The 72,089-nt window shown below is 39.4% G+C and overlaps 2 protein-coding genes and 1 pseudogene across 2 annotated transcripts; 1 reads left to right on the top strand and 2 right to left on the bottom strand.

Moving 5' to 3' along the window:
• Window positions 1-16,535: 16,535 nt before the first annotated feature.
• LOC143630178 (ethylene-responsive transcription factor ERF017 pseudogene) lies at window positions 16,536-17,144 on the bottom strand (annotated as a pseudogene).
• A 36,764-nt stretch (window positions 17,145-53,908) lies between these two features.
• On the top strand, window positions 53,909-54,661 carry LOC143630210 (uncharacterized). Its single transcript, XM_077099279.1, has one exon. It carries the CDS (start codon window positions 53,909-53,911, stop codon window positions 54,659-54,661), a length of 753 nt encoding a protein of 250 aa, XP_076955394.1.
• A 10,768-nt stretch (window positions 54,662-65,429) lies between these two features.
• On the bottom strand, window positions 65,430-66,426 carry LOC143630208 (uncharacterized). The gene is made up of 3 exons (XM_077099278.1): window positions 66,369-66,426; window positions 65,770-65,900; window positions 65,430-65,660 (listed from the first exon to the last, which is right to left on the bottom strand). The coding sequence occupies exons 1-3, from the start codon at window positions 66,424-66,426 to the stop codon at window positions 65,430-65,432; spliced, it is 420 nt and encodes a 139-aa protein (XP_076955393.1).
• Between the last annotated feature and the right edge of the window lie 5,663 nt (window positions 66,427-72,089).

Raw genomic sequence — 72,089 nt, 5'->3', positions numbered from 1 at the left:
ACCGCAGTTACCCACCGCATCGCCACCCCGAGTAGTCCCGGAACTCGAAACTCCCGCACCGAAGAGGTACCGCCTATCCGGAGGCATATACGAAAACGACGTTAGCTGGGATTGGTACCCTAACATGATCAGACCTATGGTCTATCGCGAACAAGTTCCCCCGTTACCTCACCCGAACCACCCTGCTTATCCCAACACCCTACCACCCATAACCGAACCTGTAGAGCGAGTTCTCGCAGCTGTTGTTTCATGCTTGGAGCGTGACGTGGGTTACATGCGCTATACGAGAGCGAACGTTTCCGGACTGTTAAAAGACGGAACCGAGACTAAGGAGGAGATTGCCCGCATGGCAGCGGCAATGAAGGAAATGCAAGAAGCTAGTGATCAACAAATGAAGATTATGGGGAAGATGCAAGCCGAGATGATAGACTTGCAAAAGCAACTCCAGGTAGCAAGGACCCGAACCGAGATAGCTCTAGAGCGTTGCGATGTCTTACAAATGCAACTTGCTCAGAACGCAGCCGAACCTGAGGCAGAGCCTGAGGCAGAGCCTGAAGAAGATCCCGAGGAAGATCCCGAGGAGGAACCCGAAGAAGAACCGGAGGAAGAACCGGCTGAGGAGGAGGCACACTCAGAGGTGTCCTCTGACGATGACATCTAGTGATGATGACACTTAGATGGAGGGGTTGTCTCCATCCGAACTATTATTTTTCTATGATATTAAGGATTGATTGGAAATACTTTGTAGCGAATACAATGGTTTTAATCATGAATTTTTATTTAGATTAACATGTGGTTGTGATGTGATGTTGTTTCTTATTTCTTTCGTACCTATCTTTTTATTACATGTATGGAGTGTTGTATATGAAAGAAAAATTCATGTTTAACATTTTATACTGTGATTCTAGGAAATGGCTGGAAGAAACGCTGGACGTGGACGTGGTAGCATCAACTTGACTGCAGCTGAACTCCAAACTCTGCTGAATGACCATGCAGCGGCCGCTTTAGCCGCACACGTTCAGAATCAAGCTGGAGGTCCAAGTGGAACGTGTACCTTCAAGAACTACCTTGACTGCAAGCCCAGTACGTTTAAGGGTACTGAGGGAGCTATAGGCTTCCTGCGTTGGGCTGAGAAGGCTGAGTCGGCATTTGAGATGTGCAATTGTCCCCCTGCCAGTAGGGTCAAATTTGCTGCTGGAACACTTGAGGATTCTGCCCTCACTTGGTGGAATTCGAACGTGAAGATCCTTGGATTGGAACTGGCTAATGCTATGAACTGGGAGGAGTTCAAAAACATGATGCGAGAGGAGTACTGTCCGAGAGAATAAATTTCGAAGTTAGAATCAGAGTTCTGGTCACTGAAGATGGTGGGCTCGGAAATTAAAGCCTACACTACTCGTTCTCACGAGTTGGCTGTGATGTGTCCGCGGATGGTGGATCCGCCGAGTAAGAGGATTGAAATGTACATTGATGGGTTAGCACCGCAGATTCAGGGCATGGTGACGTCTTCCAGACCAGCCACGATTCAACAAGCGATCCGTTTAGCTCACAAACTGACGGATCAGGCTGTGACCCAAGGTGCGTTACCACCTAGGGGTTCAACCACTAAGGCCCGTGACAACCCGAGTAATGACAACAACAGCAACAGCAACCCGAGCAGCGGAAAGAGGAAGTTTGACAACACCAGATCCTCATCCTCGAACCTCCCACCGCAACAACACTACCGTAAGCCCGAATTCACTCGGAGCTTTAACAATCAAAGTCACAACAACAATAACAACGGTAGCGGGCAGGGTTCAAGCGGATATGCTGGGAAATATCCGAAGTGCAATAGGTGCAACTATCATCATGTTGGCCCGTGTAACCGTGTCAAGTGTCAGAGATGCGGAAAGATGGGTCACCAGGCGAAGGAGTGTAGAGGAGACCTTGCGGCAACGGGTGCTCCTAAACCACCTATGACGACGAAGGGATGTTACGAATGTGGGCAGGAAGGTCACTTCAGGAAGGATTGTCCCAAGCTGAAACAGAACGACAACAATGGGGGTAATGGAAGTGGCAGTAATGGTGGAAGCAATGGCAAGGGAAGAGCTTTTGTGATTGGGTCGGGTCAAGCCCGCAATGATCCGCACGTGGTGACTGGTAAGTTCCCTGTAAACGATTGTTTTGCTTCTGTATTGTTTGACACTGGAGCTGATAGGAGTTTTGTATCGAAAGCCTTTAATCAACTCTTAGACTTAACTCCAACTCCGTTAGATGCTAAGTTTCCTGTTGAATTAGCTGACGGTAAGACTATAGTAACGACTCATGTACTTGCGGGATGTAAGTTAAAACTGTCAGGTCATGTCTTTGATATCGACCTTATTCCTTTTACGCTTAGTAGTTTTGATGTCGTTGTCGGCATGGACTGGTTATCCGAGAACCGAGCGGAGATTATATGTCACGACAAGATAGTTCACGTTACTACCCCTTCCGGCGAGATCATTTCGGTCCGAGGTGAGAGGAGCGGCATGACCACCAGCATCATTACCCTTATGAAGGCGCAGAAGTATCTACGAAAGGGTCATCCGGCAATTTTGGCGCAGATCGTTGAGAAACCCACGGAGGAGAAACGAATTGAAGATATACCGGTTATGCAAGACTTTCCGGAAGTTTTCCCGGAGGATTTGCCTGGACTCCCTCCTATTCGTCAAATCGAATTCCAAATCGAGTTGACACCCGGTGCAGCACCCATAGCACGAGCCCCGTATCGGCTCGCACCGGCGGAGCTTCAGGAACTGTCCACTCAGTTGCAAGATTTGTTGGATAAGGGTTTTATCCAACCTAGCTCATCGCTGTGGGGAGCCCATGTCTTGTTTGTCCGAAAGAAAGACGGGACTTTCCGAATGTGCATCGACTACCGGGAGTTGAACAAGGTGACGGTCAAGAACCGTTATCCTTTACCCCGAATAGATGATTTGTTTGACCAGCTTCAAGGATCGAGTTACTACTCGAAGATCGATCTGCGATCCGGTTACCACCAACTAAGAGTGCGCGAAGAAGATATCTCAAAGACGGCTTTCAGAACACGGTATGGTCACTACGAGTTTTCGGTTATGCCTTTTGGCCTAACCAACGCACCAGCCGTATTTATGGATCTCATGAATCGAGTATGCAAGGCGTACCTCGACAAGTTTGTGATTGTTTTCATTGATGATATTCTCGTCTACTCTAAGAACAAGGCTGACCATGAAGAGCACCTGAGGTTAATTTTGGAATTATTGAAGAAGGAACAACTGTATGCTAAACTCTCGAAATGTGAATTTTGGCTTCGCGAGGTTCACTTTTTAGGACAAGTGATCAACGAGAATGGTATCCATGTCGATCCCGGTAAGGTAGAGGCCATCAAAAACTGGGAAGCACCTAAGACTCCGAATGAGGTGCGGCAATTCCTAGGACTGGCCGGCTACTACCGACGTTTCATCGAGGGATTTTCAAAGATTGCTCAACCCCTCACCGCTTTGACTCACAAAGGGACTAAGTACAATTGGGGTGACGCGCAAGAATCCGCTTTTCAATTGTTGAAAACCAAACTTTGTAGCGCCCCTATTCTAGGCCTCCCCGAGGGAACGAAAAATTTTGAGGTACACTGTGATGCATCTATACAAGGTCTCGGTTGTGTGCTGATGCAACTCGAGAAGGTTATAGTCTACGCCTCTCGACAACAACGGGTTCACGAGAAGAACTACACGACCCATGATTTGGAACTCGGAGCTGTGGTGTTTGCTCTTAAGATATGGAAGCATTACTTGTACGGTACCAAGTTTACCATTTACACCGACCACAAGAGTCTCCAACATATCTACGATCAGAAGGAGCTGAACATCCGACAGCGCCGTTGGGTCGAGCTGCTCAAAGATTACGATTGTGCCATCAAGTACCACCCTGGCAAGGCCAATGTAGTGGCCGACGCCCTCAGCAGAAAAGAAACAGATAAACCCAGACGGGTGAGAGCATTGCAACTCACGATTCATGCCAGCTTACCCGATCAGATTCGCGATGCGCAACTTGAAGCTTTGAAAGATGACAATCTTCCGTTGGAACTCATGCGGGGCATGAACAAGCAACTTGAAACCAGATCGGACGGGGTCCGATATTTTGAGAACCGGATTTGGGTTCCACGGTACGGAGAGTTGAGGACTCTAGTGATGGAAGAAACTCACAAGTCCCGATATTCTATCCACCCTGGCTCAGATAAAATGTATCATGATTTAAAGGCACTTTACTGGTGGCCGAACATGAAAGCCGACATTGCCACCTACGTGAGCAGATGCTTGACTTGTGCCAGAGTCAAGATAGAATACCAGAAACCATCTGGCCTACTGCAACAACCGGAACTCCCAATGTGGAAATGGGAACACATCTCAATGGATTTTATTACGGGTTTACCTAAGACACCGACGGGATGCGATACCATCTGGGTGATCATTGACCGGTTGACTAAGTCTGCACACTTCTTAGCGATTAAGGAATCAGACAAAATGGAAAGACTAACTCGTGTTTACATGAAAGAAGTGGTATCTGGACACGGAGTGCCTGTCTCGATCATTTCCGATCGAGATTCTCGTTTCACTTCGCACTTTTGGAAGTCGCTGCAAAGCGCACTAGGCACCCGTCTTGATATGAGCACAGCATACCATCCTCAGACGGATGGGCAAAGTGAACAAACTATTCAGACCCTAGAAGATATGTTGCGTGCATGCGTGTTGGATTTTGGAAAAAGTTGGGAACCTCACTTACCTTTGGTAGAGTTTTCGTATAATAACAGCTACCACGCAAGTATTAAAGCAGCGCCGTTTGAAGCGCTGTACGGACGGAAGTGTCGATCACCACTCTGCTGGGCAGAGGTGGGTGACAGCCAAATCACTGGTCCAGAACTGGTACTCGAAACTTCGAAAAAGATTGTTCAAATCCGAAATCGCATGGCAGCAGCACGAGATCCCCAAAAGAGTTACGCTGACAAGCGCCGAAAACCTCTCGAATTTCAAGTGAACGATCGAGTGTTACTCAAAGTCTCACCTTGGAAAGGTGTGGTTCGCTTTGGTAAGCGAAACAAACTCAACCCACGATATGTTGGTCCTTACCGGATAACTGAGCGCATTGGTCCGGTGGCGTACCGACTGGACCTACCAACGGAACTCGGTGGCGTACACAATGTATTCCACGTGTCCAATTTGAAGAAATATCTATCTGATGAAACCCAAGTAGTCCCTTTGGAGGAACTGCAAGTTGATGAACAGTTACGTTTCATTGAGGAACCAGTCGAGGTTTTGGATTGGGAAACCAAAACGCTCAAGCACAGCAAAAATTCCAATCGTTAAGGTTCGTTGGAACTCGAGACCTGGACCGGAGTTCACGTGGGAACGCGAGGATCAAATGATGAAAAAGTATCCTCACCTTTTTGAAGGGCTAACCAAACACAGAAAACCGCGAAACCCGGCAAACCGTCAGACATCACCGGAGGTATGAATTAAATTTCGGGACGAAATTTCTTTCTACTAGGGGATGATATGACAAACTGAAAATTTTTCTTACTTTTTCAGACACTCATCACGACTTGACTCAAATTTTCGGGACGAAAATTCTTCAACATGGGAATGATGTGACAATCGTCAATTTCAGGTTAACTCCGTTAACTCAACTCCGTCAATTCAAACTTAAGATCACTAAATCTATGACGCACACTTCATTACATTTAAACTAGGGTTTAAATGACGCTTAACACTTACTACATGTGTAGTCTTTCGGGATTTGCACCGAAACGCAAACGAGTTGACGCAAACGGTTGATGAATAAACCAAAAAACGTCAACATAATAATTATGTGATAATTAGGTGTTAACATATGTGTTACTTGCTTATATTGTATGTAATGCTAGACAAGAAACAAGAACTAAGTTAGTTTAAGCTAGGAAAAAGTAATACTTGGAAGTGGAGGGGCCAAAGTGTAACATAGTTTTCTATAAATATATCCTTAACAATTAACCCTAACTATTATTATTCTTTCTTCCTACTTCCGATCGCAAACCCCCTCCCCTTGCTCCTTGGCTGCCGTCCACTATGCACACACCTACAACCCTCAATTCAAGCTTTTGATTGAAGAACTAGGTACTAGGAAGGTATAATTGATCATCCTTTACATCCTTGTTACTTGATTTTGATGTCTAATGGGTTAATTGAAAACCCTAGCTTGACCGATTTCATGTATGTATAGTTAATATGATTTGTTGTTGATTGGATAATGATTTGATAACTAGATTGAATGTTGTTGCATGTTAATTGTTGTGTCTATGGTTTGAGTTCAAACAAAAACCCTAATCATGTATGTAATGGGTAATTGATGTGCATGGATGGTGTTTATGGAGTCTAGAGTGTTATATGAATGCATGATAGTTCATAGGTTGTTAATATATTGAGTTTGGATGCAAACAGTTTCTGGACAGAATGTGTATATGATGTTTAAGTGACTGTAAAGATGTGTAAACGTGAAAATTGGTTGAGATTATTGTTACTACAGTAAACTAGGTTGAGTCTAGTTTCTATAAAGTATAAACTTGTAATTTTTGGACAAGTAGATGTTAACTTTTATGATTTTACAAAAACGTTGTGTAAAGCTGAGCTGTTAGACCTGCTGTTAGGTTGTGTTGTAAATGTTATATCTCATGAAATACGAGACCAATTGGGTTGGTTCCACTTCTGGAAGTTGACTTATTGAGTTAGGAACCTAACCCAAGTGGTCTTGCATTTATTGGATTTTTCGTTTAACGGAAATTGCAAATAACATTCTGTTGCGCATGAATTTGACTGTTATGAGTTTGCTGTAATGATTTGATGATTGTGAGGAAACTATGTGGAATAAAAATATAATAAAATATGTTCTGGAAACCTAAGATATATGTGCTTCTGTGATGATTTTTGGTAAATTAATTGAAATACTATGATCGGTGAAATAGTACATTCTTTCTAGTAGGATTTCTGTCTCGGTGAAACTAGCTGCTGAGTTGTGTAAAAATGCATGAAACATGATACTTGCTATATAATTGTTATGTTTTGACCAAAATACCCTTGCGGGGAATAATTGCTAATTGATTGCCATGATTTGACCAAATTGCCCTCATGGGGAATAATGGCTATTTAATTGTTATTTGTTGACCAAAATGCCCTTACGGGGAATAATTGATAGTGAGGTACTTTATGAATATATGACACGTATATGATTGCTTACACATGTAATGTGTCACAAATACGCTGGTTAAAGTCACACACGATTCACAAACGAAACACGAAACATGTTATGTGCATAGGTATTATGTGCCGGGTCTAGAGACTCGATAATATTCCAACACTTAGAAAAATCTCTTTTATTGTTTAGAACGCTAGAGAGAGTTTTTCGGTGACGCGCATCTTGGTGATTTAATTTGGGAAATTCTTCGCAAACAGTGAGTTTCACTTTCCCCTCTTTAAACTGTTTTCAAACGCTTTTCACTTGGGGGAGATAACATACTCCACAACGCATTTAAGATTTTGTTATAAATTATATATCACTTGTAAAGGCTAAGTGGCAAACGAAACATTTGAAGTCCTACACATCGAACCGGTTAATATTTTGAATAGCGAGTCACTGTTGAGTAGTACTACTGGGTTTGACAAACCCCACCCAACGCTAAACTCGACTGGAGGTCGAGCGGGTGTAATTTTGGCTAACACGTACCATGGTCTGGATGACCTGGTGACAAGGCACTTAATAAACGAGTCAGCTTCGGTGTCGAACACTTAGTAATACTTGTTGTATAGACTAGCTACCTATCGATATATAATTAACATAACACTATCTGGTAACGCAAAACGCTGTAACGCAAAACGCTGTAACGCTGTAACGCAAAACGCTAAACGCAAACGCTAAACTATTTATTTTTATATAACTTGTGAACTCACCAACCTTGTGTTGACACTTTTAGTATGTTATTCTCAGGTAGCCGAGGCGGACGCGCGGTTTAGGAACATGCATTGCTTGAAAAACTTTTAACTATGCAAACTTACTTTTAACTGTTATCATTGGTTTTAAATCGTCCTGCGTGACGTAACATTGTTTCTATCGTTTTACGCTTCCGCACTTATTTTCATTTAAACGTTTTTATGGTTTGATTATAACTGATGATTCCGATCCTGTTAGTTCACACCCTCTGACGGTAAAACTCCGTTAGTGGATTTTGAGGGTGTGACAATTCATGTCAAAGACATGGCAATATTCTGCATCAGCCAGCAGAGCCTATGTATCCTATATCCTCATTATGGCCTTTCATGAAGTGGGGCATGGATATCGTGGGTAAGCTACCTAAAGCGCTAGGAGGAAAAGTATTCATGCTTGCAATGACTGATTACTTTTCAAATTGGATAGAAGCAGAAGCTTTCGTTCAAGTCCGCGAAAAAGAGGTGATATCTTTCATTAAAAGAAATATTATTACTAGATTTGGTATCTCTTCAGAAATTATTTGTGACAATGGTTCCCAGTTTATCGGGAAAAGAACCACTAACTTTTGTGACAGTTGGGGTATTAAGATGATTACCTCCACACCAATTCATCCTCAAGCTAATGGTCAAGCAGAATCAAGTAACAAGATTATTATCAACAACTTGAAGAAGAAACTAGGATCCAAGAAAGGCAAGTAGGCCGAAGAGCTACCATATGTTCTTTGGGCTGATAGAACAACACCAAAGAATGCAACAGGTCAAACACCCTTCTCATTGGTGTTTGGCTCAGAAGCTATAATCCCTATGGAGATGGTGGTTCCTACTGCCAGAACAAACATCCGTGATCCTCAAGCCAACAACGAAATCCTTCTCCAAGATCTGGATACTGTTAATGAGCTCAGAGACCTGGCTAAAATCAGAATGGCAGCATATCAACAAAGGGTAGCTAGGGCATACAACAAGAATATCAGGATTCGAAGATTTCAAGAAGGAGATCTAGTTTTGAAAAAAAGCTTTCCAAAACACAACTAATCCAGCAGATGGAAAGCTAGCACCCAAGTGGGAAGGCCCCTACTTGATCGAGTCAGAAGCCGGAAAGGGGGCATATAACCTGCTGACTACGGAAGACAACAGGTTACCTAGAGCATGGAATGCTATTCATCTCAAGAAATACTTTTTCTAATCAGGATCAAGTATCCTCATAGGATCAACGATCCTGAAATTGGTAATATTTATCCGATCAATTATTCATTTCAGATTCTTATTAATTTAAGGATAATATATTTTTAACGTTTGTCTTTTTCCAAGTTTTAAATAACAATGCAGATTTCAATAAGAGGTTCAATGTCTAAGAGGTTGGCCACCTCTCCCTCATACTTATGGTACTTTACTATTTCCTTGGCCTAACCCACGATTGGATATGACCCCCGATTGTCATATCCCCTAAGGTTTAAAGGTTTTCACCTTTCTTATAAATTAGAGTTTCTACACTCTCCCCTGGAGTGCACGCTATCCAACGTATAGTCCGGGGCAGCGGGACCAGTACACGTTTAGTGACTGACAATTTCGTTGTCTTTGGCTATATGGAGGATCCTACGATTTATGGTGGACGTACACCACTGGTTTATAACGTTTTCAGGTTATCTCACGTTTGGGCTAAATCCCGGTTTGGGCGAGTCCCCAGTTAACATCCGTATCTTTAGGCCAGTCCCCAGTTTGGGCTTGTCCCCAGTTTTTTGGGCTTGTCCCCAGTTTGGGCTTGTCCCCAGTTACATGGGCTTGTCCCCAGTTGCACGGGCTTGTCCCCAGTTTATTTGGACTTGTCCCCAGTTTGTTGGGTTTAATCCCAGTTAATATCATAAGTTATTTGCATCAGGTATCCTAAATTCGATTACGAGGATCACAAAAGGATCAATACTTATGGTAAAAGGATATACAGCAGGAAGGGAAGTTGCCAAGGAAACTCCATGATGACAATTATATCCAGCTTGTCAAATCTCATCTGTTTTGCAGGAATTTTGATTTCAAAGGCAAAATAACAGCTGTGATCTTATCACAACCGCCATTTTGGGGGCAATTGTTAGTGCACAGAAATTTGACACTGTAGATCAGTTATCCTTAGCGTGTGTTCCATATCCTGTCAGGATCAAGGATCCACATTACTTATTATTTATTAACGGTTGTTCTCATGTGTAGTCTTATACTTAGCAGGTATAACGGTTAGGAGACTCAGTCTATCCACTAACTTGCAGTCAAGAAGATATTGACGTGTCTGGATCAATTATCCTTCTGAAGAGTTCCAGAGCTACGTCAAGATCAGTGATCCTCAGTACTTATTTCTTATTAACGATTTTCCTTTGTTATGTTGATAGTTTTGGCAGGTATAACGGCTAATGACCAAGTCAAAGCTATAATCTCGCAATCTAATTAATATACCGCGTGGATAATGAAGGAAACAATCACAATTAAGGAATGGCTTGATTGGCAGCTTAAATTAGGGATATTTGTTATTCTTTTTTTGTATATAATGAAGATATGATCAGCTAGGTTAAAGACATGTACGAACACACACACTAGAGTAGAAGCAAACATTCTATCTACACACTAGCTTACTTTGTAATCTCGATCATATACTCCACAACACTTGTAACCACCTTTTATTATCAATATAATCGACGGTGATAGTTTTCACCGTCCGGGGGGGTTTTTGTGCCGGAGACCACGATAATCATATACTTATCGACCAAAGGTTACCTTGTTTCATTGACTAAAGTAATTCGACCAAAGATTGTCTTATTAATCCTTGACCGAAGTTATTTTACCAAAGATTACCTTGATAAGTTTTGACCGAAGTAAGACTATCGTATTCAAGGGCTTTTTCCCTTGTGATCAAATCATTGTGTACATCAAGATTTCGATTACATATTCGTTATTATCAACATAGCACTATACCTCAGTTTACAGATTTGGATACTTGATCCTTAGCTGATTTTTATCCAAAACAATGACAAATGTCTATCACCACTATATTAATCAAAAAAAGTGTTACAAGGTTGGATATTATGATCAGTGAATACAATGAATCTAAGTGTACGTGAATTGCTAAGGTAAGCCATGCGTATTGTGTATGGCGTGTATTGTGCGTTCCTAGCTGATCATAACTCAGTTTAAATATACAAAGTAACAAACTATAATTCCTAAAAATCCGCCACACTTCCAAAAGATACGTTGCACTCCTTTTGACCACGTGCCATTTCCCATGGACTGCGAATTAACAGGTAGACCAGGACTCTAGCAGTTGTACATGTTTAACATAACACCCTGCTAAACCGTTAGTAAGAAATAAGTACCGGGATTCTTGACCCTGATACAATCTGGAACACATATTAAGGATAACTGATCCATAAGTCACGTAAGGATAACATATCTTCAGCACAAAATATATGTGCGCTAACATTTAGTTATGGTCAACGAGTCAATATAAAAAGGTAAAAATTTTGTTCGGGTTTCAACGAGTCTTTTTAAAATCGTATCGATTTGGTTCGGGTCATAGCGGGTCACTTTCAGAATATATCGACTTGGTTCGGGTTAAAATAGGTCATTCTCAAAACGTAACGATTTGATTCTGGTCAAAACATGTCATTTTAAAAAAGTTTCGATTTGATTCTTGTTCTTAAATGCACCTTGGACGTGTTTCAGTATATTGGGGTGCAAGACTTTTCACATGAAATGTAAAACAGATTCCGTAGTCGGTTAGTCAAGATGTTTGTTAGATTCGTGTATGAATGTTTAAGTCATCAACTGTGCTCCTAGCCCAGGATAAAAGAAGCCTGAATCATTCATGGATACTTGTTGAGAATCTTTCCTTGATGCTTATATTTTGATTTGCTTACTTTCAAGACTAATATTAGTGAAGTTGTGTTTGTTTTCTTTTATATTATTTTTTTAAGTCTATGAAGTTTATGTTTTAAAATTTTAATTTTCTTCGTAAACATTCTAATATGTAAAGTCATTCTTAGTAAGTTTATGTATTTATATATTTTGTTTGCGTATGAATATGAATTACAATTAAAAATCATGTTGCTGTCTCAAAAAATATATTAAAAAATAACTTGTTGTTTGAAATTATATATGTGTTAACTTGACGATTTTTTAGATTTTCACATGTGTCGTACACGGGTCAATAACCTAGTTATTGGGTTATTTATGTTAGTTTTGAATTATATATTATATCTCATAGAAATTCTTAGAAAGCATAGTATCACTACAAAAAAATTGACTTTTATCGGTGACAAAAGTCGTCGCTAAAGACCACTAAAACCTCCGCTAATACAGCGTCGCTAATGGTCCACCTGGGAGCATTAGCGGTGACTTTGTCGCCACTAAAGGTATTGCCGGAATCCGATTTGCATACCACAAACACTTTGTTTCAAGTCAAATATTTAAAACATAAAACTAACTAGTCCATATGTCGTCCTTCTCGTCCGTATCAACTTTGTTTCCTATATTTGATGCCTCTTTCGAATCCGTAAATTGTGAGATTTGTGGATGCGCGTATAAATCTCGGGTCTTGAAACATGAATTTGATCCTACAAAATAAGGTATACACTATAAGTTAAAACAAAACAATATATTATCAATACACTTAACACAAATGTCAGTTTAGAAAAGTTTAGAAAAGTTTAGAAAATGAGAGAACGAGTTTGACATGAACAGAATCGTTAACACAAATGTCAGTTTATAAAATAATGAGCATACAAGTTAAAATGGTAGGGGTGTAAACGAGCCGAGCCGAGCCGAGCCCTAGCTCAATTAGGCTCAAGATCGACTCGTTTTGACTTTCGAGCTCGGTTCGTTTCGATCTCTTTTTCTAAAGCTGGAGCTCGGCCCGTGAGTCGTTTTTTCCAGCTTAGGCTCGGCTCATTTACTATTTATTAATCAATTTATGTATGTTTTTAATTCCTTTTATATACTTGAAAAAAAACCTTAAACGAGCCTAAACTCGGTTTGAGCTTTTGAACACCCTTAGCTTCAAGTACCTAATTCTGGTTTGATGTAATGATTCTTACAACCATAATTCGGTTCGACTCATGCACGTTCCTGGTTAACTCGTCAAACATTTCTTCAATTTTATTCTTTAAACCATATATAATTATTAAAAGTGAAATATCAACTATATATTAGTTTTGAATTAAGTAATTGATCACCTGAAATAACAGAATTAAAGAAGTCATCATCTTCGGCCATCTTGGTTCCTGGTTTACCCTTCCATTATTGCAAGTGAGAGACGATTTGGGGATCAATATAGACACCGATGGCCGTGAACTTAACTTGTAGAAAATGGATAACGATGTCGGTAATTCCTGTTTCAACCAACAAAATCAAAAAGCCATCACATTATAATTCAATAAAAAGAAGAGAGATTACCTTGTTGAAAAGTGTAGCTGAAACCACAGTGATCTTCTTCCCCTATAACATAAAAATCATCAATAACTAAATAAAACACTAAAGATATGTTAAAGCATCTTATCTACGCATTCTATTTTGATAAAACAATAAGTTGTTTTGAAAGTATACGGGGTTATTTAAACAAGCACTACTTAATGTAAAAGGTTTATCTATATTGACAAGCATATGGTATATATTTCCAATAACAATTGACAAAAAAAAAAATTGATACCTTTAAGAACCAAAGACCTGGTACACTTGTAGAGTTGATCTATAACACCTCCACAATCTTATTAGATTCGTTATGTTCAACCAGAACCTAAAGGGAATGCACCTGCAATTGAAACACAATCAAACATAGATACAACAGAAATCGGTTCAATACGAGCCCTAATATGCATAAACACACACAAACATACACAAAAACCCTAGGCTACAAGTTATCCCAGTTCATAATCCCTAATTCAAAATATGATAAAAACCCTAGTATCAAAAAATTAACATAATAGCACAAAATATTTGTAAATACTCCGACGTGGTGGTGGTGCGGCGGCGGTGTCGCTTGAAATGGGCGGTGGTGAGGTGCTCTGATGTTTTGAAGAATTCCGACGGTGGTATTGTGGTGCTCCAGTAGGTTGAAGAGAGCCCTTGCGTGGTGCTCATGTGGTTGTCTTCCATCGTGCTCCGGGTGTGATTTCTGAGAGAGAGAGAGAGAGAGAGAGAGAGAGAGAGAGAGAGAGAGAATAAGCAGAGAGACTCCGGCGGAGGGAAATAGTCCGCCTATTCTTATTTAGTATGATAAAAGCAGAGCCCTTGGATCTAATCCTTATCAACGGTTCAGGTTAAGTCTACCCATGTGCTCATGGATCCAAAGGGCATGTCGCCGCTATTGGCACAGTCGCCGCTAATAGCGGTGCCACTAAAGCTCACTTTTCTTGTAGTGTATTTATGGAAAATCTGGTAATGGAGCAATAGGAAAGTGTAAGTGTCTAACAAAAAAAAGAATAGATTCTTAAATTTATAAGTTTAGGAAAAGATTATTTATATACAACTTTTGTTGTTATATCACAAGCATTCTCATCATCATGAAATGTTAAAAATGTTATACCACGTCTGCTAGTTACATAAAGTGTCACGTCCCACTATTTAAAATAAATAGGCTCGAATTTGAAAAAAAAAAAGAAATCTAACTAGACCCATATAGGAAACAAAATCAACCAAATATCGACTTAAAACACTTAAACAATACCATTTAGAATGACATACCAAGATACTTAGGGGGTGTTTGGGATTGATTATTGTAGCCAACTTATAAACTTTTTGAAAAGTTAAAAAGGTGTTTGGGATTGCTTATTGTGTAATGTGATTAGTTAATAAGTCATAAACTTATGACTCATACGTTACCCTTAAGTCATTAGGATATGAAAATAAGCAATCCCAAACAACCCCTTAAACAATAATTACTTATTTGAGACTTTGACCGACCCAAACTTTAACCCGTGACCCATTCGGTTATACGTGAACAAAGTGAGCAAACCCGATTACTTACTCGAGTAACCAAAAGGATCCACTATATATAAAGTATACCAGCAAAACAAACTATCATTGCACAACACAGTCAAAATTTACAACTCGGCAAGGTGCTGAGTGGATTTTAGGTGGGACAGGGATTAGGGCGTGAGAGTGGAGGTGAGTAGAGGAGACGGTCAAGAAAACAAGGAAGAACAAGGTGGGTGTTCTAGGTTTTAATTTAGTTATTTAATTTTATTATTATCTTTTTTGAACCTCTTAACAGTAGGTTATATTGCAATCATATTTTTTTAATTTTTGTTAGCGCCAATGCCACAAAACCTAGGGACCAAAAGCGGAATTTGAACATACCGCACGCACTATTAGTGTAAATCCTCCTTCGATTTAGTTTATGTTTAAGAAAGAAGTGACCATAAATAAACGTTGAGGGCTTATTGGTAATGCTGATAGAGTTCAAGACCTTTTTACATTGGTGTAAATCCCCCTTTTTGTATTACGGGTTTTTTCTCGGCGATTGATATTAACTTGATGATCTTCAGATTAATCACAGGTATTTCATTATATGTACTACTATCATCAATAACTTTATGTACATATAAGTCCCTTATAGTAAGCTAATTGTTTTTAAAGCCAATAAGCAATATGTATATTTATAATGATAATGATATAGTCGGATTGGGATTCAAAAATCGAACTTAAGAAAATATAATTGCAGCCAGAAAACATAAATATAAAGAAAATATTAAGACTTTTTTGTGATCATGATAAAAAACTATGCAGGTGGAAAAGGGTGGTGTGGGGCTGTGTTAAGGTGGTGCCAAAAAGAGATTAACATAGAGTGCAAGTGTTTTTTTTTCTTTTTTTTTTTAACGTTCTCTATATTTCGTACTTTGGTTTTCTTTTCTTTCCTTTTTCTAATTTCCTGATGTGGTTTTGTATGGAAATAATTAAAATGTCTTGCTTTTTTTAACCGGCAATAACACAAACTTTACCACACCTATATTCTGGTCTTAAAATCACCATACATGCATTCGGATAATTTGAACACACTACCATTTTGTTGTGGAGCACAACACTTTTATCACAAAAATGTCCTCTTAGGACTAAAATATCTTAGGTTCATGCAAATTAACAGTTTTATAATTGTGGAACTCATTTTTGAAGTGTAGTTTTTGGTGGGACTCATTGTTTTGAGGTCACAACAATATATTTTTTTTTCAAACAATGCGTAAAGAGGGAAAGCTACATATCTTATTGGTATCGTGCATATGTAATACATGAAAGGATAACTTGATGTTTACGTTTGACATGGGCCACCACCATATGCCAAAACCAAAACGTGTAATAACTAGAGATGATTAATTGATTTGGCTCTAGAAAAAAGGATTCTAGAAGTATTTTAATCACCAACATCATGCATGTGGTCCATGAGCCATAATATGACCTCACTGCAAAAAACTAAAACTTTTCCACTTTCTCCGGTGGGTGTATGCATATAACAATATAAATATATTAGTTTATGCATGCATATAAGTATGTAGAACTGATTGATCAATAGTTCCAGAGGAATGATGTTCCCTGGGAGATATCACCGCCGCTCGAATTATCCTGATCATCGTAATCAGGATACTGATACTGAGGTGGTGGTTGCATGAAATAGTCATCGAACCCGGGAAATATATCGTAATTGTCCACATTGTTGATATTATAATCATGTGACGCAGCCAAAGAGGATGCGGACTCCGAATAAGGGGGGCACGTCTCCATGGGCGCGACAGCATCAGGAACCGAATTGGCAAAGCGAGTTGCAGCAGCCTGTATTTCGGAAATAGAAAGAGTCGTTCCACCAGGAATGTTGGGCGGTTGGTCTGGGAAATTTAACTTGGCCGCGTTTCCACGAAGACAGAATGCGGCCGCATCAAAAGCTCTAGCGGCTTTTACTGGTGAGTCGTAAGAGCCTAACCAGATCCTCTCACGGCTGTTGGGCATCCGGATTTCGGTCACCCACTTCCCCCATTTCCTCTTCCGCACGCCTCTGTACTTTGGGTCGTGTGTCAAAGACTCTGATTCGGGGTTCATGGTTACCGATCGAGTGTTTGGTGTTTGCTGGTGGAAGTGGCAGTTGACCTGTTTATATATGTGTGCTTTAAGTAGGATTGTGCAGAAGAGGCCGAAATAGTGTTGACTAAAAGTTAGAGTTTTATGTCAACGACCGCGTTGACATGAAATACGTTTGTTAATCCACAAAAGTAACACAGAGTTTTTTTTTCCGCACATCCTTAATTTCTAAAGGATTTGAATAACTATCTATCTATATTCTTCAAAACAGAACATTGCGTGTGATAACTCAGTTCCATAACACCAAGTAAATATGTTTCAATTAGTATGATGATACTTATATAATATTTGAGAACATCAACACACTTTATAATTATGTATCATTTTATTGTCGATTGAGGAATAATTGATAGGATCATGGAAAGCTCTATTTATTAAAGAAGAGCTTCATGGTTTAATTTATGAGTAGTGGAAGAAAAAGAATATTGACCATTGGTATTTATGTATTCTAAATTTCTATCACATGTTGTTATGTTCTATTTTGTAGTGGACTTATCTTATTAGAGAACTTATTACATTTTTGATCGAATTTCCCCATATGCTCTTTATTTCATTACAAAATATACTAGGTATAATAGCTTTGTTTTTTTTAAATCAAATCTATAGGCTCTTTTGTGAAATATAACGACATTTATTAGACGTGTAAACGAACCAAACGAACCAGAATTGTGGCATGTCCGTGTTCGATCATTTAACTTTAACCGAACACAAACATATAATCTAACAGAATTGTGTTCAAGTTTGTTCATTAAAAAACTAAGCATGTTCATGTCTCTTCAGTTAAAACCTAAACGAACAGTTCTCGACTGTAAGCGAGCACTAAGTTAAACAAACATACGTACTAGAACAAACCTAAACGAACACAAATGAACATCATATAGTCAACCTAAATAAGAAATGGACAAATATTTTCGTTAAAACAGAAAAAAAAATGAATAATGAACCGACTAATGTGTACATAATAAATCCAAACAAGCCTCCTTACAAAAAATTAAATAAAAATGAACCAAATTAAAATATAAAAAATATCATTAGCAAAAACAAAATAATAAAATTATTAGAAACAAAACCTAATGAAACCCGCGTAAAACGCGGCCTAAAAACTAGTATCTATCTATATATCTACCTGTATGATACATCGTGTCACGTGTCATATTCATATTTATCCTTACAATTTTTTCTCAGTAACACCCTGAACCACTTAACCCAACTTGTCATAGTGGTTGGATTAATTTACAAATGCAATATTGTTCTTAAACTTCAAAAAATTTCATAAATTATAGTGGAAATACTATTCGTAAGGTCACAAGTCCAAGAAATAAACATAAATTGTCATAACGAAACAGCATAAAATCGATGTAGTTTCCAAATAGACAGGCGTGCTTTAAACTTTACAGATATACATAATGAAAGTTAGTATTGTTGAATAAGTTCTAGCTTTACGTACTATCAATAAAAAAGGATTTAAACTATAGAACATATTGCATTACTATTCTAGTCTTTATGCAAAACTGTATGTGGTATATCATAAGGACATAATACTATTAACTATGGCACTTTAACTTTCGTACTTAGTATTTACACATAAGTAAAACGATCATTTTAGATAAGTCTATAGTATAACACTTTTAGGAATCATCATCTTTCAAACTATAACACACCAGTTGTATAACCACAGCAAGCCACAAAGGCATTACCTTATCTATGGTCCCGTAGGTAATCGCTAATGCTTGGACTCGTCCAGTTGGAAGCTAACGTCCTTCCTCTATGACAATTGGATTCTTCCTGAAGGAAGCTATCGTACGCCAACTATAGCAATTCATCGCAAAAGGAATATAGCAATCTTGACTCTTTAACATTGGTTGCCCTTTTTATATACTTTTAAAAGTTGTCACTTTAGCTATAAAACATGTTTACTTTACTATATCACTTTGCATCACGTTTAAAACATATTTAACTGTCACGTTTTTGTCAAATATGCATGCCACCTTGAAAACATGTATAAAAGGAATTTATGACTCACCTAACTTGAGCACCTCTAGTCTCTACCCAAACCCTTGAACAATTGTACAAGGTTCACGTACAAAACTATCAACTATATGTCACATTGTACCATAATACCAAATAAGTGCACATGCACAAGTTCTCGTCTTGCTATGTTCTCGGTTGTATAAGTTCTCCCGTATTTCAAGTTCTTGCATAATTTAAGTTCTTGCATATTCGTAATTTATCACGTAAGTTATTGAACTCAGGGTATTCACATGGCCAATGCAACTAGTTACTTGCATCTACACAATAATCGTTTTATAAGAAATAACTATAGTTTGCAATTACCATTCTGTATGCGATAACTATGATCTGTGATAACTATAATAGGAGATAACTATTGTTAAGCGAATACTTACACTATGCGATAACTAATTAGCATTGGGCGATAACTAAATATCAATAGTAACTTCAAGATTTATGGTAACATACCAATTGTTACTGATAACCCAAAAATCTGATTTTTAAGCCTATGGATGACAATTCGATCCTGAAAGTAATTCAATTTTCCAACTTTATGAATATGTATCACTCGATAATTAACATGTCAAGTTTCCATACAAATGTATCCGTAAAAGCATAAGCTTTTAGCAGGTGATCCTCAAAACCCAAACTGAGATCCAAGGTTGTGTTGGATTTAATGGTCGTTTCGGGTCAAGTCAATGCGACCGACCCGAATGTGACCCGGACTGAGTTACACAGAGGGTGACGAGATAAAGGCCTATTTAAATGTTAATTAGGCCCGACACAATTAATTAGATGGACAGGATAATGGACAAGGCTTTGTTTTGTTAATTGGGCTCAAGCCCAATTGGTTTAACTTGATTAAACCCTAATAATAATATCTATATATAGTATAAGATATTATTAATGGAAACTTGAACATAACAAACAAACCCTAGCTGCCCATTAGAATTCCGGCGCCGAAATCCGGCTACCCGCTTTTCCGGCGAGCATAATCCGGCCGCCGCATACCCACCTTAACCACTAGCAGCCCTTCTTCAACCACCACAAGCACCACCGTAGCTCCTTAGAGTCCCGGAGCTGTCAAAAACCCCTGATCGTTTTTCCGGCGGACCTGCAACTCCGGCGAGGTCAAAATCCGGTGAACCCGGTTTTCCGGTGACTGTCTGCTGCTGTGTTGCCGTCTGCTGCCGCTCGCTGCCGTCCTCTGATATCCGACGCCAGTAGAGGCCGCCACATCCATTGCCGGAATCCGCCGCCGCCGCCGCGAGCCGCCGCCGCCGCCGGATCTTGGATTGGGTGTTTGATTGTGTCATTCTAGCCTTTCTCGTTATCCTTCGGTGTCTTCCCGGTTTCGATAACCGAGGTATATCGACATCTTAACTATGGTTGATTTATTTATGTTTATCGTACTTGTATTGCTGTAATCGGATCCGGGTTCGGGTTTCCGTTTTTTGGTTCGTTTAAATCGTTTATATCCGCTGCGTTTTATAACTCGTTTATATCTTTGATTATTAATATTGATTAATAACTATTAAACGAATTATTAACTAAAACGGGTTTAAAATTCTTGACCGTTTTCGTTCCGAACCACCGTTGAATCCCAACAGTGGTATCAGAGCCGAGGTTACAACGTACGAGTCGATCCCAGTTCGTTTAAAACCGAATCTACATCTTAAACTTTAAATCGTTTAAAGTTTATAGATCTAGATTTATTTTCGGGTGATTTTGAGTTGGTCAAAGTTTTGTTTATTTTATTTGACCAAGTCAAAACGACCCGAAATTTGTTTATTTTGAATATGTAAATCCGGCCCCGACCTATGTGTTTGTTTGGTTGTGTTTGGTGTTTGAGCTTGTTTTGTCCATATGGTTGGTTCAAAAGTTGTAAAAAGGTTATTATTTAATTTCCGGTTTTCTTTTGGCCATAAAGATGGTTCAAATTTGTAATAGGACATATTATTGTTAGGTTATAAATTTGTAATTAAGAAAACGCGAAGATAACCAAGGACGAGCTCATGGACATCTTGGTTAGTGGGAGTTCGGACTAGACGAAGGGATGCACGGAGAAGTCCATCCTTGTGGTTGTTTGTGTTGTGAACCCCTTGACCCGATCGATCTCCCTAATTGGCTCTAGTGAGACCGATCACCTTTTGGCCATAAGGATTTACATATTATTGTTATTTGCTATTTGTGGTTGCTTGGATTGTTTATAATAGGATTATAATATTACCGACCTAATACCAAATAAATTGGAAAATAAACATTTTATTAACCAATTATGTTTTGCAAATTAAAAACGTTTTAATTTCCAAAACTAATAACTTAATAGTTTCCTATTAACTTAAAATTGGTTAGTCGTATCGCTACAAACTTAGTTTTTAATAGGTTATTTAAAACTAAGTGTCCTGAGAGATGAAAGGGTTCATCTACTCGTCGCGATAATAAATACAGTAAAATTTGACTTTTACTCTATTTGGTAATTTTAAAATTAATCCCAATTTTAAACCAATAGTTTATGCCAATCCTACTACAAGTCACACTTGAGGCATACTGCAAAAATTCGAGTGTTTGGAGCTACAGCACCGCACTTGTTTTCTAGCCTATCCCATCAAGGTGAAAGCGTTTCGTTGACACATCCGGCGCTTTAACACGTCACGGTACTAGGACAACTATTACTTTACTCTCCTGTTACGTGCTAAAGCTGTCTGGAGACTTAAAGTGGGCAAAGATGAGGCTAAACGTATCTATACAGACAATCGTTGTCTCCATAGGCCCCATAACCGAGAGTTGTGCTCTATTCACAATTGACAATCGTTGTCGGTCTGCCTAACCACTTATTAATGTTGTGTGCTACAGCTGCCTTTAATAATTGGAAGCCAGATTCTCATACTCCTAATTAATTAATGTTATTGGGTCATTAATAATAGGACTACAACGTCGAAAATACTAATTAAATTTACTTTTGCTTAATTAATCAGATGTCGTCAATCGAAATTTCACCCAACGCCCTTAAGACTATCCTTGAGAAGGATAAACTGAACGGTACCAACTTCATCGAATGGCACCGCAACTTAAGACTTGTTCTCACCATGGAAAAGCGCCTGTATGTTCTCGATGGACCTGTTCCAACCGAGCCTGAAAACAACACAGCCGCTGCTCGAAAAGTTCTTGAGAAGCATCAGGATGTCTGGCTGATGTCTCCTGCATTATGCTAGCCACCATGACTTCTGAGCTTGCTAAAGGCTTGGAAGACTTTGGTGCCTATGAGATGCTTGAACAACTCAAGGACATGTTCAAGAAACAAGCCCGTCAAGAACGTTTTGACACCATGAAACAACTCATAAGTTGCAAGATGGCAGAGGGGTCTCCCGTCAGTGCGCATGTTCTTAAGATGAAGGGGCACATCGATCAGCTCAAGAAACTTGATTATCCCATGCGTGATGAGATGGCATCGGATTTCATCCTCAACTCTCTCCCCAACTCATACGACCAGTTCGTAATGAATTTCAACATGAATGGTTGGGTGAAGACAGTGCCGGAGCTTCATAACATGCTCAAGACGGCTGAGATGAACATTCCTTCTAGGACCAATCAAGTTCTGATGATTCGATCTGCTGGTGTCAAAAAGCCAAAACCAAAGAATCGGGGTTTTAAGGGAAAAGGCAAGAAGAAAGTTACTGTTGCTGCCAATGTTGCCACCAACACTAACAAGGTAGTTGCAAAGAAAAAGCCGCCGCCCTTTGAGGAGTGCAAGTGCTACAAATGCAACCAAATGGGGCACTGGATGAGAAACTGCTCCGAGTACCTTGCTGAGATCAAGAAGAAGATAGCCAATGGTGAAGGCTCTTCTGGAGGTATTTCCATATACGTTATTGAAGTTTTCACTGTCTCTAGCAACACATGGGTATTTGATACCGGATGTGGTTACCACATCGTTAATGTCTTGCAGGAGCCTGAGAAGTGGAGGAAACTGAATAAAGGCAGCATGGAACTCATCGTTGGAGATGGGAAGAGAGTACCAGTTCTAGCAACTGGAGTATTTCATTTTACTTGTCCATCTGGCCTGGTCTTTCCTTTAAATAATTGTTTGTATGCTCCTGGCTTGACCAGAAACATCATTTCAGTTTCGTTGTTGTTTGAACAAGGATTTAAGTATGTTCTTAATGGCATGGCTATTTCTGCTTACTTAAATGATATCTTTTATTTTGAGGCTAAACCTCGAAATGGTATTTATGAGATTGATGTTCAACCTGATAATAACGTATATCATCTTTCAAAACGTATCAAGACTAGCGTCAATGATACTTTTCTATGGCATTGCCGACTTGGCCACATAAGCAAGGCAAGAGTTAAAAGACTCCAATCCGAAGGGATTCTTGAATCCACAGGACCGGACTCTTTTAACAATTGTGAGTCTTGCTTAGCTGGCAAACTCGCCAAAGACACCTTCACTAATAAAAGTGAACGAGCAAGTGATCTATTAGGACTCATACATACTGATGTGTGTGGACATTTCAGAACCATGACTAGAAACCATGAAAGATACTTCGTTTCTTTTATCGACGATTATAGTCGATACGCTTATGTGTATCTTATGAAACACAAGCACGAAACTTTTGAAAAGTTCAAAGAGTTTCAAAGCGAAGTGGAAAAACAACTTGATAAAACCATTAAGATACTTCGATCAGATCGAGGTGGAGAGTATCTCAGCACAGAGTTCATCACTCAACTAAAAGAGTATGGAATTGTTTCTTAGCTCACTCCACCTGGCACACCCCAACTTAATGGCGTGAGCGAGAGGAGAAATCAAACTTTTCTAAACATGGTTTTATCGATGATGTGTAGAACTAACTTGCCTCACTCCTTTTGGGTTACGCCCTTATGACCGCTGCCCGCATTGTCAATCTAGCTCCAACTAAGAAGATAGACAAAACTCCATATGAGATATGGCATAAGGGAAAGAAACCCAAATTGTCTTATCTTAGAGTATGGGGATGTGATGCTTATATCACAAGTGAGTCTGATGACAAACTTGATCCCCGCGGCGAAAAAGTTATTTTCGTCGGATACTATTACAAGAGCGGTTATTACTTCTTTCATCCTGATACAAATACGATTTCTGTCAGGAGGAAAGGCTACTTCCTTGAAGAAGAATTTCTTAGTCAAGGAACTAGAAGTAACATTGTCGATCTTGAAGAAATTCAAGAACCACAACCAACCGCTGAGGAAGTTGGAGAGTCTGATCAACAAGTTATTGTTGCTGACACATCAGACGTGAACACAAGCGTTCGCAGAAGTAGTAGGACTCCCGTACCAAATTCTAGATACTTATGTCATCTAGATGGTCCCAAAGTCTTATTAGTAGCCGAGTCTGGGGACGAGCCTACTAACTACAAATCTGCTATCTTGGATCTGGAATCCAAGAAATGGCAAAATGCCATGAATGCAGAGATGCAATCCATGCATGATAACTAAGTTTGGAACTTGGTTAAGCTACCCCCCGATAGTCGGGCAGTATGGAGCAAATGGATTTTCAAGAAGAAAACCGACATGCATGGAAATGTACAAACCTACAAGGCACGGCTAGTCGCGAAAGGTTTCACTCAAACTCAAGGTGTTGACTATGATGAAACTTTTTCGCCCGTTGCTATGACCAAGTCAATTAGGATATTGCTTGCCATTGCTGCATACTATGATTATGAGATATGGCAAATGGATGTCAAAACTGCTTTCCTTAATGGACATCTTTCTGAAGATGTCTATATGGTTCAGCCAGAAGGTTTTGTCGATCCAAAATATCCTAATAGGGTTTGCAAATTGAACAAGTCCATTTATGGGCTTAAGCAGGCATCTCGAAGCTGGAATCTTCACTTTGACGAGAAAATCAAAGAGTTTGGTATGAACCTTGTTTACAGAAAGGCTAGTGGGAGCACTATATCATTCCTCATCTTGTATGTGGATGACATACTGATCATTGGAAACAACATTCCTATGCTTAAGGAAGTTAAGCAATGGTTGGAATCTTGTTTTGCAATGAAAGATCTTGGAAAAGCCGCATATATTCTGGAAATAAAGATCTATAGAGATAGATCTAAGAGGATTCTAGGGCTTAGTCAAAGTACTTACATAGACAAAGTGATGGCACGCTTCTCAATGGAAAACTCCAAGAAAGGAGCTGTTCCAATGACTAAAGGAACCGTGTTGAGCAAATCGCAATCTCCGGCAACGGACATTGAATCTAAACGTATGCAAGCAATTCCATATGCTTCTGCGGTTGGCTCTATCATGTATGCTATGTTATGTACTAGACCTGACGTCTCGTATGCCTTGAGCATGACCAGTCGTTTTCAACAAAGTCCTGGCATTGCCCATTGGACTGCTGTGAATAACATTCTAAGGTACTTGAATAGGACCAAAGACATGTTCTTGGTGTTTGGGGGAGTGGAAGAGGAGCTCACTTTAAAGTGTTACACTGATGCTAGCTTCCAGACTGACCGAGATGATTCTCGCTCACAGTCGGGTTTCGTTTTCACTCTCAATGGAGGAGCTATTTATTGGAAGAGCTCCAAGCAGAGTGTTGTGGCGGATTCTACCACCGAATTCGAATATATAGCTGCATCAGATGCTGCTAAGGAGGCTGCTTGGATGAAGAAGTTCATCACCGATCTCGATGTGGTTCCGAGTATTCACAAACCAATCGAGATATTCTGTGATAACACATGTGCTATTTCTCAAGCCAAAGAGCCAAGGTCTCATCACAGAACCAAGCACATTCTAAGGAAGTTCCATCTTATTCGGGAAATATTGGAATGAGGTGACATCGTGATAAGCAAAGTAGACACAGATCAAAATATAGCTGACCCGTTCACTAAGCCGATGACTCAGGACAAGCATGATCAGCATAGATATGCTATCGGGCTTAGACTTGCTAGTGATTTATTTTGATTTAGTATTTAGATGTATGAACGTTTAATCAGTTGTACTTTTCTGTTCACTTTTGATTTAATGGTTAAATGCAAACGTTGAATAATACAAAGGTGTTCATTTTAATACGTTTAATCCGTGAATATTGTATTCTAAATTATCCGTAGTCGGTTAGACTCGTGGGAGCGATTCTAAATTAAGACTATTCTGACTTTGGACTCAAGCAGTTGACTTCCAAACTCACAGACCTCATTATGAATGACGTTGGATGTAATTCGCATCAAATCATCTTCATGGATCTTGATCATAAGATGTTTTGATAATAGTATGCTCATTTAGTATCCTTAGACCTGAGATACATATTATAACTTTCGTTTACCGAGGAATAATCTTTGATCATGTTAACCGCTGTAGCGTAACTGCCAGCCATAAAGGCATTGATTGGGAATGTTCTGGAGTTCAGTGGGAGTTGTATGTAGTCAAGATGGAATTATGTACTCTTACATTAAAATGTAACAGTTAGACATATTGGCGCCCTCGTTGATTCAAACTGGTAAAGTGTGAGGCCTCACCCAAACTAACTGTGTGTTTGATTGGACCACTTTGACTCTATATCGAGAATTACAATAATTGAACGCCATATGAGATTGATTTGATCCATGTCTCATTGTTCAATTAATGTCTTATACAGAAAGGATAGATAAAAACGATTACTATAAATTCATTATCTTGCAATAAGGTATTCCAAGATACTTTGGTTATGGATTTAAAATGTCATATTCGGTTGGGGACAGCTATGTGTAGCTAGAACGCCTCTAGCTGTTAGCGTTGTGATACTTGACCCAAATACGTCCAAGTGGGAGACTGCTGGATTTAATGGTCGTTTCGGGTCAAGTCAACGCGACCGACCCGAATGTGACCCGGACTGAGTTACACCGGGGGTGACGAGATAAAGGCCTATTTAAATGTTAATTAGGCCCGACACAATTAATTAGATGGACAGGATAATGGACAAGGCTTTGTTTTGTTAATTGGGCTCAAGCCCAATTGGTTTAACTTGATTAAACCCTAATAATAATATCTATATATAGTATAAGATATTATTAATGGAAACTTGAACATAACAAACAAACCCTAGCTGCCCATTAGAATTCCGGCGCCGAAATCCGGCTACCCGCTTTTCCTGCGAGCTTAATCCGGCCGCCGCATACCCACCTTAACCACTAGCAGCCCTTCTTCAACCACCACAAGCACCACCGTAGCTCCTTAGAGTCCCGGAGCTGTCAAAAACCCCTGATCGTTTTTCCGGCGGACCTGCAACTCCGGCGAGGTCAAAATCCGGTGAACCCGGTTTTCCGGTGACTGTCTGCTGCTGTGTTGCCGTCTGCTGCCGCTCGCTGCCGTCCTCTGATATCCGACGCCAGTAGACGCCGCCACATCCATTGCCGGAATCCGCCGCCGCCGCCGCGAGCCGCCGCTGTCGCCGGATCTTGGATTGGGTGTTTGATTGTGTCATTCTAGCCTTTCTCGTTATCCTTCGGTGTCTTCCCGGTTTCGATAACCGAGGTATATCGACATCTTAACTATGGTTGATTTATTTATGTTTATCGTACTTGTATTGTTGTAATCGGATCCGGGTTCGGATTTCCGTTTTTTGGTTCGTTTAAATCGTTTATATCCGCTGCGTTTTATAACTCGTTTATATCTTTGATTATTAATATTGATTAATAACTATTAAACGAATTATTAACTAAAACGGGTTTAAAATTCTTGACCGTTTTCGTTCCGAACCACCGTTGAATCCCAACAGGTTGATCTAATGCGATATATATAGATTGGTTTAAGTTGTTATTCATCGTTGATTCTTGATGAAATCACTAGCTAATCGTCTTCCCTTGATCATTTTGTGAATATGATGTTTAGTTTAAGCAAAAAAACCGGTTTCCCTCTCTAGAACACACACTTTCTCGTTCTAATTTTTTCTCAAGAATGAAGTTAACGAGCAAGCATGAAGGCTATGACCCTTTATTAACGTGTCGTGTTTTTCAAATCAATATCCATGATAATTTGTTTAGCAAATAAAACCTTTTATAAAATTGGTGTTACATCTTCTTATTAATCACACCTCCGGTCATTTTTATTTAATATAACATGGTAAAACAACCGACGCGCATAGCGCCGAGCCGATGGTGTAATCAATAAAAAACAACTTCGTCAATACCTAAATACAACAAATTATTAAGATAATAAAAAACAAAACTCGCGCGCTATCACTGCGGGCCGATGTGAATTCGGTTGATATCGACAGTGATGACTTTAAAAAAACGTCATTCATCATTTCATTGCAGTCGTAAACGATGCAAATTTGAGCCAAAATACAACAAATTAACATATTTAAAATAAACAAAAAGAATAGTTACAAACCAAAAGAAAAAAACTAGTCACGCACAATAAAATAAGAAAAAATAACCGCTCACTTTGGCCGGGCCTTTATAGACGATGTCTACACTAAATCCTCAAACACCAAATGTTTTAAATAAAAAAATACTTTAGACAGAAGAGTTTTAAAACCAATAATATTACTATTAATTATTAATAAATGAACTAACTATTAAATGAATAATTTGGTGGCGCCAAAACCAATCCGGTTCTTTAACGACACCAAGTTTTAATATTTATTTATATGGATAATATATTTAAAATAAAACATAATAGTAACTATATTAATAGAACAATTTTGTTTTGAAATATATCTAGAAAGAAAATTTAAAATCTAATATGCTTATTAATAAACACCTTTATTATTTTAATTTTAGTAACAATAATTATATTTTAAAAAGGATTAATTTCATATATACGCTTATAAACATTATAAATATCATATATATACCCAAACAAAATTTGAAATATCATATATACTTTTACAAAGTAACTAAAATATTATATATGCCCTTATAAAACATTTAAAGTATCATATACATCCCTATTCATCAATAATAATTTAATAAATGACCATTTTATCGTTATTTTAAAAAAATAACTTTCGTATATGCTCATTTTTTAACGAATAGACCATTCTACCCCTTACCATTACATAACTTGTTTATACCGTATGTTATTATTTTAATTTTAATCAACTTTTTTCACCTTTAACGACAACCAAATCGTCTCTTATCACTTATTAAAAATTGCAAACCATTCGAAGATTGATCACATCAAATGGTCTATAGTAAAAACTATTTATCGCATCTAATCAAACTAGAGTAATATGGTCATTTTAAAAAAAAATTAATGAACTGGATATATATGATATATTAATAACTTTGCAATGGTATATATGATGCGTTTAGTTTTGCTTGGTTATATATGATATTTTCAATAAATATAAGGGTATATATGAATTGCCCCTTAAAAAAACATAATAACTATAATAACTATATTAATATAACACTTTTATTTTGAAATATCTATGGAAAGAAACTTTAAAATCTAATATGCTTAATAAACACCTTCATCATTTTAATTTTAATAGCAATAATTATATTTTATAGAAAACATAATATATAACTATACTTACAAAAATATTTTTGTGTATAAACTCTCTTATTTTTAAAAACTTTAATTTCTAATTATGTAAATTTTGTTTACTATCACATATTAAATGTCGGTTAAATTGTCAATTTGTGGCTAACCAACTTGGTAGAGGCATGAGCCTATTGAAAGGAAAGTTCTAGGTTCAAACTTATACAAAGACATGTAATATTGATGTAAGGAAGGAGTAGGAATTTGGGCTGTTTAAGACAAAAAATATCAGTCAAATTACATTAAATAATAATTAATGTATTTCAAAGCCCAATTATATATTAGATTTTACATATTTTTAATTTTTTTTAAAAGGTTAGCGTACGTAACACAGTTTCCTATCTATAAGATATATATACAATAAGATTTAAAATTTATATATATTATTATTTTCAACTTCCGTTCAATACACATGTTCTAAGTTAAGTTAGTATGTATGCGTATGTGTATATATAATACAACTTTGATTAATGTTATAAGTTTATACAAGTAAAGCTAATATTAAAAAAATATAAAAAAAGGAGTAAAACTTTAGGTTAAAAAATGAACTATGATACGTTGTTAAAAAATCACTTACAAATATTCTTTTACCTACATTTAATAACTTTATTATTAGATCAATTATTATTATTATTATTATTATTATTATTATTATTATTAACGATAATATTTTTGTACTCTATAAAGTTTGAACATAATAATTTCTATTTCACACTTTAACACTCCACCAAAGTGGAATGACACGTAAAGATCACTTATAGTTGACGCAATAAATCTATAAACATAAAGCTAGTATTTAATAAAAGAAAAATGTAAAGCTTAGGTTAAAATGATCGAGATATATTATAAGTTGTTAAAAATTCAGTTAATAATTGTCTGGATACTTACTTTAAATAACTTTATACTATCACACCCTACAATTTTTTTTTCTTAAATACACAGTTATAGATCACCTAGCTACAATTTTGTTTAATGTAATAAATCTATAAAAATAAAGTTAATTTACAAAAGAAAAAAGGAAAAAGGGTACCACTTTAGGTTAGAAAGAAAAATGTGATAAGTTGCTAAAAGTCAATTTAGTAAGTAATGTTCTACCTACACTAGATAAGCTTTTCAATCACACCCTATATAAGTGTTTCAACCACATATTCATGATAAATAGTTTTAAAACCGTGATAAATAAATACGCGATTTGAGAAAGAAGATTTTAAAAAACAACGTGTGTTAATTGGCAAGGTGATGTCATGTTCTAGACTGGAAACGCCACACATGCCGTCAACTTAAACCTTCTCAAATTTGTAAAAATCTCCAATTCTCGAAAAGCAACATGTGAACGTTCTACGGTTTCGTCAGACACATGTACCCATTTGCACGATGATGTGTTCTCTAAAACCGAATCTGCTAGCGGTTGTAAACCTTCCCTTATTCTTTTTCGCCGGCCACTTGAAGCACTATATTTTGGTGTACATGTCGTCATGTCGGTCGCCGTACAAGTGTCTCGAAAACGGCCGATGCTTGGAGAGAATTTTATTTTATTTAAACTTTCAATAATCTCTTTTTCTTAAATTGTTAGAGCTAATTATATTTTAACCTTTTTCATTAGTATGAGTTTCATTTTACAGATTTTCTTAAGTTTTCAACTATTTATTTTCCTATTTTTGTTGTTTTAAAGTTAGTTTAATATAACTTTTTTGGGTAGTATGAATTTTACGCACTGTTTGCGTGTGCGCATATAATGAATATACGCGTGAGTCATCGGGGAGCAAAGTGAAATCGCATTAATGTTGACGTTATTTTATTAATTTCATGATAATAGCATTAAACGTGACAGAAGGTTAATCATGCATCAAGTGACGGTGTTGATAGCCGAAAGACAATGATACATACACCAATCGGTCGGGATCACGATGGTTGAGTGTTATGTGCCTTATGTCCAAGGTTTGATGCAAAACAACTATCGAGCCGATGTCTCTCACCGGAAGCAGTCTCTCTTTTTCTACAGGGTAGATGTAAGGATGTCTACATCTTACACTCAGACCCTAACATATATAGCTTTGCTATTGGTGAAATTTACCGAGTACGATGATGATGATGATGATGATGATGATGGTGGTGGTGGTGGTCAGTATGAATTTCATTTATATTTTATTATTTTTTATACTTTGAGTGTTATAGTTTTAAAATTACACTATTTTAGGGTTTGCTTTTCAAAACTAAAATTCAATTTCTAATTTATCCTTTTATAATACAAAAGAAGTTGAAGTTGATATGGAAATCAGATTTTTGGAACGCTTTTTATAATATAAAGATTAGGGTTCTTTTTACAATTTTCTTGAACGATCAAAGAAATCTAAACAAAATACAACGACTGGCCAAACAAGAAGCTAGCCACGTTACCACTACACCCACCAGGAGAAAAACAACCACCTAATCTCATTGTATTATCAATTACACCCATTCCATTCTCCTTATGACAAAACAAAACCAAACCACTCTACTTAATTACTTTTGACTCACAAAGTACTAGTAGTTCTTTAATCTACCACTATACCCACCTCCGAAGTCGATTTGTCTTTGGACACCAATTCATTCATTAGTTTTCACAGACACCAAATCGAGACGAGACAAACTGTGTGGAATGTCTTTGCTTTCTTCATTAGAAACCTGGTGAATTTGTACAGATCCAAGAGGTCTCCTGTAACAATCGAAAATTTAAAATCATTCTTTAATATAATTCTATACCGATAGAAATTATAAAAAAATAAATAAATAAGAAAAATATATATCCTAGTATATTCAAGTTTAAACATACAATTTTAAATAATATACAATTAATGAAATAAAACTTACATTTTAACTAAAATACATTAAATAATAATAATAAAATATGGTAATGTAAATCTGAAGAAGGCAACGTGGAGAGTTATATGGATACAAGGATACGTCATATACAAACGTAGAGTCCGTCGATTTGTGGTGATAAACATCTTTGAACTAATTTATAACTTGGTCAGTGTAGAGGTAGGGTACCAAAAAGACCCAAATACCCATAAGTACCACCCGCGGGTCACAGATAATGTTCTTATAAGCCACCCGCGGGACATATGGATCACGCGCATATCACGATAGAGGAGGAACGTCCTCATAACACGCGCGGAAGCATCCGGGCATCCTCAAAAGTCATCCGCAGGACAAGACATCTGTCCGCATAAAACAACTGTAGGACAATGCTAGCGGGACAGCTGTCACCACTCAAGTATTCTCTAGAAGAAGGCTCATGATTCTTACTTGGGGAATACGTGACATATTAGCCAATGAACAAAGGACACCTGGCCAGGTTGTTATAACCGTGCACATGGCCAGGGTGCGATTCGTCCAATCATTTGGCGACAAACGTCCAGGTTGTTACGCCCATGCACATGAGACGTATAGCTCAACCTATCACAAGAGGACACGTGTCTAGGCGGTTATCAAAGGTCTTCTAGCAGAGGACAGCTGCCCCAACCATCTTCCATCATCATTCGGCTATAAATACCTTGTCAAACGGTATGAGGTATTCATTCACTCACCTATATTCTGATTGCGCTTAGTCTATATACTTCAGTAGTTTCTCCATTACGAACATTACTTATTCTCATGCCGGAGGGTGGTTACAGGAAGATCCCCCCTCTTGTCCTTCCTATAACGAGACTCACGGTGTCTGTTTTGCAGGTTCCGGTCACTGGACTTTGGGAGGTTGTACTCATATCTTGGTTGTAATTATCATATCCTACCTTGTTGACTCATTGGATCCAGGACCCATACCCGGGGAGTGGATCCGTGTTTCTTCATTTGCGCCATCCGTGTTTTGTGTTAGAACAGCAATAGTTTTCGTTGGTTTTTGGTTTGTTTGATATGAGTAAACTTCCTGAAGGGCCGACGGGAACCCCTGTACCTGATTCACGTGTAACTAACACAGAAGCACCTCCGGGTCTTAGTGTTTTTGCACGTATTACGACTCCAAGTGGACGTACTCTTGAGCGTGTCACAACTCCGGGGTCAAGAATCACCAATGTAACACCTGGGGTTTTACCCTAGAGAATGTTACAACACCAACCGGTCCTACTCCCATAGATATGGGACGTGGTTCGACACCAGAAGGTTCAAATCTGGGTAACCTCAGACGAATTACGGAAGAAACTCGCCGAAAGCGGTCAGTGTTGGATCTGGGAGATGATTCAGGTGACTCTGACATGGCGAGATCTCATCAACGTAATTCCAGATCTAGAGGACATTTAACTCCTGAGGAGTGGCTTCATGTGCAACAACAAAGTTTGGTGGCTGAATATGAGCGCAGAAAACGTGATGAACGATTTCATGCCCGTACTTTGAATTATGAGGAATCTCTCAGGAGATCCCCTTCTCCTCCACCAACAGTAAGAGGAAGTCAGCTTCGTTACAGCCAATCTATGGAACCAGAGTTTGGTGAATTACCGAGGTTACGCCCTCGTCCTCGTATAAATATACGGATGCCATCTTACTTGGAAGAGTTTGATAGTTACGATACATCTTACCACCCAGGAGATTACAGTATGTATACCGGTGACAGTAGGATGAGTTCTCAGGCAAAAAGCAGTCGTCCGCATGACATAGTCCGCTACACCGAATAACATAGCAATGCGGAACGAGACTTCACTAAACCATATCGCCCGACGGCTTTTGCCGAAAAATCGAAATTCATAGCAACAATTTCCACTACACCCTTCCCTGTCAATGCCAAAATACCTACATCAGTAGGCAAGTACAATGGTATGACTGATCCAAGTGATCATCTCCAGAACTTCGTGGCAGTAGATGGTGTCAGTGGTTGGACGCTCCCTTATTTGTGTCATATGTTCGCATTGACACTAACAGGGGCAGCAAGAGAATGGTTTGAAAAGCTACCCGACGGTGAAATTTCTAGTTGGGACGATCTGGTGAAAAAATTCTCTCAGCAGTTTAGCCAGCAGAAGAAACATACGCGAGACCAATCAGAAATTTTAGATGTTGTCCGCCGCGATAACGATTCCATAGAAGATTTTATCACCAAGTTCAACGATGAGAGCTTGAACATCGGCGGAATCAGTAAAGATATGCTTCGCGGTGCCTTCCTCAAAAACGTCAAATGTGATGATTTAGTCCGCACACTTACTGGCAGAGATGGAATGCCGAAAGAGTGGGACGACCTTATGACTGCAGCAAAGGTGTATGCTAATACTGAAAAAACATTGAGGAATGGTAACTCGAAGCAAAAATTTAATGTCGAATTTCAGAATCCGAGACCTAATAGACAGGCGAAAGGCCCTATCTGGTCAAGGCTTCACCCAAGTGCGGAAGTGTCAAAACCATTTGATGCAAGATCCCTCATAGGCAACAAGAACAAAGCGGGACCCGCAAACCGAGGTTCCAACAATTGGACTCATCTTTCAAAGACTCTCGCTGAAATTCTAACTACAGAAAATATAAATTTCAGGAAACCACAACCACTGACAAGAAAGTCATTCTTAGATGCTAAGAAGCATTGTTCGTATCACGATGACATCGGTCATAATACGAATGAATGAAGATCATTGAGAAATGAAATTGAGGCGGCTGTTAAATCTGGAAAACTCGGGAACCTGGTAAAAAATGGCAAACCTGATAATGGTAAAGCGCCCATTCGGGACATCCAATGCCCGAGTAAGAAGCAAATTAAAGATTTGAACATTCATATGATACAAGGCGAGTCCCATACAAGGAATAAGAGGAAAGAGTCTGATGATGAAGAGTGGAAGAATGAGCCAGTGATCTTCCCTCGAATTAAAGGGGGCCGAGCAATAAGAATCCCCCGATCATCACTGTTCTTTTCGGGCATTATCGTTCTCATTACGTCTTCTTCGACACCGGCAGCACATCGGACATCATGTATGAACAATGCTTTGAATAGCTTGACGAAGAAGATAAAGAAAGATTGAAACCCATCCACGCTCCAGTGTCAGGATTTGGAGGGGAAATAATGCATCCGCGAGGGGTAATTTCATTCCCAGTTACCTTGAGCGACGGTCATTCGAGGACCGAGGAGGTAGAATTTCTGGTTTTGCCAGCAATATCGAAACATGACATTATTCTCGGACGAGAAGCAATTGGTGATTTCAATGCTCATCCGTCCACAGCACACGGTGCACTAGGGGTTCCGACCTGCACTGGTATAGCAATAATTCACGTCAATCGACATTGCTTTGCAACCGAGAGCTCAAAACCCAGCAAGATCCCAAAACAAACTTTGAGAACTGAACCAGAAAAGTGGGTCTTGAACAAAGATTTCCCCGATGAAACGGTAACAATTAGACCTCCTATCTCCGAGATAGTGCGGACTTTCCTGAAACAGTTATTGTCAAAAAATGTTGATGTGTTCACATGGCAGCCCGCGGGCATGACTGGCGTCCCGCGGACTATCACGGAGCACAAATTAAGGGTAAACTCGTTGTTTACACCAATTGTTCAGAAACAACGAAATATGGGTCTGGAACAAACAAAGGCAATGAACGAGCAAGTCCAGGACCTCTTACAAGCCGGGATCATCCGTCCAATCCTCTACCAGACATGGGTTGCTAACCCAGTTATAGTTCCCAAGAGTAACGGAACGTGGTGGATGTGCATTGATTTCAAAGATCTAAACAAAGCATGTCCCAAGGATTGTTATCCTCTGCCTGAGATTGACCTCAAAGTTGATGTTGTGGCACCATTCAAATTCAAGTGCTTCCTGGACGCTTACAAAGGTTACCATCAGATCCGCATGGCTGCGGGTGATGAAGACAAAACGACATTTCGAACCGATCAAGGCACCTTTTGTTATAAAATGATGCCTTTCGGATTAAAGAATGCGGGAGCTACATATCAACGACTGATGAACATAGCATTTAAAGATCAAATTGGGCAAAATATAGAAGTATATATGGATGACCTCGTGATCAAAAGTGCTGAGGAAGACCAGATGTTAAGAGACATTGAAGAGACATTCGAAACTTTAAAAAGTATTAACATGAAGCTGAATCCAGCCAAATGCTCATTCGGAATGGAAGAATGAAAGTTTCTCAGAGTGATTGTTACAGATGCAGGCTTCAAAGCTAATACACATAAAGTTCAAGCTATAGACCTCATTCCTTCTCCTTCTTCTCTCAAGGAAGTTCAGACACTCAATAGCCGACCGGTTGCTTTGAACTGTTTCTTGGCAAATCATGCAGCCAAGTCTCATCCTTTCATCTCAACACTAAGAAACTGCATTAAGAAAGCACAATTCAAATGGACCGTGGAGGCGGAACAAGCTTTCCTGGAGGTCAAAAAATGTGTAATGGAGCTTCCCACGTTAACAGCACCTCACGCGGGAGAACCTTTAACGTTGTATTTATCGGCTTCAGACATTGCCATCGGGGCCGTCCTTCTGACAGACCGAAAGAACGTTCAAACGCCTATCTACTATGTCAGCAGAACATTGTCGGACCCGGAAACAAGATACTCCATGCTTGAAAATTTTGTTTTGGCATTGGTCATTGCCGCCCGTCGCCTCCGCAGATACTTTCAAGGGCACCCCATCAATGTTTTAACCGGATACAAACTCAAAAATGTCCTCAGTAAACTAGAATTATCTGGATGCTTGGCCAAATGGGCCATTGAGCTAGGTGAACATGCAATAGAATACAGACCTAGGCCAGCAATCAAAGGGCAGGTGTTGACGGACTTCATCACAGAAGTCCCGCATAACAAAGAAAAAGAATTTTTAATCGAGCAACAACCCCAAGTACCTCCGGAATCAGGACATATTTGTCTTTATTCACGGACGGAGCTTCAAGCAGTGAGGGATGTGGCGCAGGCGTCAGGCTAGTCAATCCCGAAGGCCATGAGTTTACATATGCCATAAAGTTGGATTTCAAAAGTACCAACAACGAGGCCGAATATGAAGCTTTCTTGGCAGGCTTACGGATAGCCAAAAAGCTTGAGGTTTAACATTTGGAAGCTCGGGTAGATTCCATGTTGATTGCGGGACAGATCAATGGCACATACGAAGCAAAAAATGATATCATGGCTTCATATGTGTCACAAGCAAAGTATTTGATGCTCCAGTTCTCTTCTTGCAAGGTCATTCATATAAAGAGAAGTGAAAACAAATCAGCGGATGCTCTCAGTAAATTGGCTTCAACAAACTTCGAACATTTTGCCAAGGACATCCGCATCGAAGTATTAGATTGCCCGTCTGTTCCGCAACATCAGGTTTTAGTAATCCAAACGGGAGTAGAATCCTGGATGACACCCATTATAACATACTTGTCATCTGGAGCACTTCCGGAAGGAAAAGCAGCGGCCCGGAAGATAAAGCACAAAGTCTTGAACTACCAGATATTTGATGGTGTTTTATACCGACGTTCCTTCCTCGGCCCACTACTCCGATGTGTGGATGCCGATGACGCGAATTACTTAATCAGAGAGGTTCATGAGGGCATTTGTGGTCTTCACGCGGGTCCGCGGATGGTCGTAGCAAAGGTAATGAACACTGGATATTACTGGCCGGGGATGCATATGGATGCTGTACGTGAAATCAGGAAGTGCGATTCATACCAACGCCATGCTCCTAACACGCTTCGACCAAAGAACGAGTTAGTCCCAGTCACTTCAGCTTGGTCATTCCAGAAATGGGCAGTTGACATAATGGGACCTTTTCCTGAAGCCCTCGGACGTGTCAAATTCCTGATAGTAGCTATCGACTACTTTACAAAATGGGTGGAGGCCAAACCAGTTGCTTCTATAACAGCAGCAAGTGTTAAAAAATTCTTGTGGGAATTCATCATATGCCGTTTTGGTCTCCCAATAAAGCTCATTAGTGACAATGGGACACAATTCGCGGACAGTGGGTTGCAAGAATGGTTAAAAGAGTTACACATTTCTCAAATCTTCACCTCTGTAGCCCACCCGCAAGCGAATGGTCAAGTCGTGAGAACCAATCGGACGATCAAAGAAGGAATCAAAATGAGATTGGGAACGAAACGAACGGGATGGGTGGACGAATTGCCCCATGTACTATGGGCCTTCCGCACTCAAAGGAATTCCAGTAATTCCGAAACCCCCTTCAGTTTAACATATGGCACAAAAGCCATGATTCCTACTGAGTTTGGTATCCCATCCGCCAGAGTTCTTATGATTGAGGATAATGATCATGAACTCCGGATGAACCTTGACCTCTTCGAGGAAAGGAGAGAAATGACATCGATCCGCGAGCATAATTACAAATGACAGTTGCAAAAATATAATGACTCGTGGATTCAAAGATGTGAATTCGACGCGGAAGACTTTGTCTTCCGCAATAATGAAGCCTCCGGGCAAGAGCCTCCGGGCAAGTTGGCCCCTACATGGGAAGAAACTTATAGAATCCAGAAAGTTCTATCTAAAGGTGCCTACAAACTAGAAAGGTTGGACGGGACAGAGGTCCCTAGAACTTGGAATGGGGCCCAACTAAGGAAATGCTACATTTAGTAGGTTTGTCTTTTGACCTGCTTGCCTAACTAGATGTTAAAAACCTTTGTAATTTCGTTTCTTGTAATTCGGCTTATGCCTCAGTTATGAAAATTTTCTTTTCAGCCATTTGAGACTTGTATTACTATATAATTCTTTATTTGTACACAAAGAAGATCCTCTGAAAACACTTATATTATATAAATATATATATATATATATAAACAAAGTGTGCCGGATACAATAAAAAACCTTCTTTATTCATACAAAAAGGGATTACAAAATATGGAGGAGCCTAGTTAAAAAGAAAAAAGAAAAATCTATCTATGGCGCGACATCTTCATGTCCCACATTATTGCCTCCCGCATCTTCTTCTTCATCTTCTTCATCAAGTTCAAGAAGAGTATTTAATTGCTGGATACTGTCTTCCTTATCAGCAAGCTCGGATATCTGATCCATCAAAGAGAATTTCAACAAATCGAAATCTTTTGATTTCTGCTTAAGGATGGCAACAGTATCCTGACCAGTTAAGACATACTCCTCCGGAAGCCTGGAAGTTGAGCAAAATTGGTAACCTTCCTGAAAACCCAGTTGGCGACCAGCTTGTTTGGAAGCTTTCAGAAGGATAGCAACACAATTCCCAAGCTCATCACTTGCTCGAACATCAGCAATGACCTGTTGAAATAACCATGTATAAATAACTCTAAAACACTTAGATTATTTGTAGCAAGTAAAAGGTACTTACCTTGGGAATAGCTTCCGCCAATAGCCATTTTTGGTCCGCCTTGGTCTGGACAAGTTCCATCTTGTGTTTGGCACATTCCAAGGCTTGATCACGGTTCTTAGCATTAAGGTCAAGTAGACGCTTGTCCTTGGCCACCGATTCAGCTCGAAGGGCCTCCATCAATTTGGAATGTTCATCCAATTGCTTCTGGAGAATAGCATTGGCTTCTTCAGCAGCGGACCGAGCAGCCTTTTCCGCCTCTAGGGCTTGGCCGGTTTCCCTAGCTTCATTTATAGCTTTAAGAGCTTCATCTTTGGCATTAGAGGCAGCGGTTGTCAGTTCATCCCATTGATCGTTCATCGCCAACCAGTCTCTGGTTATTTCATGATTAGTAGAAATGGTATTCGCCAAGTAGTAAGAATGGGAGTTCAGCAACTCTTGGCGAATACTCCGGCGACGCCTTTCCCTCTCGCCATGCGGAAGACATTCCCACAGAAATTCTGAACATAGGTCCACGTCACGGAATGTAGAATCCCGACGAAAAGACCAATCTGTTTGATGTGGAGTGGGATCTTCCTCCTGAAAATCAGGGGAAGTTCGAGGAGCATGAGGAAACATGCTTGCACCCCCTTGATCCTTGAAATGATGAACATAATAAGAAGGCGACTTCTTGGCATGATCAGTTGTGTCGGCCTCCTTATTTTTCAGAGGGGAATCATCCTCCACAACAACCGGATCCGTAGCAGTATTGGGAGGCGGCAGTGGCGGACGAACAGGTGAATCTTTAGGACCAGACACACCTTCAGAAAGGTTATCCAGGTTCACTGTAAAAATATTGATGAAGGGTTAGGAATATTCCAATGCAAATAAAATAACAAAGTACAGAGAGGTTTGCATACCCAACGAAGGGTCTTCAGCGTCAAGCTGTTCCAAACGCGCTTCCAAGGCGGCAGGATTTGTCTTTTTGGATTTTTTTTCTTTAAGACTATCTTTACCGAGTTAACCTTACGTTTTCCCGCCACCTTAGAAGTGCCCGCACCAATGACCGGATGTGTACCCTCAGCGGTAACATCATCAGCTTCCGGACCCTTGACGCTCGCAGCAGTATCAGCATCATCTTGACCCGCCGCATGACTAACAGTGGCTCGTTGACGGGTGAGACCTGCAATTGAGCCCACAACTTTGTTAACATCAATCGAACATATTTCTCCACAAAGTGATGACTCCTCGCTAGACGAGAAAAGCACAATCACTCCGCTAGAAGTAATAGCAGTCACAGGTTTGGGTTTCAGAATGCCCTCACCTTTCTGGATGCAATATGTAACATATGCCTCACCTTTGGCATACATCGCCTCCGAAACTTTTGGTTCCGGGCGGAAAGCTGTGGGAAACACAAAGTTGGAACTGGTGCGCTCAAGAAAGGACGCATCCCTTTTATCGATGGGGCGACGCACCATCATCCCTCCTTCATGATCTAACAAAGTGCTGAAGGCGGAACCCTCGCCTGTACAAACAATAAAACAAGTCAAAAAGGGAGCGTTTTTGCCATAAAACAATAATACAGATGTAACACAAAGCTTACTCTTGTTAGTCATTTCATAATATGGTTCTAACTTGGGGAATGGCCATAAACGGCTCATCTTGGCGCTCACCATTGCCCCTTCGTGAATGGGGCGCAGAGGAGTTGGCATGGAGATAAGCGTTTTATACCACGCCTGACCCTCATGAGCGCTGGCAAGAACCATGGGCATGGGAGCGTCCGCCTTACATTTCGTCATCTTGAAAGGAATGACGTCTTCTCGGATCCAGGAGAATTTTGGCTTCCAGCCATGAAGGCTACGGAGCCACTCCGTGCCGATAGTCCTCTTTTCAATGGATGCAAAACTGTACCATCCATCACGAAAGGTCATCTTATAAAAGACGACGAACATACCAACAGTCGGATCTAGGTTGCGAGATTGGCAACAGAATTCGAAATGTCGAATCCTCAACATTCCAAAAGGGTGGATCTGGGAGAGATGAATCCCATAAGTGGTCAAGATCCATTCAACAAACTTGGTCACCGGAATTCGAAAGTTCCCTGTTGTAAAGTGGTCTATGTATACAACCATTTTCTTTGGAGGCGGACTAGTAGCAATAGAACCACTAGCAGGAAGTTCCGGTTCCCACTCTGTCGTCAATCCATAAACATTAACAACATCGTTATAGTCTTCTTCTTTAAGGCAGACGACAACTTCGTGGATAGTGGGGGTACTCTTCTTTTCTTTAGCCATCGGAATTTCAGAAAAGATTAAGAACTCTTAGAAGGATGAAGAAATCTCAGAGAAGATTCAGAAGTCTCAAGTGTTTAAAGGAAATTTGAAAGCGATAAAAGTTGAATAAAATCCACAAGTGGTTATATTTATACTCATCGCAATTAATGCGATCCATAAAGGGCCAGAGGAGAGAGAAACCGCGGACCACCAGATGGCTGACACGTCAGGCGGGAAATTCAAGATAATGAAAACAGGCTATCAAAAGTGTCACACACGTCTTATCAGTTGTCCTCAACGAACTTCTCTCTCCGCCACGTCACCATAGTTATCCAAACTTTCAAACACTCAAAAAAGAGATGTAAAATATCAAAAGTATTTTCTAAAGATATTTCCATCAGACAAGTAAAATATCCACAAATGACAAAAGAAATCGTCCTCATTAATTATCCAAAAAATAATTACAAGAAGGAAAAGAAAATATTACAAGATAAGGAACATTAAAGCCTACCCTAAGGGTTTGAGGCTGCTGGGTCTTCCGGAGCCTTCAATGATGTGTCTTCTGAAGAATCGTCCTCAGACTCCTCCCCAAGATAACTCTTTAAAAGTTGTACGCCGTCGTATACGAAAGCAAACTCCGGAAGCATATCTTGTAAAGGAAACACTAAAGCGTCATGTTCCTTGACCCGGTCAACACGATCTTGTTTGACATTTATGCCATAGAGCGGATGATCTTTAAATGTGCGGTTACTTTGTGCGTAGTTCACTCCCTCATGGAAACCCGTAATACGCCCAAGTGATGAAGAAGCAGCCATCACATTGGCAAAACTGTCATTTAGCTCCTTACTTCCTTTGATATGGCGGACGACCTGGTAAGACAAAAACATAAGTTCCCCAGTATCAAAAAGTGAGAGTAAAATAACAAGCAATAAAGAATAACTTACAGCATCAACGCTCCGAGTAAGGAACCATTGGCGGTCATGATCCGCACGTTCCGCCCGCGCTCGGAACTCCTTTGATTCCGCGATGGCTTCCTCATGGGCTTGAAGGAGAGAGTCATAGGCAGTCTGAATTTCAGCAGCACTTTGGTCTTTAAGTTCGACTCGCTCCTTCTGTAACCTCAGCTCCGTCTCAAGATCATGAATTCGTGCACCCTGAAGGGCCACTTGATTTTCCAGAGCTGAGTTTGTTTCTTGGGCCCGGACCAAGTTATCCTTTTCCTTTTGAGCTTTCGCTCGAGCAGCCTCAAGAAGGGAATTTTGCTTCTCACAAGCTTCCTTCCATCGACGTGCCGCACTAGCATTACGATCTTGCTCACTTTTGAGGGCATTCTCCGCATCAGCCTGCCTCCACTTAGCAGTTTGAGCAGCAATACGATGCTCCTCAGCCTCTTTCTTAGCAGCCTCAGCGGCCCGTCGAGCCTCTCCCACTTTCCTGCCCAGAATACTCCACTCACTTAGGACTTCTTGGCTACCGACTAAAGCATTGGCTAGGTGGTAGGCCACAATGGTATGAAGGTCAATGCGAGAAAGAACACGTTGATACGCCATCTCAGTAGGCGGCGTACAATGTTCAACAAAATCCATGCAAGTCCCAGGGTGAGAAAACCGGGACCCATTTGTAATGTCCCATGAAGGGACAAACAAATCATGACTGTCACCCAGGTTCATATCCCCAAAATAGCGGGAACTCGAAGGCTTATGGCGATAAGGGGTAGAAAAAGGTTGTCGTGGAGGAGGACGAGGAGGAGATTCCGTATTCCTCAAACCTTCTTCATTAACAGCAGGATTGTCCTGCTGATCACCAGCACCACCCCCAGCTTGAAAAAGATAGTCAAAAAGAGTATCAGTTTCAGCTTCCCCCATCGAAGTATCAGCTGGCGGGGTTGGCACCCTATCTTCCACGGTAGTTTCAGTCGAAGGAAAGGTCGACGGACCCCCTACGTTGATGTCACTCGGAGGAATAGACAACTTAATTTCCGCCTCTCCCCTTGAAAAAGGGGAGGATGGTTTTTCAGTATGAGGAGTTGGAGTAGATAGCCTCTCCGATATATCCTCACTAAAGATCAACGGATCTACATAACAAAGTTATACTTAGACAAACACTCATAAAAAAGAATACAGTATTTAAAGTTTGACACGTACCTTCAACAGTGTCAAGGCGGTCAACAAGGCTATATTGTGGATTCTTGGGACGATGCACTTTCCGTTTTTTCTTTGATGGTCCCGCCTTAGTATCCGCAGCCTTCACGTTTGTGTGACCCATCTGAAAAGCTAAAAATGCTCTCTTTTTCTCCAATTCTGCTAACAAAGACGAGACAGAAGAAAATTCAGAAGCACCCTCGTCAGAGTCCTCTTCTTCTTCCGAAGCGGAAAGCTAAGAAGCAGCTCCATCATCATCACTTGATGATAAGATGACAATCATCCTGTCGGAAGTAACGACGGTAAGGGGAGGAGGGTTTAGAACATACGCACATGTTTCAAAGGTGGCATTCGAAGTCACAGGTTCAGCTCGAACCTTATTCGGAAACAAAAATTGGGACTTAGTTTTCTCAAGTATAGGTTGGTCCCCGCCTCGCGGATACTCTTGCAGACACTACCCCGGTCCCCAAAAAGAACATTAAACATGGAACTCTGACCTGAAAAGACAGAAACTCGATCATAAAAGTATTCACAAAAATGAAAAAGCAATAACAGACAACTTACGCTCAATAAGATCCGCAAAAATAGGTTCCATGAACTCCGTCGGCCACAAACGTCTCATACCCGCCCACACTAAAGCTTCTTCCGGAAAGGCACACATGGGTGAAGGCTCCATGGTAAGAATACGGTACCACTCATGACCTTCATGAGTAGCTGTGACAACCTCCGGAAGGGCGGAATTTACAGGACGACGAACCATGGACAGTGGCACCACATCCTCAGATACCCAGAAGAATTTGCTACGCCAGTTTGTAGGCAACTTTTCACCTTCATACCCAAGACTTTGATCAGAAAACACTTAACACGTATACCAACCATTACGGTTAGTCAGACGGTAAAAAACTGGGAATCGATCTATGTGGGGAACCATATCACGTGCTATACATACAAATTCATAATGACGAACTCGCATCATAGCACGCGGGGCGACGCATCATCATCCCTCCTTCATGATCTAACAAAGTGCTGAAGGCGGAACCCTCGCCTGTACAAACAATAAAACAAGTCAAAAAGGGAGCGTTTTTGCCATAAAACAATAATACAGATGTAACACAAAGCTTACTCTTGTTAGTCATTTCATAATATGGTTCTAACTTGGGGAATGGCCATAAACGGCTCATCTTGGCGCTCACCATTGCCCCTTCGTGAATGGGGCGCAGAGGAGTTGGCATGGAGATAAGCGTTTTATACCACGCCTGACCCTCATGAGCGCTGGCAAGAACCATGGGCATGGGAGCGTCCGCCTTACATTTCGTCATCTTGAAAGGAATGACGTCTTCTCGGATCCAGGAGAATTTTGGCTTCCAGCCATGAAGGCTACGGAGCCACTCCGTGCCGATAGTCCTCTTTTCAATGGATGCAAAACTGTACCATCCATCACGAAAGGTCATCTTATAAAAGACGACGAACATACCAACAGTCGGATCTAGGTTGCGAGATTGGCAACAGAATTCGAAATGTCGAATCCTCAACATTCCAAAAGGGTGGATCTGGGAGAGATGAATCCCATAAGTGGTCAAGATCCATTCAACAAACTTGGTCACCGGAATTCGAAAGTTCCCTGTTGTAAAGTGGTCTATGTATACAACCATTTTCTTTGGAGGCGGACTAGTAGCAATAGAACCACTAGCAGGAAGTTCCGGTTCCCACTCTGTCGTCAATCCATAAACATTAACAACATCGTTATAGTCTTCTTCTTTAAGGCAGACGACAACTTCGTGGATAGTGGGGGTACTCTTCTTTTCTTTAGCCATCGGAATTTCAGAAAAGATTAAGAACTCTTAGAAGGATGAAGAAATCTCAGAGAAGATTCAGAAGTCTCAAGTGTTTAAAGGAAATTTGAAAGCGATAAAAGTTGAATAAAATCCACAAGTGGTTATATTTATACTCATCGCAATTAATGCGATCCATAAAGGGCCAGAGGAGAGAGAAACCGCGGACCACCAGATGGCTGACACGTCAGGCGGGAAATTCAAGATAATGAAAACAGGCTATCAAAAGTGTCACACACGTCTTATCAGTTGTCCTCAACGAACTTCTCTCTCCGCCACGTCACCATAGTTATCCAAACTTTCAAACACTCAAAAAAGAGATGTAAAATATCAAAAGTATTTTCTAAAGATATTTCCATCAGACAAGTAAAATATCCACAAATGACAAAAGAAATCGTCCTCATTAATTATCCAAAAAATAATTACAAGAAGGAAAAGAAAATATTACAAGATAAGGAACATTAAAGCCTACCCTAAGGGTTTGAGGCTGCTGGGTCTTCCGGAGCCTTCAATGATGTGTCTTCTGAAGAATCGTCCTCAGACTCCTCCCCAAGATAACTCTTTAAAAGTTGTACGCCGTCGTATACGAAAGCAAACTCCGGAAGCATATCTTGTAAAGGAAACACTAAAGCGTCATGTTCCTTGACCCGGTCAACACGATCTTGTTTGACATTTATGCCATAGAGCGGATGATCTTTAAATGTGCGGTTACTTTGTGCGTAGTTCACTCCCTCATGGAAACCCGTAATACGCCCAAGTGATGAAGAAGCAGCCATCACATTGGCAAAACTGTCATTTAGCTCCTTACTTCCTTTGATATGGCGGACGACCTGGTAAGACAAAAACATAAGTTCCCCAGTATCAAAAAGTGAGAGTAAAATAACAAGCAATAAAGAATAACTTACAGCATCAACGCTCCGAGTAAGGAACCATTGGCGGTCATGATCCGCACGTTCCGCCCGCGCTCGGAACTCCTTTGATTCCGCGATGGCTTCCTCATGGGCTTGAAGGAGAGAGTCATAGGCAGTCTGAATTTCAGCAGCACTTTGGTCTTTAAGTTCGACTCGCTCCTTCTGTAACCTCAGCTCCGTCTCAAGATCATGAATTCGTGCACCCTGAAGGGCCACTTGATTTTCCAGAGCTGAGTTTGTTTCTTGGGCCCGGACCAAGTTATCCTTTTCCTTTTGAGCTTTCGCTCGAGCAGCCTCAAGAAGGGAATTTTGCTTCTCACAAGCTTCCTTCCATCGACGTGCCGCACTAGCATTACGATCTTGCTCACTTTTGAGGGCATTCTCCGCATCAGCCTGCCTCCACTTAGCAGTTTGAGCAGCAATACGATGCTCCTCAGCCTCTTTCTTAGCAGCCTCAGCGGCCCGTCGAGCCTCTCCCACTTTCCTGCCCAGAATACTCCACTCACTTAGGACTTCTTGGCTACCGACTAAAGCATTGGCTAGGTGGTAGGCCACAATGGTATGAAGGTCAATGCGAGAAAGAACACGTTGATACGCCATCTCAGTAGGCGGCGTACAATGTTCAACAAAATCCATGCAAGTCCCAGGGTGAGAAAACCGGGACCCATTTGTAATGTCCCATGAAGGGACAAACAAATCATGACTGTCACCCAGGTTCATATCCCCAAAATAGCGGGAACTCGAAGGCTTATGGCGATAAGGGGTAGAAAAAGGTTGTCGTGGAGGAGGACGAGGAGGAGATTCCGTATTCCTCAAACCTTCTTCATTAACAGCAGGATTGTCCTGCTGATCACCAGCACCACCCCCAGCTTGAAAAAGATAGTCAAAAAGAGTATCAGTTTCAGCTTCCCCCATCGAAGTATCAGCTGGCGGGGTTGGCACCCTATCTTCCACGGTAGTTTCAGTCGAAGGAAAGGTCGACGGACCCCCTACGTTGATGTCACTCGGAGGAATAGACAACTTAATTTCCGCCTCTCCCCTTGAAAAAGGGGAGGATGGTTTTTCAGTATGAGGAGTTGGAGTAGATAGCCTCTCCGATATATCCTCACTAAAGATCAACGGATCTACATAACAAAGTTATACTTAGACAAACACTCATAAAAAAGAATACAGTATTTAAAGTTTGACACGTACCTTCAACAGTGTCAAGGCGGTCAACAAGGCTATATTGTGGATTCTTGGGACGATGCACTTTCCGTTTTTTCTTTGATGGTCCCGCCTTAGTATCCGCAGCCTTCACGTTTGTGTGACCCATCTGAAAAGCTAAAAATGCTCTCTTTTTCTCCAATTCTGCTAACAAAGACGAGACAGAAGAAAATTCAGAAGCACCCTCGTCAGAGTCCTCTTCTTCTTCCGAAGCGGAAAGCTAAGAAGCATCTCCATCATCATCACTTGATGATAAGATGACAATCATCCTGTCGGAAGTAACGACGGTAAGGGGAGGAGGGTTTAGAACATACGCACATGTTTCAAAGGTGGCATTCGAAGTCACAGGTTCAGCTCGAACCTTATTCGGAAACAAAAATTGGGACTTAGTTTTCTCAAGTATAGGTTGGTCCCCGCCTCGCGGATACTCTTGCAGACACTACCCCGGTCCCCAAAAAGAACATTAAACATGGAACTCTGACCTGAAAAGACAGAAACTCGATCATAAAAGTATTCACAAAAATGAAAAAGCAATAACAGACAACTTACGCTCAATAAGATCCGCAAAAATAGGTTCCATGAACTCCGTCGGCCACAAACGTCTCATACCCGCCCACACTAAAGCTTCTTCCGGAAAGGCACACATGGGTGAAGGCTCCATGGTAAGAATACGGTACCACTCATGACCTTCATGAGTAGCTGTGACAACCTCCGGAAGGGCGGAATTTACAGGACGACGAACCATGGACAGTGGCACCACATCCTCAGATACCCAGAAGAATTTGCTACGCCAGTTTGTAGGCAACTTTTCACCTTCATACCCAAGACTTTGATCAGAAAACACTTAACACGTATACCAACCATTACGGTTAGTCAGACGGTAAAAAACTGGGAATCGATCTATGTGGGGAACCATATCACGTGCTATACATACAAATTCATAATGACGAACTCGCATCATAGCACGCGGGTGCAATTGGGATAAATGGATCCCATAAGCAGTCAGAAATCTTTCAAAATATTTTGTTATGGGTAAACGGAAATTCCCATAAGCAAAATAATCAGCATACAAAGCCATCTTCCCAGGCGGTGGGAAACTAGCTATAGAACCCGAAGATGAAAATTCCGGTCCCCATTCAGGAGGAATACCGTACGTCTCCAGCAACTTTTCATACTCTGAATAGTCCCATGACACTTATATTTCGTCGACTTCAGTCTGAACGTTCGACATTGCAAATAGAATTGGGTAAGATAGAAGAAAGATATATGGAAAATTCAGAGAGAATTTACAAGGTAATCAGAACAAAACGTGATAAAACTTCGAAAGGAAGGAGTCCCTCCTTATTTATACCCATCGCAATTAATGCGATGGGATATGAACAGTAGAGAGAGAAAAACACCACCCAACCAGTACTTGCAATGTCACGCGGGAAATTCGAAAAAGAGAAAAAGTTGTATAGTCGGGTACAGTGACAGCCGTCAAAAACGTTCCATCATCTGTTCACGCGCCTGCAAGTGGTCAACTTGTCCTTTTTCATGATTATCCATACCAACAGAAGATATTTTCTACCTAACTTACGAACAACAAAAATCCCCAACATACATTAAGTCCAGAATTTCACCCGCATAAAGACTTCACACGAAAGAAACACTGGACTAGGGGGAATTGTAGAGGTAGGGTATCAAAAAGACCCAAATACCCTTAAGTACCACCTGCGGGTCACAGATAATGTTCTTATAAGCCACCCGCGGGACATATGGATCACCCGCATATCACGATAGAGGAGGAACGTCCTCATAACAAGCGCGGAAGCATCCGGGCATCCTCAAAAGTCATCCGCAGGACAAGACATCTGTCCGCATAAAACAACTGGAGGACAATGCCAGCGGGACAGCTGTCACCACTCAAGTACTCTCTAGAAGAAGGCTCATGATTCTTACTTGGGGAATACGTGACATATTAGCCAATGAACAAAGGACACCTGGCCAGGTTGTTATAACCGTGCACATGGCCAGGGTGCGATTCGTCCTATCATTTGGCGACAAACGTCCAGGTTGTTACGCCCATGCACATGAGACGTATAGCTCAACCTATCACAAGAGGACACGTGTCTAGGCGGTTATCAAAGGTCTTCTAGAAGAGGACAGCTGCCCCAACCATCTTCCATCATCATTCGGCTATAAATACCTTGTCAAACGGTATGAGGTATTCATTCACTCACCTATATTCTGACTGCGCTTAGTCTATATACTTCAGTAGTTTCTCCATTACGAACATTACTTATTCTCACGCCGGAGGGTGGTTACAGGAAGATCCCCCCTCTTGTCCTTCCTGTAACGAGACTCACGGTGTCTGTTTTGCAGGTTCCGGTCACTGGACTTTGGGAGGTTGTACTCATATCTTGGTTGTAATTATCATATCCTACCTTGTTGACTCATTGGATCCAGGACCAATACCCGGGGAGTGGATCCGTGTTTCTTCAGTCAGGAAGAAAGTTGTTGAATATAAAACCAAGTATTGGGTTTTAATGTCATATATACTAGACTTTCAATATTCATAACAATCCCGACGGTAACTCGTAGTTTCCAAAGAATCCAAAATGAATACACACAAAATAGACAACCTTATTACCTATCACCACCGGTATATGACGAATTCGTGAAGTTTATACATATATTTGGAAGCATAGTATAGAACTTAAGACAAGTTTCCGGCCAAACCGCACCTTTTACGGCCAACCTTCATTTCCCAGATAAGCAATATAAAAGCTCAAATATCAAAACAATATCCTTGTTCAACATCTCCAATCCATAACCATACCCCTACCACCTCTGAACCATCGCGATTAACGTTACGACACAACCGACCTTAATCGACAACCCTTCATCCCGAACGTAAGGTAGCCTTGCACGCTAATAGTTACACTTAATCATATATACTTACGCACTCATGTATATATATACACATACTAAACTTAATAAAAGGGTTTAAAACACTCACATTTTTAACCTGTACATTTGTTTTATATTCTTTCATTCTTCATGCATATGAAGAAGATAACAAACAATATTTTATTATATTGTTATTTAATGACCCACTAGTGTTAATTGATTTATGAATATAAAAATTTTAGTAATTGTCTTTTATTACTTCTACGTAATATTTACACACACACGTTGAATTTTAAAGTTCACTTACCATCTAGGATGGTTGATTTAATTATAAAATTAAGAATTTTATTTAGTAAAATTATGATAATAAGCAATAGTCATAACTGTATTGTCTATTAATTTTGTCTAAAATAAGTAATCAAATAATTTATTTTAAATAATAAAAAAAAATTTAAAATTTTAAAACGTCAAAACACTAATTAATCTTTAAAACATGAACATATCTATCTATTATTATGTTTTATATACCTAATAAAACATTTATCCGCTACTGAGTATTTAAATGTGAAGCAAATCAACAATGAAAATCCAAATGTAGTTTTCTAAATAATATATAACTTTTATGTAGATTATCTTAAACGCTCTAGCATCACTTTGGAACATTAAAAGGTACGGATCCTTACCCCACTTTCCATTGCTTTCATATTTAATTGATATAAATCCATTGAGTTAATATATATTTTATAACTCCTCACGTCTTTGAATTATCATTTCATTTGGATGTCCGTTGGATTCCAGTTCTGATTAAACATTGGATTTAGCTTTCATGTCATGCGATATTATTATGTTTAATTATACTCATTATCGCATGTTCGGATATATGTTACGAAAATATGTTTGCTATGAGTTATATGAATAAGTTCATTTGTATTCCGATACCCTGAGTGTCGCTTCTCGTGGAGTGTCCCACGAGCATGTTGTTGCGGCACCGACAACATGTGCACCACCCGTGACGGTGAGATTAGTTCACGGCGTCTCTTAAGTACAAGTGGTACATATAACTATTAGGAGGCGTATGGATCGGTCCTAGGATTAATATTAAGGAGATGGATAGCGGGTATGCCAACTCGCCATCTCATGTGATAAATATGCAGGAGTAGCTGCCTGTATGTTGTCACGTTTTATGTTCGCTCATGGGTACATCCGTATGATAAGATTTATTTTCTTTAAGTTACTTTGCATCGTATCATTATTATAAGTTCAGTTTAGATTACGTTTCATTAAATCATTTTGAGCCTATTATTCCATACTGAGCATTCGGCTCATTCCATCGTTTTTATTTTTTACCGGTACACAGGTTGCTATGGGCGGGGTTAAGATAGAAGAATAAAGCATCATAATAAAATATCTTTTAACTGTGCTAGTTTGTAAAATAGTCTTAAGTCTACCTTATCTAATGTATTATAAATTTGACAAGTAAATAAATAAAAGCATGTCTTTTGTTCAGAAACCATGCTTATTGTGACACGTCAGCTCAATCCGGGCCGGGGTGTTACAGCTATGGTATCAGAGCAAAAGGCTATTTCCTGTAGAAAACTTAAACATAGTAATTAAGGCCTGTGAGGAATTGGTAGAATATAGGATATGATTAAGTTAGAAATCGTTATGATTTTCTAATCCTTACGTATATTCTTTTAGATGCCTCCTCGTCGTCAACCTCGTAGAAATGTTCGCACTGACCGCCCTCTCAACGAAACTGCCTCTAACGAAACCCCAATTGATCCAAATGTAATTGCTGCTATTAAACAAGCTATTGATGGGTTGCTTCCAAACCTTGTTGCCCAAACTGTTGAAGCCGTTATTCAACAATCTCGTCCCCCAGAACATACCAATGGCAATCACAATTTTGGTCCTGCAACTGGTGAGAACACCATAAATAACAATGCTAATGGTATACACATGTGGATCGAGAAATTCCAAAAGCAAAAGCCGAAATCTTTCAACCATGCAACTAATCCCATCGAAGCAAGAAACTGGATAGCCCATATTGAGAAGATCTTTGATGTTCTTGGAGTTGCAGATCTATGCAAGGTTAGGCTGGCAACCTACAAACTAGAAGATGACGCACAAACTTGGTGGGAAGGATATAAACAAGTTAAAGGAGGAGATGTTTATGCTGCTAATCTTTCATGGCCGATTTTCGCACCATCTTCTATGATAAGTACTTTTCTACTGCTGATAAGGAAGCTTATATCAGAGAATACGCTGTTATCCGTCAAAGAAATGATAAACCTGCTTCGGAGTTCATTACTCGATTCTCAAAGTTGGCTAATATAGTTGGAGACGCCGCAGGGTCAGTAGAAGCCCAAGCAGAAAAATGTAAATGGGCAGTTAGTGATCGAATTCGGAAGTCGATTATGTATATGAAGTTCAAGGATATTACCGAAGTGGCTGATGCAATCAAAACTTATGAGTTTGAAAGAAAAGAATTCTTATCTCGAACTGGCGAAAACAAAAGGAGAGACAGGGAGGGACAACTTAAGCAACCTATTGGCCAACCATCCACTACGACACAACCCCAAGATCGCAAGGTACAAGCGAATAGAAACTCTGGAAATCAAACACGCCCTTGGCAGTCTAGACCACAGAACCAGAAACCCGTTCAAAACCAAATTCAGCTATACGCAGAACCTATCAGAGCTCAACCACTTAATCAATATATAAACCCTAATCAGAATTTACATCCTACATGCAAAACTTGTGGTAAGAGACATTAAGGCATATGTCGCCAAGGTACAGGAGCATGCTTTAGATGTTGCGTAACTGGGCACATGATCAAGAATTGTCCTAAGCAAGACACCAAGAAGAAAATAGGAGGAAATGTTGCACCAGCCAACACTGGAGGAAGAGTTTTTACACTTTCTACTACTAATGCTAAAAATGCCCCAGGTACGGTATCGGGCACTCTTCAGCTTGGTGAACGTAGTATCTATGTGCTCTTCGATACAGGACCAACCCATTCTGTAGTATCTAACTCGTTTACTAAGTACCTTATGATTAGGCCCATTCCATTAGATCATACTTTGACAATCTTTACTCCGATGAATGATTCATTCATAATCACTAGCGTATATAAAGATTGTCCTATTCGTGTTGAATCTGTTGTGTATAACGCGAACCTTTATCCGATGTATATGTCTGACTTCGATGTTATTCTCGGGATTGATTGGTTATCTCGACACCATGTCACAATAGTTTTTTATTCTCGATGTGTTATTTTCGGTGATCTTCAGCGTCCAGATTTTATATATCATGGAACACCACCGCGTAAATCTCTTATGATTATTTCTGCACTTAAAGCCCAGAAATTTCTATCACACGGTTGTGAAGGATTTTTAGCATACGTCAAATCAGATTCGTATGAGGAACCAACCATAGATAGCCATCCGGTTGTATGTGAATATGCAGATGTATTCCCACAAGAACTACCTGGCCTTCCACCAGATCGTGAAGTCGAATTCACGATTGATCTTATTCCTGGCGCCGAGCCTATTTCTAAAGCACCATATCGTTGGCACCCCTAGAACTAAAAGAACTCAAGGAACAACTGCAAGAGTTGTTGAATCTAGGATTCATCCGACCAAGTGTCTCACCTTGGGGCGCACCAGTATTGTTTGTAAAGAAGAAAGACGGGACAATGCGATTATGCATAGATTATCGAGAACTAAACAAGATCACAATCCGAAATCGTTATCCATTGCCTCGTATAGACGACCTATTCGATCAATTACAGGGTGCTCAATTCTTCTCAAAGATCGATCTAAGATCCGGTTATCATCAATTGAAGGTCAAGAATGATGATGTTCCAAAGACTGCCTTTCGCAGTACTCGTTATGGTCATTATGAATTCTTAGTTATGCCCTTTGGACTAACCAATGCGCCTGCAGTTTTCATGGATTTAATGAATCGCGTATTTCACAAGTTTCTCGACAAATTCATCATTGTCTTTATTGATGACATCTAGTGTACTCTAAGAGCTATGAAGAGCATGAAACACATTTACATGCAGTACTTGGAATTTTGCGAGATAAGAAGTTGTATGCAAAATTTTCAAAGTGTGACTTTTGGCTTAGCCAAGTGGCATTCCTAGGTCATGTTATATCCGCAGATGGGATCATGGTGGACCCAGCAAAGATCGAAGCTATTACAAAATGTCCTAGACCCACTTCTGTCACCGAAGTACGAAGTTTCTTGGGTCTTGCTGGCTACTACCGGAGATTTGTTGAAGGATTTTCGGTGATTGCTTTACCTCTCACAAAACTCTTGAGGAAAGGATTAAAGTACTCATGGAAGGAAGAGCAAGAGAAAAGCTTTGAAGAATTAAAGAAACGACTCGTATCAGCTCCAGTACTCACTCTTCCTTCTGGATCAGGAGGTTACCAAATTTATAGTGATGCTTCAAAGATAGGCCTAGGATGTGTGTTAATGCAACACGGGAAGGTTATCGCCTATGCCTCACGTCAATTGAAACCATATGAAGTTAACTATCCAACGCACGACTTAGAATTAGACGTAGTCGTCTTTGCCTTGAAGATAAGGCGACACTATCTATATGGTGAAACCTGTGACATCTTTACCGAACACAAGAGCCTTAAGTATATATTCACTCAGAAAGAGCTAAATATGAGGCAAAGAAGGTGGTTAGAACTTTTAAAGGACTATGACGCAAACATTTAATATCATCCGGGAAAAGCCAATGGTGTAGCTGACCCCTTAAGCCGAAAGAATTTCGGTGGTATATCTTGCCTTCAAATTCAGCCTCGCATTATTCATAATCTTAATAAAATGGACATCGGGCTTCAGATTGGTGAATCTGATGAATATCTTGCTAGAATACAGATTGAACCTGATCTCATAACACGGATTAAAGATTCCCAAAAGGAAGATGGAGGCTTATGGGCGATTGTTCAAAACCTTGAAGTGGGTAAGCAATCTGAATTCCGTATAGATGAACACAGAGTGATTTGGTGCGGAAAAAGACTTTGTGTACCCAATGACTCCACCCTTCGTGAGTCTTTGTTAGCCGAAGCGCATAGTTCACCATTTTCTATTCACCCAGGGTCTACGAAGATGTATCGGACTTACGTCAGAACTTTTGGTGGGATGGAATGAAAGAAGACGTTGCTCGATACGTAAGTAAATGTCTCACCTGTCAGCAAGTGAAAATTGAACATCAACGAGCAAATAGATTATCACAGCCATTGGATATCCCAATATGGAAGTGGGATGAGATTACAATGGATTTTGTTACCGGTTTGCCCAAGACATTCAAGAAAAACGATGTTATATGGGTTGTAGTCGATAAATTGTCTAAATCGGCTCATTTTATACCGATTCAGCAAAAATTTTCGGTTAGCCAGTTATCCGAAGTTTTTCTTCAATAGATTATTCGACTCCATGGTACACCATCTTCAATCGTTTCGGATAGAGACCCACGTTTCACATCACGATTTGGGAAAGGTTTTCAAAATGCTTGGGGCACGCGTCTGAAGTTCAGTACGACTTTTCATCCACAAACGGATGGGCAATCATAACGAACGATTCAGACCTTAGAAGATATGCTCCGAGCATGTGCACTTGAATGGTCCGGAAATTGGAATGAATATTTATGCCTCGTTGAGTTCGCTTACAACAACAGTTGGCAAGCAAGTATTGATATGGCTCCATTCGAATTGCTATACGGCCGTAAATGTCGAGCACCTATCTGTTGGGAGGAAGTAGGAGAAAAGATTATTGAAGGACCTGAGTTAGTCCAAATTACTAATGAAAAAGTCACCATTGCACGAGAAAAGCTTAAAGAAGCTCAGAGTAGACAAAAAAGTTATGCAGACCAACACAAACGAACGCTCGAATTCAATGTTGACGACCGTGTCTTTTTAAAAGTATCACCTTGGCGTGGCATTTGCAGATTTGGAACCAAAGGAAAACGTAGTCCTCGTTTCATTGGTCCCTTTGAAATTCTCGAAAGAATCGGAGAGGTTTCATACCGACTAGCATTACCGCCACAACTCTCACATGTTCATAATGTTTTTCACGTGTCCTTGTTAAGAGGATACAATTATCATCCTCTCCACGTTATTAGTTATCCGTCACTTACAATTCACGAAGACTTGTCATACGAGGAAGAACCCGAAGCCATATTAGACCGACAAGAAAGGATTATGCGTAAAAATGTAATTCCGTTTGTCAAAGTTCTTTGGAAAAATCACTCTGAACGTGAAGCTACATGGGAAACCGAAGAGTCGATTCGTTCTATATACCCTAGTCTGTTCGACCAGTAAACTTTTAGCCCAGGTAACTATGAAACTTATTTTCAAGAACAATAGAACTTTTATTACCTTTAATATCAAGTATTTTTTTTTTAAACCACAAATTTCGAGGGCGAAATTTCTTTTAAGGGGGTAATAGTTGTAACAATCGAAAATTTAAAATCATTCTTTAATATAATTCTATACCGATAGAAATTGTAAAAAAAATAAGAAAAATATATATCCTAGTATATTCAAGTTTAAACATACAATTTTAAATGATATATAATTAATGAAATAAAACTTACGTTTAAACTAAAATACATTAAATAAAAATAACAATAATAATAATAATAATAATAATAATAATAATAATAAAATATGGTAATGTAAATCTGAAGAAGGCAACGTGGAGAGTTATATGAATACAAGGATACGTCATATACAAACGTAGAGCCCGTCGATTTGTGGTGATAAACATCTTTGAACTAATTTATAACTTGGTCAGGAAGAAAGTTGTTGAATATAAAACCAAGTATTGGGTTTTAATGTCATATATACTAGACTTTCAATATTCATAACAATCCCGACGGTAACTCGTAGTTTCCAAAGAACCCAAAATGAATCCACACAAAATAGACAACCTTATTACCTATCGCCACCGGTATATGACGAATTCGTGAAGTTTATACATATATTTGGAAGCATAGTATAGAACTTAAGACAAGTTTCCGGCCAAACCGCACCTTTTACGGCCAACCTTCATTTCCCAGATAAGCAATATAAAAGCTCAAATATCAAAACAATATCCTTGTTCAACATCTCCAATCCATAACCATACCCCTACCACCTCTGAACCATCGCGATTAACGTTACGACACAACCGACCTTAATCGACAACCCTTCATCCCGAACGTAAGGTAGCCTCGCACGCTAATAGTTACACTTAATCATATATACTTACGCACTCATGTATATATATACACATACTAAACTTAATAAAAGGGTTTAAAACACTCACATTTTTAACCTGTACATTTGTTTTATATTCTTTCATTCTTCATGCATATGAAGAAGATAACAAACAATATTTTATTATATTGTTATTTAATGACCCACTAGTGTTAATTGATTTATGAATATAAAAATTTTAGTAATTGTCTTTTATTACTTCTACATAATATTTACACACACACGTTGAATTTTAAAGTTCACTTACCATCTAGGATGGTTGATTTAATTATAAAATTAAGAATTTTATTTAGTAAAATTATGATAATAAGCAATAGTCATAACTGTATTGTCTATTAATTTTGTCTAAAATAAGTAATCAAATAATTTATTTTAAATAATAAAAAAAAGTTTAAAATTTTAAAACGTCAAAACACTAATTAATCTTTAAAACATGAACATATCTATCTATTATTATGTTTTATATACCTAATAAAATATTTATCCGCTACTGAGTATTTAAATGTGAAGCAAATCAACAATGAAAATCCAAATGTAGTTTTCTAAATAATATATAACTTTTATGTAGATTATCTTAAACGCTCTAGCATTACTTTGGAACATTAAAATGTACGGATCCTTACCCCACTTTCCATTGCGTTCATATTTAATTGATATAAACCCGTTGAGTTAATATATATTTTATAACTCCTCACGTCTTTGAATTATCATTTCATTTGGATGTCCGTTGGATTTCAGTTCTGATTAAACATTGGATTTAGCTTTCATGTCATGCGATATTATTATGTTTAATTATACTCATTATCGCATGTTCGGATATATGTTACGAAAATATGTTTGCTATGAGTTATATGAATAAGTTCATTTGTATTCCGATACCCTGAGTGTCGCTTCTCGTGGAGTGTCCCACGAGCATGTTGTTGCGGCACCGACAACATGTGCACCACCCGTGACGGTGAGATCAGTTCACGGCGTCTCTTAAGTACAAGTGGTACATATGATTATTAGGAGGCGTATGGATCGGTCCTAGGATTAATATTAAGGATATGGATAGCGGGTATGCCAACTCGCCATCTCATGTGATAAATATGCAGGAGTAGCTGCCTGTATGTTGTCACGTTTTATGTTCGCTCATGGGTACATCCGTATGATAAGATTTATTTTCTTTAAGTTATTTTGCATCGTATCATTATCATAAGTTCAATCTAGATTACGTTTTATTAAATCATTTTGAGCCTATTATTCCGTACTGAGCATTCGGCTCATTCCGTCGTTTTTATTTTTTACAGGTACACGGGTTACTATGGGCGGGGTTAAGAGAGAAGAATAAAGCATCATAATCATAATAAAATATCTTTTAACCGTACTAGTTTGTAAAATAGTTTTAAGTCTACCTTATCTAATGTATTATAAACTTGACAAGTAAATAAATAAAAGCATGTCTTTTATTCAGAAACCATGTTTATTGTGACATGTCAGCCCAATTCGGGCCGGGGTGTTACATCTCCATTACTAAAAACAAAAATAGAAGGAATCTTACACCATATTCAGATCTCTTGCTACATGAACCGAGTCAAGCCGTTGATAAAAACCGATCTCGGCGGTCTCATCCATCTCCGAGCATCTTGGACAATACACGGACGCACCGCCAATGTGTCTCCTTGTCAATGAAGTCAGCATATAAGGCCCGGTCCCGATGTCCTACATTGGATGTTGGATTTACTCATAAACACTGTTCAAATATCAGAGTGAATAAAAACTTTTCACGGATAATTAAACTTCAACCATAAATTACAAAACATAGCATTCTTGTTTAAACATTCATATTGTCTTAACTTAAAACATCATAAAGAAAACATCATGTATTCATTCTATAGATGCCAGCCACTCAGTCAATACCATGTGTCTTCCTCAAGCCAATTCCTTTAACCTATTTACCCGCGTTCATACTAAAAGTTTGCTCTACGCTGGGTGAGTTCAAGATAATCTGGCAAGATACATTACATTCATATATTTACATATACGTATCCGAAGACACATATTACATACTTAACCTTCTTAAGTTTCTTTCGTGTGTACATACATACATAGCTACATTCATACTTTTATACTTTTATTCTTTCATATTTTCATGTTGTCATACTTTCATATTTTAACTTACTTGTTACATTCACAATTCTACGTTTTAAAGAGTATAACCTCGCATATATAATTAGGGTCTGTCACCCTCCTTTAATAGATATTATCAGGGTCCGCGACCCTCGTTTCACATATATTGTTAAGGTCTACTACCCTCTTTTCACATATATTGTTAGGGTCTGCTACCCTTCTTTCACATATATTATTAGAGTCCGCTACCCTCTTTTCACAGTTGTTATTATTAGGGCCTGACGCTCTTGTAACCATACAACCATCCTCGCAAATATTGATGTAGTTGTTGTGCTCTAATAAAAAACAATTATTTAAAAGTCTTAAATACCTATAACTAGTATGGGTAAGTAAGGTCATCTCCTTAGGGAATCAAAGGAAAGTGCAAGTAAAACTCATGACTTAAACTGATTATTTAAGTGGACAGTCAATGTCAAGCAGTTTTGAAAGTTGTATTTATAAAACACTTAAAACTGTAACAATTATGAAAACAATGATTCACTTCAAGTCAGGTAATGCATTAACCAGCTAATCACAGATTCAGATAGATTGACTGCCTGATAATTACTAGACCTAATAGTTGGGTTGTGATGACAAACTATACCCTAGCCGAATTGTTGATAACCCAATTTAGGTTGCAATAAATAGTGGTTATTAGTTCATTGACACACGAATCTAGTCCTAAATGTTGATGAACCCAACCAGATATGTGATGTAAGATTCAATAATCAAGAACACAAACTGTTTAAACAATCAATTGACAAAGTAAACAAGATTAAATAACAAAATTCAATCAAGTTCATAATCAGTTAAGCATAAAGAATTCGATCATAGTCAATTACAAAAAACCCTAGCCTAAAATGAACACAAATGATTTAGCCTTGCCTCTTCATCATGATTGACTCGAGCATGGATTGGAAGGATGAAACCATTGTTGATTATGGTGATTAGAAGGTTATAAGGTGGTGAAGAATTTCTCCAAAGTCGTCCTTGGTGGATAGGGTATGAAGGATAATCAATTTAGGGTTTATCTCGGCTTAAATGTGGAATAAAAACAAGAAAAAACAGATTTCCCGTGAGACTAGGACGTAAGCTACAGCCTGGTCACCGTAGCTTATAGTAGGACCGTAGGCTACAATGGGAAGTGTCACACCCCGACTTAGAGCCTAGGCGTGTGACCAATAGTTGGTACCTGTTTTGTAAACATATCAGAGTTTATGGGTTAATTTTAGCGGAAGACTTTAAGTTGTTTAGAATATTAATTTACATTGAAAAATTACTTGGGAATTAAATACCCAAGTATTTGTTTACAAAATACATGTTTATATTACAAGGATATTAATATCAAAAGTTGAGTCATCTTGTTATGCGCTTCTAACTCCACGACGACTCCAATCCTTGCTACTTCTTATAAGTACTTAATTACCTGCATTGGGTTGAAAGATACGTCAGCTATGTGCTGGTAAACATGTATGACTCCAAAATAAATAAATAACAGTTACAATACAAACATAGTTTTCTATACAAGCTCAACAGAAGTATTTCTACTTCTGGTATTTGTACCACTACCATACACACACAAAAGTGTTCCCTGAGCCACGTAGCCCTTAACGGAGAACTAGTTATGACTGTTAGCATGCGACCACGTAGCCTTTGACTTTTTAGGCTGAATAGTTATGTATAGATCCAGAAACATGTGTAATCGGTCCGAGTTGCTTTTATTTTCTATTTTGTATTATAACGTTTTAGAGATCATGTAATCTCATGTAAACGTTGACTGACTCTTTAAGATAAACAACCCGTTCATCTTATAGAGTATAAATATGTTTTGACTGATCGTAAAGGTTAACGTATTCACCTGTACCGTCGGTGCTTTTGAAACTTTTCTTGATTGAGAATGATGTCCACCTATACATAAATAGGTTTGTATAAATATTTGAGTTGTGTTTCTTGATTAATCCATTACTCTTAAGCTTAACCTTGATAAAGTTTATAACTTTGTTTGTGAATGAAAACACTTTGTTTTATGTGACGTTTGATATAGCATGCATTGGCTTAAGAGGTTCTAACACTTTGGTGAGTTTCTCCAGGTAAGTAAACGAGTCTCGCGGTTGATTGGGATTTATATGAATTACTTTTCCTTAGGCTAGAAACTCATTACTAGAGATATCCCCCTTACAGTTTACTACATGCTGTAACACAGTGAAAATTTCGAGTTCAAAGTATCAACTTTCCAAAGTCTAGGGACTAAAATTGTCAAAATCCAAACTTGAGGGTTAAAAATGGAAATTCTGTTTTCCTGACCCAACGCGCTACGCGATGAGTCAGAAGAGACTCCCATCGCGTACCGCGATGGGGTGTCTGACAACGTGTGCCACGTGGCACACGGCGGCACCATGTGCTGCCACGTGTCACCACGTGGCAGGTCTAAGATCTGCGTCATCAGACCTATATCGCGGTACGCGATAGCTCTGCTGAAGCACCCATCGCGTACCGCGATAGGGTCCAAAATATTGCCTATAAATAGCGGCCATGGGATCTCACTCCAGGCATCCCAAACACAGCTCTCACTTCTCTCTAACCTCTCTCTAGAACCAATAAACGATTTGCCTCGATAAGAGTGCCACGATCCTTCGTTTGTGTATAACGTTTCCTCGAAGTACTTGCCAACCCTCTACCCACACTCAATCAAGAAGGTGTTGTTATAATGGCGAGGAATCTCGAGAGTCGTGTCCTCGAGTGTTGAAGATTTGGCGTTCCTCGATTAGCGTGTCGAGCAAAGTAAGGCGGCATCGGAGTGATGCTCGAGTCCCTAGCATTTCTAAACGCCAACGAGGTTAGGCGTAATAATGAATTCAATATAATTGAATATTATATTCAAGGCTTAAGCTTTAAGTCGAGGTTATACTCGATACCTCGATAAAAGAAAAGAAAACATAACAAAGAAATGAATAAAAGTATGATTATTGAATATTGTGAATTCATATATATGTGTGTAAGTATATATGCTTATATTCTTTGTTATGAATTATTATTTAATGAATAAAGAGTATTCTTAAATAATAAAAGAAAAGATTACGTTTCTTGGAGAAGAAGAAATGTTGGGTTTTGAATATAAACTAAAGGTTTATAATTTACTTTTAAACAAGAGGTTTTCAAGTAAATAAGAATTGAACTAAAGGTTCAATCGATGATTGAGATATAAGACTAAAGGTCTTAAGCCGGATCGTGTATCTGACTAACAAACATTTATACTCGTAACTATAGGTTCGAGATAAAGAAAGGGAAAGACCCTTGGACGGTGAGTGAAGCCGATCCTAAAGAGATAAGGTGAATACGCCCCCAAAATTTTAAACTTGTGTTCAAAAGAGTCAACTTGTTATATGAAATTGTTTACAAGGAACTATGTGTTCCTAAAACCGTTATAACTATGGGTATGAACCTAGCCCTCAGGCTGTGGTATACATATGTCTGGATCCTTACATAGGTGGTACTATGCGATGTATGGGCATGATCGCACCACCCTCGGTCGTAGGACGCTCTCCTGCAGGGAGTACGACCGTTGTGTATATTTACGGGTACTTAATGAAGTCGAATGCTGCGGTGTTTTTGAGGTGACCTAGTGTAGAGGCTCTAGTTTATAATGTGTTATTTAAATTTGTTATTCCTAAGCCACGTTGGGCCGAGACAGGCGTAGTTTCGAGGGGTAATAAAGTAAAAGAATTTATTTTGCGTCCGCGTGTTCACCAGCATTCGTGGCTGACGTATTTTCTTACATTTTGACATTTTGCAGGTGAACAAGATTAGCACTTGGAATATCGAAGTGCTATTGATATATCCGATGGCTCGGATTCATTTTATAAACTTAATATGGTGGTTTGTAAATATTAAACAAGTAAATGTTTTGTAACAACTTAAGCGGGTGTTTATAATCCCGCCTTTTATATAAGTTACATTTTCGATCCTTAAAGTTTTATAAGTCTTCCGCAAATTAACGCAACTCTGATTTATTTAGAATTACGATACCAACTATTGAGTCACGCTCCTAGGTCCTAGACGGGGGTGTGACACATGCCCTTCAAAATATAACTTTGTTAACATTACTTCATTAAGAATTAACGTCTTTGAAAACTTCGTTATAAATGTTTATAAAATACTTTCAAGGTTATAGGCCATATCCTCGATTAAAGTCTAAGCTATAACTTCTATAACTTAAACATAACTCCTACCTTAGTACGCAGACTCAGAATGATAATAATAAGAAAAGAGACTTGACGGGTAGGATCTTGATCTAAACTCGCTTATATGATTGATAACTTGTTTATAACTTCAAAACTTGCACGTATTTCGAGAAAACGGAATGTCGGCTTGTTACAGCAATCGAGCACGCTTCCCTAGGTTGAGTGTGTGTAAAATTAAGGTGTTTTTGGGATGAATGAGGTTCAATCTCGTAACCTCCTATTTATAGGCAAAATTTGTACTCCATCGCGTTACGCGATAGAGTTGATTGCCGGAATGCCACGTGATGACACGTGGCCTGTCAAAATGTGCCATGTGTTGACACGTGGTTTGACACATGTACTCGGTTGCTTAACGAGGTCATCGTGTGTCACGATGGTCCTATAAGTTAGTGATCGCGTATTGCGTAGTCGCCCAAATCTTGGTTTAAGTGCAAGTTCATTGCGTTACGCGATGGGTTTATGTGTATCCCGTCACGTATCGCGATGAGATGAGATTTTTAGAATTTTCATTTCAAGTCCCTAGACTTTATAAGTTGGTAATTTTAGCTAAATTCTATAACGGGTATCTACGTGGTGTTACATCCTCCCCACCTTTTGAATAATCTAGTCCTCGAGATTTATTGGAATAGATAGGGATACTTCTTCTTCATTTCTGACTCGAGCTCCCATGCATATTCGGGTCCTCATCTTGAATCCCATTTGACTTTCACTAAATTGAGTCGCTTGCGTTTGAGGAACTTGATCCTGCTATCTTCAATTTGAATTGGTTGTTCTACAAACTTAAGCTTCTCATCGACTTTGATGTCCTTCAAAGGCATTGCAAGAGTTTCATCGGCTAAATACTTGGGCAGGTTTGACACATGAAATACGTCATGAATGCCTTTCATTTCCTGGTAATTCCAGTTGATAAGCAACTGGTCCAATCCTTTCAAGTAATTTAAATGGTCCAACAAAACGTGAACTCAATTTTCCTTTCTTCCCGAATTGTACTACACCTTTCCAGGGTGATACTTTGAGTAGTACTCTATCGCCTTCCTTGAATTTTAATGGTTTACAGCGGATATCTGCATAGATTTTCTGTCTATCTCTTGCTGCTTTCAATCGTTCACGAATTTGCATTACTTGATCAGTGGTTCTTTGAACAATTTCGGATCCTGAAAATTGATTATCACCTGTTTCAGACCAACATACACGTTTTCTACACTTCCATCCATACATAGCTTCAAATGGTACTTAAGTTTTATCGCTTCCCATTGCGTTTTGAAAAATTGACCAAAAATTTGAAGTGAAACGATTATCTCTATCGGAGATAATGGATAGCGGCACACCATGTAAAGATACTATGTTTTCGACATATAGTTGTGCTAACTTATCCATGCTATAAATTTCCTGTATTGGAATAAAATGAGCAGACTTGGTAAGTATATATACAATAACCCAGATTGCATCATTTTTACGAGAAGTTTTGGGTGACTTCGTAATGAAATCCATGGTTATCATATCTCATTTCTATATTGGTATTTCTGGTTGTTGTAGTAATCCTAACGGCTTCTGATGTTCTGTTTTTACGTTAGAACAAGTTAGGCATTTTGCAACATACAAGGAAATATTCTTCTTCATACCAATCCACCAATACTCCTCTTTCATATTGTGGTACATCTTGTCACTACCCGGATGCATCATATATTTCAACTTATGTGCTTCCTCAAGGATTTTGTTTCTTAGGTTTCCAATTACCGGTACCCAAATTCTTTTACCAAGTCTAAGTATTTCATAATCTCCTTTGACCAATTGATCAACGGTACCATTTTCTTTTTCGGCTTTAATGTTTCCTTCTTCCAGTGCTAACTTCTTAGCTTATTTAATTTGGTTAGCTAAATCAATTCTAAGTTCTAATCTAAGAGCTCGGACTCTCCTGGGCTTATCATGTTTCTTTCCACTTAAAGCTTCAGCCACTACATTGGCTTTTCCTTCATGATATACGATTTCATAGTCGTAATCTTTTAGAGTTTCCATCCATCCTCTTTGCCTCATATTCAACTCTTTTTGAACAAAGATATGCTTCAAATTTTTGTGATCAGTGTATATTATGAACTTTACACCATAGAGATAATGTCGCCATAGTTTTAACGCGAAAGTTATAGCGCTTAATACAAAACCGTGTGTGGCGTAATTATTTTCATAAACATTTAATTGTCTCAAAGCATAAGCAATAACTTTCTTACCTTGCATTAGAACACATCCCATACCCGTGTGTGAAGCATCACAGTATATGGTAAAGTTATTCAATCCTTCTGGCAAGGCCAAGATAGGTGCATTGGTTAACTTTTGTTTAAGACTTTCGAATGCTTCTTCTTGTTGCGGTCCCCATTCAAATTTTAGTTGATTTCCTAGTGAGTGAAGTTAATGGAACAGCTATTCTAGAAAAGTCTTGAATAAATCTTCGGTAGTATCCGGCTAATCCTAGAAAGCTTCTAACTTGTGTTGGTGTCTTGGGTTTCTCCCATTTTATAATGGCTTCTATCTTTGTTGGATCTACTTGATACCTTTCTCGTTTACAATATGACCAAGAAATTGAACTTCCGGTAACCAAAATTCACACTTAGAGAATTTGGCGTGCAACTTCTCCTTCCTTAAGGTTTCAAGTATGATCTTGAGATGAACTTGATGATCCTCCTTGGACTTGGAATAAATAAAAATGCCATCAATTAAGACGATAACAAACTTATGAAGGTATGGTTTGCAGACACGGTTCATCATGTCCATGAAAGCTGTCGGAACATTAGTGAGTCCAAAAGGCATAATAGTGAACTCATAATGTTCGTATCGAGTTCTAAACGTTGTCTTTCGTATATCTTCTTCTTGAACTTTCAGCTGATGGTATCCTGATTTGAGATCAATTTTGGAAAAATGACTTGCCCCTTGAAGTTAATCAAACGGATCATCGATTCTTGGTAATGGGTACTTGTTCTTGATTGTAACCTTATTTAACTCACGAAAATCTATGCACATTCTCATTGATCCATCCTTCTTCTTAAAAAATAGAACTGGAGCTCCCCATAGTGACGAACTCGGTCGTATGAATCCTTTTTTCAAAAGCTCATCTAATTGTTTTGTCAACTCTGTCATTTCAGTGGGTGCTAGTCTATAAGGAGACTTAGCTATTGGTGAAGTTCCCGGTATGAGGTCGATTCTAAATTCTACCTCTCTAACTGGTGGGATTCCAGGTAGATCATCGAGAAACACGTCTTTGAATTCGGATACAACTGGAACCTCTTCCATTTTCTTAGGTTCGGGTTCTATGGTTACATAGGCCATGAATGCAATGCATCCCCATACCTAAGCAACGACTTGATTTGATTTTTGAGATTATTCCTAACTTTCCCGCTTCTTTATCTCCAGTGATACGAATGGTTTTATTATTAGCTATTCGGATGTCAATGGTTTTATCATTACATAGGATACGAGCTTGATTTGATGATAACCAATCCATACTTAAAAATACATCAAAACCTGCCAATGTCACGGGTAACAATCGTACTTGTATGATGTGATCGGCTAAAGAAATTGTTGCATTATTTAAAGCCTCGGTTATTCTACTCACATTTCCATCAGCAGTTTTAACTTCATAATGCTTATCTAATTCAACTAGAGGTTCATTTAATAGACTAAAGAACTTATAATCTATAAAACTGTGGTTAGCACCTGAGTCAAACAAAACTCTAGCATAAACATTATTGATAGGAAATGTACCGGTGATCACGTCCGGTATATCCGCAACCTACTGAGTATCAAGCATGGACACACGCGCGTTCCCTTTCTTGGCATCGGCCTTGACACCACTACCACTTGCACCAACCACTGCTGTTGTTGGCTTCTTTTTCCGACATTCAGTACTAAAATGACCCTTTCCACAATGAAAACACACTACGACCTTTCTCTTACAATCAGCTTCAACATGGCCCGTCTTTTTGTAGAAATTACATGTAATAGTGTTAGATGGTCGGAGACATTTGCCAAAGTGTCTCCTTCCACAAGATTTGCATATCGGACGGTTATACACGAACGTTCCTTCCCTTTTCTTTTCAACCTTCTTCACCTATTCTTGTAGGTCCCCCCTGGGGCGTCGCCGATCGATACGAGATCCGCACGAGGTCTAGGAGTGCGGAATCCTCCTAGACTCGTTAATGGTGTACAAGATGAAGAACACAAACACGTACACGAACAAATACACGAACAAATACAAGAACGGGATAAACAAATCTGCAGATTCTTTATAATAATAATTAAACAAACACGTTACATACCGTAACATAAACAGAAACACGTCCGACCCGAGGTGAGCTCTACCTCGGGTCGTCCCTAACGACACTCTCTCTCTGTTTGTTCTCTCTCGACACTCAAACTGTAACACACAACTCTCTGAATTACTGGATTCTTAACCTAAACAAGACACACGTATATATATATATATATAAACTTCAGTAGGCGTCAGTAGGCGAAGTTGTTCATAACTTCGCCTATGGCGAAGTTGTGATAACTTCGCCTAAGGTGAAGTTGTCCTAACTTCGTCGTTGGCGAAGTTGTTCTAACTTCGCCTAAGGCGAAGTTGTTCTAACTTCACCTATGGCGTCTCCGCTGGTCTGAATTGCATAGCGACGGTCACAAAATGCACCAACAGTCTCCCCTTTGACCGTTGCTCTCAATTCTAACAAACACAAAAGATCATCTGTTACAAAACATGCACCAACAGACTCCCTCTTAACTGATGATCTTCTGTTTGCTCATCAACCAGTCGTGTCTGAAACTGTCCTATAGCTTCATAAATCTACCAATCACCCAGCGTCTTCCATATCAGATCTCCCCTTCAGTGTAAGCTTCTCCGACTATAACGATTGAGGTCTTTGAAATGCATGCATCCTCGTGCCAATAGATCATCTCAACCAATCACGTGAGTCCATCTGACTTCACCAACACGTGAAGTTGGGCTTCTTCCACAACTTCACCAACTCGTCGGCATACGATAAGGTTTAATCTTCAACTACTCAACATCAAGTGATCAATTTCATCACAAAACCACCTTGACAGAATCTAACACATGACCATTAATTAATCCGAAGCATCTTCAATCACCAGGGATAACGATCAAGAACATTTACACTTTAGTTCCCGATTAAATCCAACTTGTTCAAGAATTTTCACTCTAATAAATAAGCATCACGTTTCTGGATCCAATTCTCGAACGCCTTGAAAATAACATAAATAATATGCTCTGACCGCAATCCAATAATGACGAAAACCTTCAGTTCAATTTGACTTTCTTCAGTTGGTCAACCTCGAACAACAACAATTTCATTGCCCACAAACACCCAAATATGTGTCAATATCCAGTTTCAATCAATATCCCATTCACAACCTCAACTCCAAATCCAGAGTTGACACGTATTTGTTCACACGTAAGACCCAGAGATAACAAGTTTCACTCGTTGACGGAACAACATCTCCGGTCTCACAATAATCGTGTACACCTGGCCATACAGACGAAAACTCCAAAACTCTCTTTTTTTTTTTTCTAATCTCGTTAACTTCGCCTAAAGTCAACTTCGCCTGTTCATAACTTCGCCTGGCTATAACTTCGCCTGTCCAACTTCGCCAGACCTTATATCTTCGCTGAAACCCTACGAACAGTGACGGCAACTTCGCCTGATGAACAATAACTTCGCCTGCGGCGCTGTTCGGCCAGAAACGCACAGAAACGTGCCAGAAACACCAAAACGCAGATCTCGAACCATAGCATAAGAGCCTAAGGCTCTGATACCACATGTAGGTCCCCCCTGGGGCGTCGCCGATCGATACGAGATCCGCACAAGGTCTAGGAGTGCGGAATCCTCCTAGACTCGTTAATGGTGTACAAGATGAAGAACACAAACACGTACACGAACAAATACACGAACAAATACAAGAACGGGATAAACAAATCTGCAGATTCTTTATAATAATAATTAAACAAACACGTTACATACCGTAACATAAACAGAAACACGTCCGACCCGAGGTGAGCTCTACCTCGGGTCGTCCCTAACGACACTCTCTCTCTGTTTGTTCTCTCTCGACACTCAAACTGTAACACACAACTCTCTGAATTACTGGATTCTTAACCTAAACAAGACACACGTATATATATATATATATAAAAACTTCAGTAGGCGTCAGTAGGCGAAGTTGTTCATAACTTCGCCTATGGCGAAGTTGTGATAACTTCGCCTAAGGTGAAGTTGTCCTAACTTCGCCGTTGGCGAAGTTGTTCTAACTTCGCCTAAGGCGAAGTTGTTCTAACTTCACCTATGGCGTCTCCGCTGGTCTGAATTGCATAGCGACGGTCACAAAATGCACCAACAGTCTCCCCTTTGACCGTTGCTCTCAATTCTAACAAACACAAAAGATCATCTGTTACAAAACATGCACCAACAGACTCCCTCTTAACTGATGATCTTCTATTTGCTCATCAACCAGCCGTGTCTGAAACTGTCCTGTAGCTTCACAAATCTACCAATCACCCAGCGTCTTCCATATCAGATCTCCCCTTCAGTGTAAGCTTCTCCGACTATAACGATTGAGGTCTTTGAAATGCATGCATCCTCGTGCCAATAGATCATCTCAACCAATCACGTGAGTCCATCTGACTTCACCAACACGTGAAGTTGGGCTTCTTCCACAACTTCACCAACTCGTCGGCATACGATAAGGTTTAATCTTCAACTACTCAACATCAAGTGATCAATTTCATCACAAAACCACCTTGACAGAATCTAACACATGACCATTAATTAATCCGAAGCATCTTCAATCACCAGGGATAACGATCAAGAACATAAACACTTTAGTTCCCGATTAAATCCAACTTGTTCAAGAATTTTCACTCTAATAAATAAGCATCACGTTTCAGGATCCAATTCTCGAACGCCTTGAAAATAACATAAATAATATGCTCTGACCGCAATCCAGTAATGACGAAAACCTTCAGTTCAATTTGACTTTCTTCAGTTGGTCAACCTCGAACAACAACAATTTCATTGCCCACAAACACCCAAATATGTGTCAATATCCAGTTTCAATCAATATCCCATTCACAACCTCAACTCCAAATCCAGAGTTGACACGTATTTGTTCACACGTAAGACCCAGAGATAACAAGTTTCACTCGTTGACGGAACAACATCTCCGGTCTCACAATAATCGTGTACACTTGGCCATACAGACGAAAACTCCAAAACACTCTTTTTTTTTTTTTCTAATCTCGTTAACTTCGCCTAAAGTCAACTTCGCCTGTTCATAACTTCGCC

This window comes from Bidens hawaiensis, unplaced genomic scaffold (genome assembly GCF_021521415.1).
Source record: "Bidens hawaiensis isolate Kalapana, Puna unplaced genomic scaffold, B.hawaiensis_p1.1 tig00005588_1, whole genome shotgun sequence".
NCBI lineage: Eukaryota > Viridiplantae > Streptophyta > Magnoliopsida > Asterales > Asteraceae > Bidens > Bidens hawaiensis.
The sequence above is the reverse complement of the archived record's forward strand: the minus strand, read 5'-3'. Positions and strand labels throughout refer to the sequence as shown.

What these genes read in the sequence shown, in the direction of transcription:
- LOC143630208 (XM_077099278.1), bottom strand. Translation starts at nt 66,426, where the DNA reads ATGCATCCGGGTAGTGACAAGATGTACCACAATATGAAAGAGGAGTAT. An exon ending in AGAGGAGTATTGGTGGATTG is followed by an intron (nt 65,901 to 66,368) that starts GTATGAAGAAGA and finishes ATCAATTTTCAG; the next exon opens with GATCCGAAATTGTTCAAAGA. An exon ending in AATTCAAGGAAGGCGATAGA is followed by an intron (nt 65,661 to 65,769) that starts GTACTACTCAAA and finishes GGATTGGACCAG; the next exon opens with TTGCTTATCAACTGGAATTA.
- LOC143630210 (XM_077099279.1), top strand. Translation starts at nt 53,909, where the DNA reads ATGATCAAGAATTGTCCTAAGCAAGACACCAAGAAGAAAATAGGAGGA.